Source organism: Rousettus aegyptiacus, unplaced genomic scaffold (genome assembly GCF_014176215.1).
Source record: "Rousettus aegyptiacus isolate mRouAeg1 unplaced genomic scaffold, mRouAeg1.p scaffold_m13_p_1, whole genome shotgun sequence".
In the NCBI taxonomy this organism is placed as follows: Eukaryota; Metazoa; Chordata; class Mammalia; order Chiroptera; family Pteropodidae; genus Rousettus; species Rousettus aegyptiacus.
The window spans coordinates 27,882,985-27,955,073 of record NW_023416284.1 but is presented as its reverse complement, the minus strand read 5'-3'; the positions used below and the strand labels follow the sequence as shown (position 1 = coordinate 27,955,073).

The following is a 72,089-nucleotide window of genomic DNA, read 5'->3' as shown; positions in this document are numbered from 1 at the left end:
CATTCTTGGATTTCTTCCTAGCTATATGGCTTGTTTCTCTAGATCCCAGGCAAATTTTCCTTGCTGCTGCTTCTTGTTTCCATCACAACTTTGATTTGGTTGTCAGAGGGATGAACAGCGCCTCTATTATCTACGCCATTTTTTTTGTCCTCTAACAATATCTTATGCTATTGAACACAATTATTTGCTACCCACTATGATAAATACTTTACCTGTTTATCCCATGTAATCCTTCAAACAACTCTGAAGAATACACTATTTTCTTCCCATTACCAGATGAGGAAACTGAGATTCAGAGAAATGAAGTAACTTGCCCATCATGACTGAGTTAATAAAGGGTAGAGCTGGGATTAGAACACAGAAGCCTGACTCTAGAGCCTACTACACTCACTTCACAGTACTACCAACAATCTTATGAAAAGATGTTAAATTCACTAGCAACTAAGGAATTACAAATGAAACAAAAATTGTTGCCACTTTCCATCTATGAGATAGATAAGAACATTAGAATGTTTGAGATACATAAACCATATCAAATGTGGATGAGAATGAAAGGTGTAACTACTTACTACTTGGAAGGAAATTTAGGAGTATATAGTAAATTTGAAATTTCTTTGATTCTACAATCTGCAAAGTCTACTATTCATAAAACCTAGAAAAAAAATACTTATATATGGAGAAATGTCCAAGATGTTAGTTGCAGAATTATTCAAACAGTGAAAAATTGGAAGTAATGTTCAACAGTAGATAACTGAAATATTGCATATCCAAACGCTTATCAAAGAGAATAAGCTAGGCCTATAATTATCAAATGGGTAGATGTCAGAAACATGATGTCTAGTTAAAATTTTTCCAGAGTGATGCTGACATCATGCTATCATTAAAAAAATTTAAACTCACACAAGAACAATTCTATATATTGTTCATTGATAGGACTGCATATAAGGAAAAGTTTAAAAACACACCAAATAAATTTTAGTTTAACCATAGTAGTTGATTCAGGGCAGTTGGGAATAGTCAAAAAACACTTTAATTTTATCTGTAATTATTTAATCCTTTTTTTTTTTAAAGACAGACTAAATATGGCAAAATATTGACATGTTTATTTTGGGTATGGAAAGTTGGAGTCTTTGTTATATTATTTTCTATAATCTTAGTGTATCTGTCTGTCTCTCTCTTTGTGTCCCTGTCTCTGTCTTTCTGTGCACGTATACACGCACAGACACAAAGATGCATACAGATATATAGATATAAATATACACATTTTTTTCTTTTATAAAATATATATATTTATTTATTTTCTCAAACTCAAAGTGAGATTTAACATGTAAAACCAGATAAAGTTGGTTTTACAAGCTGAATTCAAACCAGGTCAATTGTTAGCCACACTATTACACAGATATGTCTAAAATAATTTTAGATTAGATTTTATAGTACCTATTGGAAAAATCAGTGCTAAATATTATTTGTAAGTACATGTCAGACAGTAACACAAGACTGTTTTCCTGCATAATCTGTCTATTCTTTGTGTCATTTACACTCTTCAATCCGCCCCCAAAAACATGTGCATTTGTTAAACCTTTGGCTATGATCATATTGCACTGACACACACTTCCAGAGATGAGGGAAGAACCCAGGAAAAGCAATAAAACAATGGCTTTGAACCATAAGGACATAGTCTTTGTAAAAGAAATCCTTTGCTTTCAATACTTAACAGTCATTGGGTGGTGGCAGCTGAAAAATTTCCAACCAATGGGGAGACCTTCAGTTTAAGGGTAGCCATACCCTCTCCTGGCTACTCACATCCCCAGGAAGGCTCAACTTGATCAGAACTATGTGTTAGTTGATGTCACGTGAGCCCCATCAAGTCTGCCCATGACTCTGGGCAATTCTGAAATATCCTGGGTCATTGAGCTTGTTGTCTGCCACCAAGTACTTTCAGAAAAGCCCCCTTTACATCCTTGTTCCGGAGGCTATAGATGATGGGGTTGAGGAAGGCAGAGACAACATTGTAGAACAGGGCCAGCTTCTTGTCCCGCTCTGGGTCATACCAGGAGCCAGGCCTCATGTACATGATCATGGCTGGACCATAGAACATGGTGACTACAGTGACATGGGAAGCACATGTGGAGAAGGACTTGAGTCTCCCCTGGGATGAACGGATTCTCAAGATGGAGGCAAAGATACGGACATAAGAGGTCAGGATGAGGGAAAGTGGGACCAAAAGCAGAATGAAACCCAAGATGAAGTCCAACCAGTCATTGAAGGATGTGTCTGCACAGGCTAACTTCAGGACAGCAGGGACCTCACAGAAGAAATGGTTTATCTCGTAGGAACCACAATAAGGCAGACGCATGGTGAAGATAGTATAGATCAGGGCCCCAGAAATGCTAATGGACCAACAGACTGTCACCATCTTGATGCAAATGGGACGGCTCATGAGTAGAGTATAGTGAAGGGGGAAGCAAATGGCCACATACCTGTCATAGGCCATAATGGCATAGAGGACACACTCAGCAATCCCCAGAACCAAGAAGATGAACATCTGGGCTACACAAGCTCCCCAGGAGATAGTCCTCCTTGGACATAGCATATTAACCAACATCTGGGGCATGGTGGTGGTGACATAGCTCATGTCCACCACAGAGAGGATACTGAGAAAGAAGTACATGGGCGTGTGGAGGTGTGAATCCAGGTAGATCAGGATGATGATGAGTCCATTGCCCAGAAGGGTGATGAGGTAGAGAAGGAGGAAGAAACTGAAAAGGGCCATTCTGACATGCGACTCATTGGAGAAGCCAAGGAGGATGAACTCGGACACAGAGCTGTGGTTCTGCATGGTGATCTGCTTGTTCAAGACAGACAGGACTCCCTGTTCTGTCCTTGGCCTTGGGGGAGGAAGGATGGTGTTGAAGAGTCACACACACAACATCTTGCAGAGTCCCTTGCACAGAACTGGTCAAAACTTTGTTGAGCTGGATGAAAGAGGAAAAGAGAGTTAGCGAAGCTCTGGCACTGGAAAATAAATCAGAAGATTTGGATTCATACTCATAATAGAATATAGGATATCTGACTGCCCATATGCCCTTCTCTGGAAACCACCCTCACCCATAGCTGGGGACCCAGCAAACCCCTGGCCACTGCCGAATTCCACCAAGGGTATATACTTGTTCAAATCCAGGGGACAATTCTCTACTAAGAATTTAAAACGATGACACTGAAAGTCTGTGTCAGTGGGCTGTGGGTGCCTCATGTACTTGTCAGCCAGATCCGATATGACGGTGACTCAAAGCCACAGGGGAACTGAAGCTGTAGAGGGGAATAGGAGAGGCCTTTCAGACATGATAAAAGAGCAGACATGTGGGAAGCAGAAAAGAGAGGCCTCACAGTCCTGAGCAGCTGAGAGAGTGACTCTGCTACACTCAGTTTCCCCCCGGCCTGTCTGAACTTTGTTTCTTGTGCTTGGGTATCTGTGGGATTTTCTATTGAATCCTTACAATTACCTGCCACGACCACATTTTAAATCTAGTTCTTCCTGAATGTCTTGCAGTTGTCACTTACTCACGTGTGCAACCTTGGGCAAGTCCCTTCAAACCCATTGGCCTCAGTCTCCCTATCCGTTAAATAGAGATGAAACAGCTATGACACAGGGCAATGGCCCGGAGCATGTGAGATCCTGTCAAAACATTTTGCAAAATACTAAACACTAGATAAGTACGAGGGGCCAGTGTAAGTGGAATGAGTCTGGAAATCATAAGATCAGGGGCTGGTTCTGACAGCACTGATTTTTCATGTGATATTTGGTAATTCCATACCCCTCTGCGAACTTCACAGCCCCATTTTTAAGTGAGGCTGTTGGACTTGAGCACCTCCAAAAGATGCTTCTGGCTTCTGGCTCTGCTGTTCTTTGATACAAGGGACACCAGGCTGGAGTCCTGCGATTGCATCAGGGCCATGAGCAACGAGCAGAGCTAAGCAGGCAGCTGAACAAGATTGTGTTGGTCAAAGTTTCCTTCTGGGAGCTGGAGGCACGAGAACAGAGAATAGGACAGTACAGAGAGCATAGGCTCAGGTGTCAGCACACCTGAGTCTTGTAGCCTTTTTAATTACTTCTAAGTCGCTTAGCCTCTTGGAGTCCCATGTTCATCTTTTGTAATGTCCCCATCTAGAGGGGAGATTGCATAAAATATACCCAGGGTATTGAACCTGCTCAACAGATTTTTAGGCAATGAGAAGCTGAATGGAAGGAAGAGCGGAGGGTGGGGAGAGGAGTGGTTGTGGCATTTTTAAGCTTCTGAGGTTCCAGAAAACGGCTTAAAACACAATCATGGAGACTGATTGTCACAGGATGGTGGTGGAAGTCTGGGAGATGAAAACATTGTCTGAGGCTGTAGGGCAAAAGACGGTGGCGTGATATTTTTGTGCTGAGCTTTAGGTAACATCAATAACTAAATGAAGAATAAAGTCCCAGATCAGCAATGTTTGCAAAGAGAAGAACTAGGGAAATCAGAGTCTTGGACATTGAGAGGAAAGACTTTCAGGAGATAAGGACTGGCCAGCAGTGTATATGGCAAATCCTGAAGCCGGGATGATGAGGGCTGCTCACACTCTCCTTGCTACCAGTCCACATCCCAGATCTGGACTTTTTCAGTGCTCTCTTATTGCCCTCCTTTCTTGGGCCACCCACCAGCAGATAATGTTTCATCTCTCATGCCCTTTCTCATGCCTCCTTACTGGAATTTAGGTCTTTTCCCATCTGGTTCTAACCATTTTTCAAGTCTGTGTGATTCACCAGTACTTCAGTGAGATTTTGAGCCATAATGTTCACCAAACATCAAAAGGATCCTGGTCTGAGCAGCCAGGGTGCCCTCCTCTCTCTGTCCCAGATTTTCCAAGCCACCTGGCCTTCTCAGTATCTATAGTATATACAGTGCAGATTTCACCACTCTTCCTTTGAGCTATATATCTGCTGGAAATCTTTCCATAATCCTTTCTGCTTCTTCACATCCCACCAACCTTCAAAGCTCAACTTGGTGTTTCTTCCTTTTTACCCAGCCAGCCCAGCCTTGTAGATTTGGTGCTTTGTCTTCCCAGCCAGGCTGTAGACAGAGGCTCTGTCTCGTTTAGATCTCTCCACAGGATCTAATAGGGATCCACAGACTGCTTTCTGGGGCCCTGTTTCAGTGCTAATTTTCTCTGCTTTAAAACAAGATTCTGCTCTATCTTCCACCAATCTATTAAGTGCCAGGACCGGCCCTAAATCCTGGTTCTCTGGCTGCAATGCATGTCAGACTCTTAACTGCTGCGATCTGCTGTCTCTCTCAAAGGCAGCTGTGAAGAGACAATTACACCAGTCCTTCACACAAGGAACATGCCATATTCATATCCACTCTCCTTTCTCCACCTGTCAATGCCCCCCTGTCCCTTCCCAGCATCTGCAATTCTGGTAGAGAAGAAAAGAGCAGATTCCCCATCATGGGGCCCACTGGGGAGCCTCACAGCACATTCTGGGTGTGGGAGTGGGAAGGTGCCCCTGAGAGGGATGTGTACAAGTCTGGAAATGGCTATGAAAGTGCACTGGAGGTCCCACTTCTGTTCAGTGAGGGCAGGTGCCCCTTTCTCGCCTCCCCCAGTGAGTGGGCAGAGGATATCCAGTAAAGGAAACTCCCACAACCCCTCCCTCACTTCCACATACCAATGACCAGTACCCCGTTCTTCTGCTCAAGCAGCTTCCTTCACTCCTGCAGCAGCACCAGCCTGGTTTCTCCTGGTCTCATGTGATGCAGGAGAAAGCAGCTCACCCCTCTCCTTAGTCTGGTGGCTCTACCAGGCACATCCGCACTTCTATTAAGTGTGTCGGGTGCAGAGCAGCCCTTTCAGCTGGCAGACCCAGGGATCATCTTCACATCAACACAGAACTGGAGAGTGGATTTTCAATCCCTGATAACCCCTGAGGATTCCCCATCTATGCTAATAAGGGCAGCACAGAACCTCTGAGTGGATGAATGACATAGCCAGGAAGTTCAATGGCCCCAAGACATTTCAGGCTTGGCCCCTGGAGCTAGTGAGCTGGGCTTCCTTGTGAAGTTTTCATGTGGGGACTGAAATTTCTTCCCACTGAGACTTAGCGCCACGTGGAGTCCTATGGCTAGCTGCCACATTCCTGTGTGACATAGCAATAACACTCATAAGTGTTTTGTTTTTCTTCCAGAGCACTTTTTTTTTGTGTGTCCTCAAGCACTTTATCTAAGGCTACACACCTAGGAGAGGTAAAACTAAGGCTTAGCTATAGATGACATAAATGCTGCTAGTACTTATTAGTGTCCTCATAACTACCATTTATTGAAACCTATTATTATCTAAGACTCCAAACCTCGTTGTGGTATAAGCACTACCAAACCTTGTACCAGAGCAATAACTACCTACTATTGACCCTTTACTCTTCTCGGATGCTGCACTAGGCACTATACATAACATAATTAACCCTTACAACAAGGTTGGTAAGCCACTGATAAATCAGGAGACACAGAGAGTTTCTAGGAGAATTAAGTTGTTTGCACCATGTAGCAGATATGTTGTATAGCCAGATTTGAATCCAAATCTGGTAGATTTCAAATCATTCTACTGTAGCACCTCTGTGACCAACATGTAATACTGGTTTACAAGGTGTGTATAGTCATGCTGTTGAGTGTCTATAAGGCTGGGTATAAGAGCCAGGTGGTCAAAGACCATTACAGGTATATAGTCTTCCACAGACCCACTTAGAGAGCACTATCCCCACTCTCGTGGGTCCTGCTAAAATTTCAAGAGAGAAAGGCAAGAGACTGCCTGAGCCACGATGACTGCTGGGGAGGAGCCTGCCTCAAGGGTGGGAGGCACTGACCAGTTATAAGAGGTGGTCTAGTCTAGCAAGGTAGAATTCAACTCCCAAAGGTCATGCTCAGGGCAAGATGAAGGCCAGTTTGGATACTAAGAGACTTAAGGCCAATGAGGAACACTTTTACCTCGGTAGAGGTCAGTGAGGAGGAATCCAGGTCAAGTGAAACTTAGGGATCAAAGAGTATCTGTGTGCAGGAGTAGGGCCAGGGCCGCTGAATGAGACTTGAATGGTAGCACTGTATGAGTCCTGGTAACTAGGAAGGGTCTTAAAAGAGCAAGTGATCTTAAAGGACAGGTTCTCAAGGCAAAGACCAAAGAAGTCTTGTTAGTACAACTGGAGCATGAATTGAAACAAGCCAGCAGCTGAGCAGGACTGGATGCTGCCCCAGAGTGTGGGACTGTAACTGCTTAGTCCTCAGAGACAGCACATTCATCCCGGCAGATTTTTAGGGCTCACAAACATTAGCCACAGTACTTGGCCCCAACTGTGGGGAGACAGCAAAGGATTAGATTGGATGGAGTGATTTTGTGTCCTAGTTTTCATGGAATAGTTCTGGTTTATTCCTGTTGAGGATCAATTAACTCCTGTGATTATTTGATTTTATTTATTTTTTGTTCATTCTCAAACTGTTTTTATTGAGGTGAAATTCACACAACATAAAATTGACCATTTTACAATGAACAATTTAGTGCATTTAGTATTTTCACACTCAGAATGTGTCTGAGTTTGGACGTTATGTGGTATCCTAGGTTAGGGGGCCGTGAGCCTGGAAGCCCCCTGATCTGAGGCAGCCCTACCCAGGGCACAGGCGGTAGGTGTTGCACAGTATAGTTATAGATTTGGGTATAATTTCTCTCCTGACTATTTGTCTGTTCCCTACACCCTTCCCTTCCCCAGAGTCAGGTTCTGAAACACCCAAAGACACAGAGACCATGTTTGTTGTACAACACAGGAAAAAAAGGCCGCACCGATTGGAGGCTGAATGCTGCCTCCACTAGTTCCTCACCATATGACATCGCCACATGGAGAATCACTTTCCCCTTCTGAGCCTCATTTCACCATATTTAGAACAGAAAACAATGCTACTAGGGTTAAGAAGGTGTGTGTAAGGTGCTTAGCTCATGTTCCAATATCCAGAAAGGGCTCAGTCAGTGGCAGGTCCTGTCCCGACAGCAATAAGTGAGCAGAATTAAGGGTCGGCATAGTTCTTCTCCAGTAGGGGGCCAGGACACCCTGTAGCAGGGACTGGAGCCCAGAGGCCTGGATTCACAGCGGAGGGCTTTTGCCCAGGTCACACACATGCCAAGCAGGTAGAAGGGGACAGTACCCGTGTGGTGGCAGTTTGGTTAATAATGTGAACTTCACATGATCGTTCTGAGGATTGAGTGAGTAAGATGAAGTATTTAACATAGTTTGTGCTCAAGATATGGGAGAAATTATAGTTACAATCATTATCATCACCATTTCTCTGAGGTCACACAGCTGGGAAGTGGTCCAGATGGGGCGGGAGCCCGGACCTGTACCCCTCTGAAGCCTACTTCCATTCCAGCACGCTTCTCACTTCTCAGCTTAGTTTCTCTTCACCTAATGTTTGGCCATGGTTTATTAAATTTTTATATATGTGTGGAAGGTTAATATATGTAATATATATATAGTTGGATTTATTTTGCTACAATTTTATTAAGAATTTTTGCCTCTGTGTTCATGAGGAATATGGGTCTGTAGTTTCCTTTTTTTTTTTTGTAATATCTTTGGTTTCTAAATCAGAGTGATGCTGGCTTCCCAGAATGATTTGGGAACTGTTCTCACCTTCTAAAAGAGTTAGTTCAGACTTGGAAATATTTCTTCCTTAGAAGATTGGTAGAATTCACAAGAGAATCCATCTGGGTCTGGAGTTTTCTTTTGAAAAGGTTTTAACTCCACATTCAGTTTCAAAATAGATATATCGCCATTCAGGATACCTCTCTCTTTTTGAATGAGCTTTGGTCATTAATGTCCTTTACTAAGTTTGTCTATTTTATCTCAGTTATCTAATTTATTTGAATAAAGTTGTTCATAAAATTCCTTTAGTATCCCTTTAGTATCTCGCCCACCCTCTTGTGGTTCCCTCACACACGTACTCCTCTGAAGACTTGAGTGGGCCTCCTGCAGACTTCCAGGGCTCTCTCTCTCTGTGCGCTCTAGTGCTTTGCGCTGTGAACTGTAGCCGGCTTGGCCTCTGTCAGCACGGGCTGCTGTAACTGAATACTATAGACCGGGTGGTTTAAACAACAAAAACTTATTTCCGTGGTTCTGGAGACTGAAAGTCTGAGATCAGGGTAAAGTGCTTATCATCTAATATTAAGTTTTTTAAAAAAGTGGACTACTTAATCTGTTAGGATTTTCCTGCGGAAAACAGAAAATCTAGCTAATAGTGTGTTAGCTATACAGGAATTAATTTATTTTGTACGACAAGCAGTCTCGAGGTAAGCAGCTACTTGTATTAGTTCACAGCTGGATAACATTAACGAGAGAACCCCCGTCATTCTCTGAGCCTTTTTCTTGTTTATCAAGATGGCTTGCCCAATTCCAGACATGACATCTCTGTTCGTGGTGAGAGAAAGGAGACTTGGGAGAAGAGGTCGTATCACAGTCACTCTATCTATTTTGTTAGAAAAATAAATATTTTCACAAAAACTCCTTGCAACTCACAGGACAGGACTAGGTCACATGACTGCCCTTGCTGAAAGAGATTCTGGGAAAGGGAGAAATGGACATGTCATTTGGGTTTGAATCATTCATGACATACTGAGTACCCCAAACAAATGTCAGTAAGAACATGGTTTATCGATAAAGAAGGGAGAAATAGATAGTCACCCAACTAGTACCTGCCACAATAAAATTGTGTGATATCAATGAAATGAGAAAAAAAAAGCCATTTTCATTTAAGTATAGAAGAAAGATAGAAACATATTGAAATTTTCTTTGTCGTATGGAAGAAACTAGAGGGTAATTATTTTCTTCCTACCTTTCTATCTTATGAATTTTTATTGATAAACATAGGTTACTTTGTTCAGAAAACAAAGAATATTCGATCAGGGATTTTCCTGGGTATCAAGGGATCCACAGTGGAATGGCCTCCAGAATGAGAATCAGGATTTTCTATTTCCCTCTCAGCCTCTATCACCTTGAAACTCAGATAGAAGCCTCAGGAAGAACCCAGGACTCCCAGAAAGGCTGAAGCCAACTTGGAGGATCAGAGAAAGCTGAGGAAGCGGCTTGTCACCACCTCCCACCCGCTAGCAAAGTGCTTTGTGGGCACTTTGCAACCAGGCAGACATAGATTGGGATCTCAGCTGCCTTGAATAGCTGTTTAACTTTGGACAAGTCATTCTACCTCTTTGAACTTCAGTGTCTTCATCTAAGCGGAAATAATGTGCTTCTTTCAGAGTTGTTGGAGATTTAAAAGAAATGATGTCTCTGCCAGGCACACTGAAAACATTGGTCCCTTTCCCTTTTCCTTCCCTATCCTTAGAATAATATGTGTCTAGCAGAAGCCCCAGAAGAGACCAGTGCCTTCAAAAGTTGCTGCTCTTGGATCTAGATGTGTAAGACAACCGCCTCCCCTCCATATGTGGCTCTGTCCTTTCCAACCACAAGGCTTCTGGCTTGCACTGGATCATGACACTAGGGTCAACACTGGTTTAAGAGCACAGCTTGTGTGACCAGACAAAACTGCCTTCAGGATCCTAGCTTCGCACAAGCTACTTAGGGCTCTGTGCTTCCATTTTTGTATCTGTGAAGTAGGAAAGATAATGCTATAAGGAGTTAGTATGCATCAAATGTCTAGCCTATAATGACTACTCAGAAAAAAAGAAAGCCCAATGGCAAGTATTGTATTATGATGGAACACAGCTCCCTTTCACAGAGGAAGTCGAGCCTCTAGGAAGCTAAGTGACTTGGCCAGGTCACAGTGACCAAGTTTGTCTAATCAAAAATCCCTGGGTCTCCTGTGTACCCAGTCGCTATTCCAGAGATTGCTCTTCGGAGCCCTCAGCTGCTGAGGGGAAGGGCGGACTAGCCCTGTGGTGTCAGTGGGAAATGTCTGCTGGGGCTGCTATGGAGATGTTGGGTAGGGGCGGGCATCCACCTGGGGGAAAATGGGCGGGATCAGGGCATAAGGGCTTATCAAGAGGGGAGCCTGTGACTCAGGCAGCCCCACATACATCCTCATAAGGAAAGGTAAGGCATACTGCATTGTAATGCAGACTGGGGATTCTGGAGGAGAGAAAAGAGTGTGGTTAGAGGGGGTAGTGGGTAGGGGCAGATATGCGGCAGAAGGGTGCTGTAGAGAGCACATTATTGATGTCAGAAGGGACTGGTACTTACTTTTAGCTCAGTACAAAAAAGGCTTTTATGAAGGGTAGAGTCCAGGCTCCTAACCTGCCTTGAGAAGTAGTGAGTCCCCTGTCCCTGGGAGTATGTGAACAGGAGTTGGGGCATCCTTTGCCAGAGAGCCTATAGAGATGATGTGTGCTCAGCCTCTGGTAGGGACTAGATTCTGTAAAATCACCTCCAGCCTCAGGGCTTGAACCTCTGAGGTTATCCAGAGCAGAACTATGGAGTGTCATTGAGGGCAGAGGGAGGGATCTGCAGCCCAGAGCATATCAGAGCAAGACTCAGAATCTGCTTGCTCTGGACTCAGGCCCAACCCTCTCTTCAGCTCACCACTGGGTAGCTCAGGCTCAGACCCCTCCCAGACACAGGATTCGAGGAGGACCGTGATCACCCTCCTTGGCCAGGAGGAGAGAACCAGGGTTGAGGTGCCATGGGCTGGGGCAGGGTATTACTCTAAAGGCAGTGTCTGCCTGTGGTGCTTAGGGAGGCTACACGTTTCAGATATTCATGCAAAGTGTGCTCTGGCAAGAGTAGGTGAGTGAAGGTGGCAACCGTCCTAGCCCACACACCAGGGGTCCCTGAGGGCCAACATCTCCCCTGAGGGTCCTCTGTGTCTCCTTGTCTGTCCATCTGTGCACATTGATCTTTCCTGGTCCTCTGTGTCTTTATTCTGCCAAGTCTGGATCTCTGGTCTGTGCCCTAGTCCAGGGGTCCCCAATCCCCAGGCTGTGGACGTACTGTTGCCTGTTAGGAACTGGGCCACACAGCAGGAGGTGAGTGGTGGGCAAGTGAGCAAAGCTTCATCTATATTTGCAGCCTCTTCCCAGTGCTATCATCACTGCCTCAGCTCCACGTTAGATCATCAGGCATTAGATTCTCATAGGAATACTGGTCCCTTATGCCAAAAAGGTTGAGGACTGCTGCTGCCCTAGTCCATTCTTGCTGCCCATAGATGGAGAACTGCCACTTCAGACCCTCTTTACATCTGCTCTATCTTCAGTCTCCTCAGATCTCTAGATTCCTCCAGGCTCCCATGGTTCCCCACCTACTCCAGCAGAGCCCAGCCCTCAGTGCAGGATACACCCTGGTTATCCTTGTGCCCCAGAGTCAGCATGCTCTCTTTTTCCCAGATAGTACTGAGGATTCCAGAGGCTGCTGGGCATGACAGGATGGGGACTTGGAGAAGGGCTAGCCCTGGCACCACCTGCCTGGTCTTTGACCTCCCATCAGGATGCCCATTCACCTTATGTGGCTCACTGGGAAGAAGGAGACCATGGTAATGGAGGGAAGAGGGGCCATGCAGGCTCAGGGAGGGCTAGCATGTGGTTGTGTCACTGTGTGCATTGGAAGCACCAGCAGCCTGTCACTATTGCCTCCCCTCCTCTCCTTGGCCTGGTCAGCTGCCTGCCCCAACTTCACTGGCTCTACTTTTTGGCCATGATATCTGCTCCTCTTGTCCTCTTTAATTTCACCTTCTATCCTGGAGAAGGTGGGAAATGAGAAACAAGTGAGCAAGTTGGTGGTGGGGGAAGAAGGAGGACCTGTTTCCAGGCAGGTCAGTCCAATCCCATTCTTGTCATAGGTACTCAGAGAGGCAGTGTCACCTGATGGTTATGAGCACACACTCTGGAGCTGGCTACAGCTGTGTCACTGGCCAACTCATGTCACTACTTTCCTTACCTGTAAAATAGGTATGGAGATAATGCCCACCTCACAGGGTAGCTCTGTTTAGGCCTTATGTTCAGCTTGCAAGCCTTCTGGTGTAGCTTTTCCTGTTTTCTTCGACAGCTTCTGATTGGAGAGTACCCATATTTATTGTTACATCTTTTGACAATCACCCCAGTTATGGGGATAAAATAAAATAATGCATGTAAAGCACATGTCATAGTGTTTGGCACATAATAAGCTATTATAACAGTAATAATAATTTGTTATATTGGTAAAATAATTATATTAATTATTAGGTAATTTATATATTATTAATTGTTAAATTTTTATATTATTTAAAATAATATTTTATATTATCATTATTTATTGCCTGGCACAAGCATTGACAGAAAGATTCATAACCTCCGGTGCCAACTCTCCCAGTCCTTCTCCCTCAACCAATTTGTGTCCTGATTTCTCCTGGGAACTCGTGACCTCCAGATGCAGGTAATTTTCTCCAGATCTCTGAAAAACAGGAAGGAAAAGTATAGGGAAAGAGAGAATGTCTATTCTCTTCCCTTTCTCTCTTTTTCAGGCTACCCAGGGTCTCCTAGGCTATAGATCACTGAGTAAGTGTTTATTGAGTCTTACTATGTGCCAGGCTCTGTATGAAGTAATGAGGTTACAATAGGAAACAATAAACAATTATGCACGGTGAAGCCGAGGGGCTCAGTGGGGATGTGTTCGACTTGTGGAATTTCCAAGTTAGCTTGGGCTTGCCTTGAGCTTAGACAAGGAGCTAACCAGAGTTCAAGTTGCTGACCAACTTGTGGCCTAGTTCCGGGTCCTAGTCTCAACTCTGTGACGAACTTTGTGGCCTGGGAATTGTCTCTTTCCTACGTCTCCTCTCTGCACATGGCATCTTGGACCACTGTGATGCTTTCTGTTTCAGTCCTTGCAGCAGCTGAAGATCACTCTAAAGTGTCTGACTTGCTTCGGGGGCTACTGACTAAAACCGAATCTGGCTTTTCCCTGTAGACAGGGGAGCCACCGAAGGATTGAAGGAGTGGCCCAGTCAGATTCTTGGTTTAGAAAGAGTGCTCTTAAGGCCAGTGCAGAGAATGGGCTAGACAAAGATCCAGCTGGAGGACTGAGATGAAACCCAGGCGAGAGAGATGCCAGTGTCTGAACTGGACAGTGGCAGTGAAATTGGAGAGGGACAGATGTGGGTGAGAGGTACTTTGGAGGTAGTGGCAATGGAACCTGGGAACAGATAGATGTAGAGGGGTCAGAAAAGAGCCGTGGGAATTTTCCCAAGTTTCCAGCTGGCATCACTCCATTGATCTTAGAGATGCCATTAGTTACTGCATGTGTGCGTGCACGTGCATGCAAATCTATATCCATATATTCATATAATTAAATTAAACTCAAAATAAGATTCTTTGCCTTCATGATTTGTCTTTCCCTTCTGGAATCAAGGCCAGAAAACATTTCAGTAAATTGAGGACTCAGATTAGTTGAGGTCTGGTTAGCTATGGTTTTGCTGCACATGGGAATAAGTGAGATTCAGTTTCTCCCATATATTCCCTTTCTGAGTCACAGTTTCCCCATTTGTGAGATGGAGATAATGATCCCTATTCTTTACTTCTCATGGAATCACAATGAAGCTTAAAGAGAGAATGAATTTCATGGTATATTGTAAGGTACGGTCCAAAAGCTGAATTTTACATTTTTGGACCAAGTAGTGTCACAGAGGCCAGTCTCATCGTAGAAGAAAATGATGTCGCCCTTCGTTCTCTTTCACGCGGGATTTCTAGTTCCTAGCCCTGAGAGTCAGGCAATTTTTCCCCAGGTAAAAAGCATTTTACCCTCAAGAGTGACAGAGGAATGATAGTGGGGACCCAGGGGTTCAAGGAGCCTGAGTTTCTGTCCCAAGGTCCTGGTTGCAGAACAGCATCCTTTGGAGCATGTCACTGGTTTATAGACGAGTTTGTTCCAGTTGCTTTCAGCTTCCCCTCATGGTTCAACCAGGTTAAATACACTTTAACATCAGACTCTTAAAGAGCAAACCCATTCCTCGGCTGTGTGTAAAAAAATTAAAGTTAGAAATGTCAGCACATTTTTTTGGCCCTTGGCCCCAAGTTAGAATATTCTCACATCTTTGGAGTTCTCTTCTCAGGAAGAATGTAGCCTGCAAGCTAGGCATTTTTGTTCCTGTTTTAGTGGTGAGGAAACAGAGGCCTAAAAAGTGAGCTAACAGCTCAAGGTCACATATCAGGTAAAGTCAGAGCCAGGATTCTAGTAAAACTCACTGTCTCTAAACTGTGCCTTTTCCATGCTGATATGTGGCTTCTCTCCCTTCAAGACCTCTTAGCCCAAACACCATTATACTTTATGTAGAAACTGAGAATAACCTAGGGAGACAATGCAACTTACAAATACCCTTTGGTGAAAGATAGGGATTTAATAAAAATAGTTATCTGCCAGCTCCCTGACAGCTATTGGATAATGTCTGAGAAGGTCCTAGAAAGAACCTAGCATAGAGGAGGTTCAAAATGTGTTTAGTCCTTTGGCCGAAGTCAAGAAACTATTGGATGTATTAAATGTAGATAAAGGTGAAGACTCATTCATGGTGTTCTGAAGGATAACAGTCAGATGGGAGAACAATTAAGTTGGGTCAGATAAGATTGTGTCGGGAAAGGAATAATACTGACAGCATCAAGATTGCTCCCATTCTGTAAGTACTGATGATGCATGTGACGTCTCTTCAGTAAGGCTGTCCTCTCTCTATTCCCCAGAAAGAAACAGAGGCTAAAGGAGGTTAAGTTGAGAAAGAGTCAAGAGTCAGTAAGCAGCTAAAAGAGTGAATGAAATGCTAGCTTTTGTGGGGAGAAGCAACAGAAGGCAGGTATCTAGGAGGATGACCGGGCATTAAGTGTGATGGACTTCTCAGGATGTTTGCTTGTATAGCTTGGACCTGAATCTCAGTCCTGTGTATGGAGAACCATCTGGAAATGCAGTTAACATTTATTATGTGTCTATCACATGTTAGGACTTCTATGTGATGCTCTTCATGGCAAAATATCACTCGATCATTGCAGCAAACTCGTAACAAAAAGACAATTATTCTCAGTTTGTACTGGAAGAAGTAGTCTTAAAGGGGTAGGAGGTGGAGTAAAGGGCTTGCTCAAGGTCATTCAATCAGTAAATTATAGAACCAGGACTTAACTCAGTGTTCCTTCTAACACATCCTGGGATGAGATGAGGTGGATAGGTAGGTAGTCGGAGAGCTGTCCTGGCCTGGGGCAAACTGAGGGTAAAATTAAAGTGAAAAAATAAATCGATGTCTTCAACAGGGCCAAGTAGGTTCTTTCACTGTAATTTGACAAACTGTATAGAGTCTGTTCTCCAATATTTGTCTCTAAGCATCTGTCTGCCTTCCTAAGAAGAAGGGGATGTTAAGAGGAAGTAGAAATCAGCTAGCCCAGTGCCTTCATTTCACAGTTGTGGAAACTGAGGGTGAGATGGGTACTTACTACTGGGTCAGAAGCAAAGTCTGGACCAGATATGGAAATTTTTTCTTCTTCATAAATTTCCTGAAAGTGGTGGCAGTGGACAAGAGCAGGTAAAATGATCTATTATGTTGAGGGAGATCATGGTGTTTCATTGTAACTGGACGCTGACTGCTACTCTAACACCATCAGCAACTCTCACCCTGGTGCATAGCTTAGCTAGTCCTGGGTCTAAATTGGTACCTTTCTTTTTCTTTTTTAAATTAATTAATTATTTTTTTTTATGGTGACATCGATGAATAAAATCCAATAAGTTTCAGCTGTACATTTTAACAGTAAGGCATACGTGTATTTACACTGGATTTCACCTCCCATAGTTAGATTTCTTTCTGTCACCACTTATTTGACCCCTCCTGCCTGCCTTCCTTCTCTCCCCTCCCTCCTATCCTCTAGTAACCACGAATCTATTGTTCATGTCCACGAGTCTCTGTTTGTCCTGCTCGTTTGTTGCCTTTAGGTTTGTATCCCATATATAAGTGATATCACGTGGTTTTCAACTGTTTCTGTCTGGCTTATTTCGCTTAGCCTGTTTATCTTGAGGTCCATCCACATTGTTGCAAATGGCAGTATTTCATCTCTTTTATGGCTGAGTAATAGTCCATTGTATACATGTGCCACAGTTTCTTTTTAACCAATCATCTATTGTAGGGCAATTCAGTTGCTTTCATGTCCTGGCCACTGTGAATGATGCTGCTATGAACATCGGTGTGTGAATATCTTTTGGGATATGAATTTTAAGTCTTTGGGGGTGAGTACCCAGTAGAGGGATTGCTGGATCATGTGGTAGATCAATTCTTAGTTTCTTGAGGAACCTCCATACTGTTTTCCATAGTGGCTGTACCAATTTGCAGTCCCACCAGCAGTGTATGAGGGTCCCTTTTACTCTGCATCCTTACCAACATTTATTACTTGTCCTGTTGATTATAACTATTCTAACAGGTGTGAGATAGTATCTCATTGTGGTTTAGATTTGCATTTCCCTAATAGTGATACTGAGTATCTTTTCACATATTTGTTGGTCATTTTTATGTCCTCAGGTCCTCTTTCCATTTTTTGATTGGATCATTTGTTTTTTGTTGTTATTAAGTTGTATTAGTTCTTTATATATTTTGGATATATTAGGCCCTTATCGGAGGTGATGCTTGCAAATATATTTTCGCATTTGGATGATTGTCTCTTTATCTTGTTGATGGTTTATTTTCCTGTCCAGACGCGTTTTAGTTTGATGTAGTCCCATTCATTTATTTTAGCTTTTACTTCCTTTGCCTTTGAGGTCAAATTCATAAAATCCTCTTTAAGCCGAAGGTCCTTGAGTTTCATTCCTGTGTTTTCCTCTGTGCATTTTATTGTTTTAGGTCTTATATTCAGGTCCTCAATCCATTTTGAGTTAATTTTGGTGTGTGGCGATAGACAACAGTCTAGTTTCATTCTTTTGCAGGTTCCCCAGCACCATTTCCAGTTTTCCCAGCCCTATTTATTAAAGAAGCTTTTATTTCTCCACTGTATGTTTGAGGCTTTTTTTTTTTGTCAAAAATCATTTGCCCATATAAATATGGGTTTACTACTGGACTCTCGATTCTGTTCCACTGGTCCTTGTGTCTGTTTTGCTGCCATTACCATACTGTTTTGATTACTGTCGTTTTGTAGTATAATTTGAAGTCGGCCAGAGTAATGCCTCAGCCTTGTTCTTTTCTCTCAGGATGGCTTTGGCAGTTTGGGTTTTTTTGTGCTTCCATACAAATATGATGATTTTTTGTTCTGTTTCTTTAAAAAATGCCAGTGGGATTTTGATGAAGAGATTGCATTGAATCTGTATAATGCTTTAGGTAATAAGGTCATTTTAAGTATGTTGATTCTTTCAATCCAAGAACACAGAATATCTTTCCATTTCTTTGTATCTTCTTCGATTTCTTTTAATACAGTCTTATAATTTTCATTATATAGGTCCTTTATGTTTTATTAGATTTATTCCTAGGTGTTTTATTCTTTTCGTTGTCATTGCAAAAGGAATTATTTTTCCACTTTTTTTTTTCCTGACACTTCATTATTAGAGTATAGGAAAGCTATGGATTTTTTAACATTGACTTTATATCCAGAAATTTTACTGTATTTGCTTATTGTTTCTAGTAGTGTGTTCCTGTGGAGTCTTTAGGGTTTTCTATATAGAAAATCATGTCATCCACAAATAGTGACAGTTTTACTTTTTCATTTCCTATTTGGATGACTTTTATATCTTTCTCTTGTCCAATTGCACTTGCTAGGACCTCCAATGTTGTATTGAATAACGGTGGCAATAGGGACACCCTTGCCTTGTTCCTGATCTTAGAGGGAAGGTTTTTAGTTTTTTCACCATTAAGCATAATGTTGGCTGAGGGTTTGTTATATATGGCCTTTATTAAGTTAAAGTACTTTTTTTCCCTACTGTTTTTATTAAGTGTTTTGATCATAAATGAATGCTGTTTCTTGTTGAAGGCTTTTTCTGCATCTATTGATATGATCATATGATTCTTATTTTTTAATTTGTTTATGTGGTGTATCATATTAATCGATTTGCATATGTTGAATCATCCCTGTGCCTTTGGGATGAAGCCCACTTGATCGTGGTGTATAATCTTTTTAATATGTTGCCGTATTCGGTTTGCTAGTATCTTATTCAGGATTTTTGCATCTGTGTTCATGAGAGATATTGGTCTGTAGTTTTCTTTTTTCTGTGTTATCTTTACCAGGTTTTGGTATCAGAATAATATTGGCCTCATAAAATGAGTTGGGAAATATTGCCTCCTCTTTGATTTTTGGAAGAATTTGAAAATAATAGGTATTACGTTTTCTTTGAATGTTTGATAGAATTCACAGGTGAAGCCATCTAGTTCTGGACTTTGACTTTTTGGTAGGTTTTTGATGATTGTTTCAATTTCCATACAGCTGATCAGTCTGTTTAGATATTTCAGTTCTTGATTCAGTGTAGGAAGGTTGTATTTTTCTAAGTACTGGTCTATTTCTTCTAGGTTATTTAATTTGGAGTTATATACTTTTTCATAGTATCCTTGTATGATCCTTTGTATTTCTGTGATATCAGTCATAATTTTGCCTCTTTCATCCCTGATTTTGTTTACTTGTGACCTTTATCTTTGTTCTTTAGTGAATCTAGCCGGGGGTTTGTCAATTTTATTAACCTTCTCAAAGAACCAGCTCTTCATTGCATTTCTTTTTTTCTATAATTTGTTTTGTTTTGTTTTAAGTTTCATTTATTTCTACTCTAATTTTGATGATTTCTTTCCTTCTGCTGACATTAGGCTTCAATTTGTTCTTCCTTTTCTAGTTTTTTAAGATGAAACGTTAGGTTGTTTATTTGGGCTCGTTGTTGTTTTTGGAGATAAGCCTGTAATGGTATGAATTTTCCTCTTATGACTGCTTTTGCCGTGTCCCAAAAGTTTTGATATGTTGTGCTATCATTATCATTCGTTTCTATGAATCTCTTGATCTCTCTTTTTATTTCTTCTGTTACCCAGTTATTCTTCAGTAGCATGTTGTTTAATCTTCATGTATTTGTGGTTCTTCTTGATTTGTTTTTGCACTTGATCTCTAGTTTCAAAGCATTATGATCAGGGAATATGGTTGGTATGATTTCAACTCTCTTATATTTGTTGAGGCTATCTCTGTGTCCCAGAGATGTGGTCGATTCTTGAGAATGTTCCATGTGCACTAGAGAAGAATGGATAAGCAGCTCTTTGGGGATGGAAGGATCCGTAAATGTCAGTTATGTTCAGTTGGACTAATGTGTCATTCAAAGATGTTATTTTCTTATTGATTTTCTATTCGGATGATCTGTCCATATCTGACAGTGGGGTATTTAGGTCTCGTACTGTGATAGAGTTTTATATGTTTCTCCCTTTAGTTGTGTTAGTAATTACTTTATATGTTTCAGGGCTCCCTGATTGGGAGCATAGATATTAATAAGTGTTATATCTTCTTGGTGCATGATTCCCATTATCATTATGAAGTGTCCCTCATTATCTATCTTTACCTGTTTTATTTTGAAGTCTATTTCATCTGATATTAGTACCGCTACTCCTGCTTTTCTCTGAATACCATTTGCTTGAAATATCATTTTCCATCCTTTCTCTTTGAGTCTATATTTGTCTTTTGAAATGAGATGTGTGCCCTGGAGGCAGCATATGGCTGGGTTTTGATTTTAATCCATTCTGCAACTCTGTGCCTTTTTATTGATGAGTTCAGTCCATTTACATTTAGGGTGATTATTGAAATATGAGGTCTTCTTATAGCCATTTTATCTTTTCCTTTCTGGTAGCTTGGTGTTTCCATTGTTTCTTTTTCCTGTGTTTGTTTGTTTGTTTTATTTTGGTTGGCTTTTGTGGGTTTTCCCTCTGGTCCTTCTTGTTTTATGTTATATACTTCAGTTCTGAATCTTTGGTGTGTGGTTACCACTACAAATATAAAAAAGATAGTTATATATATATACAGTCATCTACTTTCTTCTGTGTGCCTTATCTCCATTCCCCTATGTGAATTTGGATCTTTGAATCCTCCTCTTTCCAGTCATTGTTATCTCAATTTGCCCCTATGTATGCTGAACATTGATTTGCTATATCTTGCTATAGCAAATCTCTTCTTGTTCTTTAAGCTTATAATACCCTGTTCTTAGTAAGGATTGCACTCTTCTGCTTCTATCAGCCTGCTAGTCACCTTACTCCTAATTATGTATTTTTTGTCTTTTGGTTATTTTGTTTTAGGTGAGCTGACCCCTTTCAGTATTTCCTATAATGCAGGCTTCATAGTGGAGAATTCCCTCAATTTTTGTATGTCTAGAAAGGTCTTTATTTCTCCTTCATATCTAAAGGAGAGCTTAGCTGGATATATTATTCTAGGCTGGTAGTTCCCTTCATTTAATAGTTTAAATATTCAATTACGCTCCTTTCTGGCTTGTAAGTTTTGTGCTGAGAAGTCCAATGACAATCTAATGGGTTTTCCTTTATAGGTTACCATCTTCTTTTCCATGGCTGCCCTGAGAATTCTGTGTTTGTCGTTGATTTTTGATAATTTTAATTCGATGTGTCTTTGTGAAGGTCTCTTTGAGTTGAGATAATTGGGTGTTTTGTTGACTTTTTAATGCCAAGCTCCAACTTATTCTGTAGATCAGGAAATTCTCATCAACTATTTGTCTGAAAATGCTTTCTAATCCCTGCTCTGTTTCCTCCTCTTCTAGGATACCCATTATTCTTATGTTTCCTCTCCTGATGGTATCAGCTAGTTCTTGTATTTCTCTTTCATTATTTTTCATTCTTTTGTTTCTCTTTTTTTCCTTCTGATTTATTTCTAGATTTCTGTCTTTGATATCACTGATTTTTTCCTCCATTTGGTCAACTCTATTTCCCAAGTTTGCTATTTCATTTTTCAACTCTTGCAGTGTGTTCTTTATCTCCAGAAGTTCTATTCAATTTTTTTTGAAGGTTCAGTCTCCTTGCTAAAGAACTCATTTGGCTCATCTAGTTTTTTTTTTTTTTTTCAATTCCTGAAATTGTTGATATGGTTGTTTTGTATCTCATTAATTATTTTTTTAGAAGTGCCATCCCGAGTTCTCTGTCATTTAAGTTGCAGTTTCTATGCCTGTAAGCTTATTTTCTGGAGATTTTTCTCTTTCTTTCTGAGATACCTTGTCACCTTGGTTGTTCATGATGTTTAATGGATTATTTCTTTGCCTGGACATTAATGGAAGTGTATTCTGCTTTTTTTCCAGAAAGAAGTTTTATTATATAAAAGTCTCAAGCCTGTGGTAGTTTTTATGCACAGAGCTCACACTCAGACGTGCTGGTGTGCAGTTTGTGTGTTTTTTGTTGAGTTTTAGATGTTCAGCTTATTGTTGTTTCAAGGGGAGAGATCTGGGGATGTCTCTCACTCAGCCATATTTCTGATGTCACCACCTTTCTTTTTCATTTAGAGGTAGAACACAATGCAAGAGCCTAACCTGTCTTCTGTGAATGAGTTCATCCTTCTGGGCTTCTCCTTTAGCCCCAGGATCACACCTTTGATCTTCTCAGCCTTCTTGATGACATACCTATTGATTATTCTGGGCAACAGCCTGATCACCACCCTCATCTGCCTGGATTCGCACCTCCACACACCCATGTACTTCTTTATTGGTGTCCTTTCCATGTTGGATCTGGGATACACCACTACAACCGTGCCTCAGATGTTGGCACATCTGGCCAGCCAAAAGAAGACTATCTCTTTTACCAGCTGTGTGGCCCAAATGTACATTTTCTTGGTGCTAGGTATCACCGAGTCTTGGCTCTTTGCCATCATGTCTATAGACAGATACGTGGCTATCTGCCACCCACTCAGATACAAGGTCATCATGAGGCCATGGCTATGTGGTGTTATGGTAATTTTCTGTGGACTCTGGGGTGCCATCTCTGCTCTTGTCTACACTGTCTTTGCCATGAATCTGCCCTACTGTGGCCCCAACAAGATCAATCACTTCTTCTGTGAAGTCCCAGCAGTCCTAAAGCTGGCCTGTGCAGACACCTCAGTCAATGACCGCGTAGACTTCATTCTCGGCTTTAGTGTCATCGTCATTCCATTTTCCCTCATCTTTGTCATTTACATCAACATCTTCACGGTCATCTTGAGGATCCGTTCGGTCCAGGGGCGGCTGAAGTCTTTCTCCACCTGTGCCTCTCACATCACTGTAGTCACCATGTTCTGCGTGCCAGCCATGGTTATGTACATGAAGCCTGGCTCGGAGGCCTCACCGGACGAGGACAAGAAGCTGACCCTGTTCTACAATGTCATCTCTGCTTTTCTCAACCCTATCATATATAGCCTTCGGAACAAGGACGTGAAGAGAGCTTTCCTCAAGGTGACAGGCTGGAGTAGGGCCCCAGAATGAGGCCTTGGAAGGAAAGCTGAGAGACAGGGAAACAAGACTCATGATGTGCGATCAATGCCCTAAACACTCATTCACATGACCCAGCAGCACCAGTACACACTTTCCCTCAGCCCCAATCTTAACTCTACACAGGTCCTTGGGAGACAGCCAATGATTTGGCTGACAGACTGACACCATGAAATGCCTTCCAGGCACATCAGTCTTTTAGTTTTCTTTTGTTCCACAGTCTCAATGGTTAACAAAAGAAGGAGTATCTGAGCCATTAAAACCTTTTATTGAGACAAAGGAAGTGGGCTTTGGGGTGTGCCGTGTGTCTGAACCTTGAGAAAGGTTCATCACTCTCTGGAAAATTCATACATTGTATTAGGTTAGCTGGAGAGAAGAGGGTACTGACACAGAAGGATTCCTGGAGGGGGTGGGGAGAAGAAGAAATAAATGCCACTGCAGTAATTTACAAGAATTGTGTACTTGCTTCAGAGGTGCAGATTGGAGACAACTTGGGATGGCTTGAGACCAGGCGGGATCTGGCCTCACTGACCTTCCCAGACTTGTTTCAGGTAACTCCGTTCTTCCTCCTCTCACTCTGAGTAAACCAGACTCTGTCTTTGCCTTGAATGTGCCATACTCTTTCCAATATTAACGTTTCCACATATGCTATTCTTTCTCTTCTCACCCTTAACCCCTCCCTGTTATGCTGTCAACTTCTCTTTGTCATGTCTTGGCTTAAACTGCAGCTCCTTAAGACTTACCTTGAGGTGGAAAAAAAAAATCAAGATATAAAATTGTATACATACACTCAATCCAAGTTTAAAAAATATGCATTCATTCATTTTAAGAAGCCAGAAAGTATATACTGTTGGCTTTTGAATAATGAGAGGCTGGAGGCACTGATCTCTGTGCAGTCAAAAATCCACGTATAATTTTTCACTCCCCAAAAACTTAATTACTAATAGCCTACTTTTGACCAGAAGCCTAACTGATAATATAAAATCAATTAACACACATTTTGTATGTTATATACTGTATTCTTACAATAAAGTAAGCCAGAGAAAAGAAATGTTATTAAGAAAATTATGAAGAAAATGCATTTACAGAATTTATTGAAAAAAAGTCCAGGCATAAATGGACCTGAACGGTTCAACCTGTGTTGTTCAAGGATCAACTGTATATTAACATGTTAATACTGGATATCTCTAGGTAGTAATATAATAAGTGCTTTTATTTTTGCTCATATTTTACTGTCTAAAATTTCTACAATCAACATATATTGTCTTTATAGTAGAAAGAAATAAAGATTGCTTGAAAAATATTTTGTCGTCCTGTCAGAGAAAATAAAGTTAGCCATAATGTTGGCATTATTAATTCATCGAACATTTATGATGCTTACTGTATGTCAGGCCTAATGCTAGGTATGAATAATCTAAGTCCCAGCCTAGTAGGAGAGAGACAAGTACTAAGACAAGGTTGCTATAAGGTACTAAACATCATGGTGGAAACAATCTCTGAAGTAGTGACAAGAAGGTGGGTCTGGGTTCATAGATGAGGCCATGCTTCTGCTGGGTATTGGAAGCATGAGTAAAAATTTGATAATTGGAGAAAATGGAAGGGAGCAAGGGTGTGGGGATTCCAGATAGAAGAGGCAGAATGTTGAAAGCCTAGAGCCATGAGGGTTTTGGAGAATGGGCAGGGAGGCTGGGACATAGCCCCAGGCAGAGGAGAATAGATGTGACAGGTAGGGTCTGGCATGTTGTATTAAAGAGCTTAGGTTTCCCACACACACACACCCAGACAAATATTTTGTAAGGACCCTTACGTGAAACTCTGGTCCAACAATAAATTCCGTGATGAAACATTCCTTGCTCAAATAAGCTCAGAAACACATTTCCCCTCTTCAAACTTACTTCATAGTGTACAACAGGATGGTAAAGACTCTAAGTCCAATAGTAATAAGCAAATAGATAAATAAACAATTAAAAACAAGGCAAATACCTGTGCTAATTCTATTTAACATAATATTTCCCCAAATTGTTGGTTCACAGAAACTTTTCTTCCTGGAACACTTAGTAGCAAAAGAAACTAGTGTTTTCTTAAAAAGTACTGTGAGAATTGTTATGGTATGCAAGGATAAATTTGAGGGGAGAAATACAGAAAAAGAAATTACTAAAGTATACCTCAGATGTCACCCCTCAGCGTTAACAATTCTTAATATCTTTGTGCATTGCTTTATGTTTCTATGCATCATTTGACATAATGAGATGATATATAAATACTGTTCTACGGCCTTTTACCATGACCTATATGTTTCTTACACTGATATTTTCCATAATTTTATGTCACTGTGTTTCAGTATATTCAATATATTTTCTTTCGATCTGATATCTAGTTTGAATTTTCTATTCAATTGTGTTTAATCTGCTGTGAAATCCAAGAATAAATTCTTAATTTTGATTATTATATTTTTAGTTCTAAAATTTCAATGTTGTTCATTTCCAAAGTCTCTGCTGAAATTTTCTACCTTATTATTTAATCACAGTTATTTTGAAGTCCATATCTGATAGTTCCAGTATCTAGATTTCCTGTAGGTCTATTTCTATTGCCTCTTTTTTCTCTTAATTTTGAATAAATTTTTATTTATTTTTTTGTTTGCCAGGTAATTTTTGAATGAGGTCCAGACACTGTGTATATAAAACTTGTAGAACTAATTCAAGGCTCTGGATGAAGCTATATTTCTTCAGAGTAGATTCACTTTTGCTTATAGCAGTCTGTATGAACAGTAGGAAATCACTTTACACTATCAGGGATTGAGCTAACTTAAAGCTTAGCTCTAGTTTTTGTATTTATTGGTATTTTTCTGATTGATCTGAGTCCCAAATTGAAAGTCTGTGATGTTTGCCAGAGCTCTCCTTAGACTGGCGTAAATCCAATTTTTTTCTATTTCATGAGCTCAGCTTCTCAGTCTCTCAGTGTGGCCTACTTTTTTTCACAGAATGTCACGAGGGTTTCACCATGACATGAAAATCTCTAAAAATTATTTGCTTTAGAACATGTGACCAACTATCCTCCTATTCCCTGCCCCCCACCTTGGTATTGGTATAATGATCATCACTGTGCATAAATCATTAGCTGAATTTTTAATTTTTTGCAGATAGTGTTTTAGCCAATTTGGGATATCATAACAGAATTAGATGCACTAGATGGCCTTAGCAACAGAATTTTCTTTCTCATAGTTCCGGAGTCTGGGAAGTCCAAGATCAAGGCACCAGGAGACTTAGTGACAGTACAATGCCTAGTTTGCAGATGTGGCTGTCTTCTTGTATCTTTACATGGTTGGGATCGGGGGAGGAAGAGAGAGAGAGAGAGAGAGAGAGAGAGAGAGAGAGAGAGAGAGAGAGAGAGAGAGAATGAGAATGAGAATTATCTCTCTTGTGTTTCTTCTTATAAGGTCACTAATCCCATTCATGAGGGTTCTACTCTCATGACCTAATGACCTCCTAGGTCCCACCTTCAAATATCACCAGGAACTTATGCTTCAACCTATGAATTGGGGATGGGGGTGGACACAAGCATGCAGTCCATAATAGATACATTCTTAGAAGGAGAACATTTTCATTATTTCTGTGCTTAGGGCCAAATTTTTTTCCATAAAAGAGATTGTGACATAAAAAAGTGATCTCTTCTGTACTTTAAAAGGTCATTCTGAGGCACATGGAGAATAGATAGAAGAGACCACTTAACAGGCAAATTTTATACTCCAAACAAGAGATGAGGGTTGGAGAAGAATATTCAGAGTTAAGAGTTAAGCCAGAGGTAGAGTGGGCTAGAGATGGTTGCATTTGACACAACAAGAGACATGTTTTCTGCTCATAGCTCCTGGAAATCTTCATATTAGGTTTTTCTAGTTCAGTGGAGAATAGAACAAACTTTCACTATCTCCCTAGAAAGATTTCATTAAGGGCACCTGAAAGCAACCTGTGCTGTGTTCTGGACATCTCAGGTATGCACCACTGGTACTCCAGGTACAAGGACCTTCCACTGTGACATGCTGGTCCACGTGGGTATTGTCCCAAAACTTAGTGGCCATCCTTCTAGGACTTTCCAAATTTCTTACAGTAATCATTTTGATGTATATAATAATGATAATTAATATTATGGAGCTTCTATCATATATCATGCCCTGTGCTCAGAGCTTTGTATAAATTAACTTAAAATTCAATTTTCACAACAGCCTTATGAAGGAAATTGGATTAGTAGTCTCTTGAGGAAACTGAAGTTAAGAGCAATAAAGAACTTAAGATAACATGGGAAGTACATGGAAATTATTTGTAGGAATTCTTTATTATTCTGGATACAAGTTTTTTGTTATATTTTTGGGTTTTTTTGAACATTTTATCACAGATTTGCCTCTTCGTTTTTAATAGTGTTTTTGATGAGCGAAAGTTTTTAATTTTGATAAATCCAGTTAATTAGTTTTTATTCTGTGGAAAAGTTTGTTATAAATTTAACTGTTCAGAGTCTTTATTTCTTCTCAAGTCCATTTTTGAACATCGTATTTTCAAGAAATTTGTCCGTTTTATCTGTGAATTTATTGACATAAAGTTGGTCATAATATACCCTTGTTTTCTATTAATATCTGTGAGACTTGCATAATGTCTCCTGTTTACTCTTGATATTGATAATTTGTATTTTATTTCCTTTTTTTCCATCAACTAGCTAGAGATTTGTAAATTTTATGGTACCTTTCAAAGATTAGTTTTTGGTTTTATTGATTGTCTTTACTGTTCGTCCATTTCTATCTCATTAATTTTTAAAATTTGTTTATTTTAAAAATGCTTATACCTTTCTTCTTTTTAAATTTAAGTACTTAAAGTGTAAAGTGCATTGCTTTAGCTGCAATCAAAGATTTTAATATGTCATTTTTTCATTATCAGTCAGTTCAAAATATTTTTTGATTTCCTGTGTGAGTTATTCTTTGATATATGAGTTATTTAGAAATGCATTGCTCAACTTCCAATATTCGGGGTTTTTCTAGATATCTTTTTTGTTGATTTCTAATTTAATTGTACTGCATTCAGATAACAAACATGTAATTTAATTATAGTCTACATGGGTGAACATTTCATATGCTATTGAAACAATGTCACTATAATGGTTAATATATCTATAATGATTAATAAATATAAATTAAATCAAGAGGATTGACATTGTTGTTCATATTGTCTACATTTTTATAATTTTTGTCAAATTATTCTATCAAACACTATGAGACAAGTATTACAATTGCCCCTATGATTATGAAATTGTCCAATTTTCACTTTAGTTTCATCCGTTTTTGCACATTAGCAATGTTATTAGAGCCCAGAGGAAGGAGAAGTCTCATGGGAATCAGAGAAGATTTTCATGATTAGTATTTTACCAAGAGGAGAAAAGAGAGCAGGGCATTTCAACTGGGGAGTAATTTAATAATGGTAGTAATAATAACAACGATGCTTATTGATATAATGTTATCTATACTCAAAACATTTAATCTTCACAAAAACCTTCAAGTTACAAGTTATGATCTTAATTTTACAGATGATGAAATTGAGATACAATGAGATTAATGGTTTTCTCTGTATTGTGCTATTGGTAAGTGGCAGAGTTGGACTCATACCTAATTTTCTTTGATTGCAGAGGCTCTACTGCCTCCTTGATACATACAGCTTCATGGAGAACTGCTTTATAAAAGGACCTGGAATATTCATAGGAAAGTAAATGAGTTGGTTTATCTTGAGCTAGAATGAGCAAACCTTTCCTGTAAAGGGCTAGATGGTAAATATTTTAGGCTTTGTGGGACACGCACTGTCTCTATCACAACATCTCAACTCTTATTGTAGGGCAAAAGCAGCCACAGACATAAGCGAATTATTTTAGGAATAATGCAAAAACCATTCCTAACTAGCAAGCCATATGAAAGCATGAGAGTTGAGTGAGTGTATTGGAAATGAAGCAAAAATGCCAGATAGGTAAGGATCAGATTTTAAGGGGCATTGAGCATCATGCTGAGGAGTTTAGACATTAGTGCATAGACAAGGGGAGATTTAAAAGCTTTTTAACCAGAGAAACAGCATCATCAACTCTGCATTTTGAACAGTCATTCTGGCAATGTTTAGAATAGGTTGGATGGAATAAAAACTAGAACAAAAAAGACCAGGAAAGATGCTTTTGTACTTCTTCAGTGAAAATACTCATCTGGGTTGTTTCTTTTCCCCTTTCTGTCTTGAATTTTGTATAGTTCTCTTGTTGTTTAAATAGAGTTGGTACTTAACAACTTTTTAAATAGTCTATATTTCCCTAATTCTATTCTTAGAACATTATCTCAAAGGAGACAAGAATACAGAATTTTAAACAGGAAATCGTAAAAAAAAAAATTTAGAGCATGCTTTATAACAGTTCTCCCTTTAGCTTCTAGACTAACCCTTTACTCAGGTTCTCCCTTCTCCTTCCTGGGTGGAGCCTAAGTGGGTCCTGCCCAGGAGGCAAGAGAGTAACCCCTCTTGGGCACCAAACATAGCCACCAAGGGAGCTCCATATTTGCAAAAATAAGACAGTAGGAACTTTAAATTATCTTAAAATTTTACATTGCAATTGACTATTATTGCATTTCCACCTTTTTCAGCATTCTTTGGTTCTCATTATCACCACATTACTTTGTTGTGACTCTCGATTCTGTTATGAGATGGGGTACTTATTGAGAATTCACCTTTAAAATAATAGATTTTCTGAGTATTGGTGTCATTGAGCATCAAAACCTTAGATATTTGTGGTAAAGTGGCTTTTTAGTTGTCCATTCTAACCTAACAACCAAAGCAGTGATAGTATCCCAGAATGATATGGCCTTAGAGCTCAGGCTTGAACACTAATAAAAATGAAGAACTTGCTATTTCACTCTCCTTCTAAGAGCAGGATGTTTCATTATTGGGCAGTTTAAAAAATTTTTTTAATTTTGTTATTTATAAATTAAGCTTCATTTTGCCCTCCTTTGACCCATAACTTTCACACATATTTATAACTTTTTCCTTTGTGAATGAACATACAATATACATTTCCACCTTTTTGGGCATAACAACCTTTGAAATATTTTATGAGATCACTAAAGTTCATAAGTCTTTAAACTAAACTTTCTCAGTCTCTTCCACTTTTCCTAAAATAACATGATTTTGCAGGTCTTTTACTGATAATCTCGTCTTCTGTACTACAAACTCTAGTTGCCATTTTCTCTTTTAAATTGCAAGTACAAGAATTACAACCAGTGCTCTGGGCAGCCCTTGGCGTCTTTGCTTAATTCTGATAAATATGTTTTCTCAGTTGTAAGATCCAGTTAACATAGGTATTGACCTTGTGGTATTGTGGGAAGATTGTGATTAATGTAAGTAAATGGTCTGGATTGGCCTCTGTTTATGAATCTGTTGAGAGCTATGTAAATCCAAGGGAAAATTCCAGAACGAGGTCAACATAATAGCTAACTCCATGGGAAGGAAACTTCAGCACCCAGGACAGTTCTAGCATAAGTAATATCAGTAGCTCGCTCCTTGGGAGCTCAGCTCAGACTCGGTCCATTCATTTATCCAAAATTTATAATGCTTACTATATCCCAGGCCTTGTGATATATAATGAACCCAGAAGGTTAAAAATTCCTGCATTCTCATGAGGGAACCTGATAATTGGAAAAATTAAATAGTACATTAGAAGAGAGAACCACCACGAAGACAGATAAGACAGGAACAGGGAATATGGAGTGTGGGATATTTCAGTTTTAAACAGGATGTTCAGGAAAGGCTCAAGTCTTCCCCAAGAAAATAGCATTTGAGCAGATACTTGAAGAGGGTGAGGGTGTGAACTATAAAGATATCTGAGGAAAATAGTAAGTTAAAAGCTCTGAGGTAGAAGGACGCCTTGAATGAGGAGCAACGAAGGGCTTTATGGCTGAAGCAGATAGAGTGAGAGATGAGAGGTAGGAGATAAGGCCAGAGAGATGACAGGGGACCTTAGAGCCCTTATCAGGACTTTGGCCTTCTTCTGAGCACTAAAAGAAGTCACTTAGTGTTTTGATAATAGGATTTGTGTGATTTTTAAATTATCTAACCTACATTGGAATGGGATCACTCTAGTTACTGTGCTGAGAATAGACTGTGGGGAAAGAGAATCGAAGCCATGGAACTAGTTAGGGAATATGGCAATATTCCTGGTAAAAGAAGATAACGACTTGTACCAGAGTAGTAATGGTATAGATAATGAGAAGTGATGTTTTTTTGAGACATATCTTTTAAAGGGAACCAGCAATATTTGCATGTGGGGTGTGGGAGAAAGAGAAAAGTTAGGAAGACTTTGAAGATTTGATTTATTTGTTTGTTTGTTTGTTTGTTTGTTTACAGCAAGGCATACATGATGGTTCATTTTTTTAGCCTTAGCCACATCAAAGGATGTCCTACCATTCTGCCATTAACTGAGCTGAGGAAGACTGTGAGAGGAGCAGGTTTATAGGGAAATAGAAGTTAGCTTTTAAAAAATGTTAATTTTATTTATTTATTTATTATTTTTATTTTTTTAATGTTAATTTTAATATTTCTATTAGATACATGAATGAAGATAGGTGACAAGTAGGCAATTAGGTGGATGAATTAATAGAAGAGATCAAAGATGGAAATACATTCCAGATTTATCAGCATATACTAGTATTTAAAGCCTAGGCTGTATCCACAATTAGAGTGAGGATTCAAATCAGATCCTGCTAACTCCCATAATATTGTATGCTGCCTCTAACACTAGTAATAATATAATAATATCATTTTTCTCATCCATCTGGGCTTGAGTCCTATCCGTGGCTTTATGTGGTGTTATTTTAACCTAAATTGATAGATATCTACCTTTCACTACCAGTGCAATGTCTCAGATATTGAAATTCTGACCCTAGGTTTTGGATCCTCTTTGGAAAATATCTGACAGTTTGCTATGCTGTGTAATATGTACTTTCTGCCCTCTAAAAATTAATGCACAGGTATGTTTTCTCTCGTTACATTACCTAAAGTAGGCTTATTTTGTGTTTGGAAACCTGTTAAACCTTTCATGAAGTTTGATGGTAGAAGAAACACATTTCAACTTAATGTGGTGGTAAGAGTGTGAAATTGGAGTTTGGGTCCTGGCTCCATCACCTACTCTCTCTCTGGACTTGGATGGCTTATTTTATAAAATTAAAATAGTGACACTGACCTCAGTGGGTTGTCATAATAATCTAATGAGATCACATTTATCGATACATCTTTATAGAGTGACATTTTATAAATGACTGTTTTCTTCTTTGGAGTTTGGAAATGGTGCTTTTTATTAGCATTTGGTTGCAGTAATTTAGGGACCATAGAAAGGATTAAGAGAAGAGGACTTGTTAGTATCATGTTCTGTTGTCCAGGCCTACCAAGATAGGATCGAGGATTGAGTTCAGATTAAACTGATGATCCATTCCCACCCATCACTCAGCTCTCTCCTATGAACAACATGTCTGTGGAGCAGTCCTTATTAGTTTTTTTTTTTTTTTTGTAAATGGCTTCCAGACACATAAGCACTGAAGTCCCAGGTAAATACACATCATTTTACACAAAAATTTTCTCTAGGTTTTGATTCTTGATGCTCAGGCTATCTTTACAAGTCAGTTTGTTCTTTGTAGCTGTAACCACTGCAGGTAGGGCTGGAATGGAGGGAGTGAGAAGATAAAGGTTCTAAGAGAAAGATTTCTCTTCTCTCAAAGAAAGTTTATTCGAAACTCTCCCTTTTCTTGAAAACTTACGGTGTGTGGGTTTTCAAAGGTACAGCATCGGAGAGAAAGAAGACAAAAAGAAGCTGCTTTCATGTTTTCAGTGTCCCCTGTAGCATCTATTAGTCTTGGTATTGGAAAGAATAATTTTAGAAACTACAAAGAGCTCTAGAAGTTTTTGATTTGCTATAAAATATTTTCTATTTCCCTAGCTTCCTTGTTTTGGTTTATAGTGTGTGTGTATGTGTGTGTGTGTGTGTGTGTGTGTGTGTGTGTGTGTGTGTTCTAAATAAGCCTTCTTCTGTGTACAATTTCTTCCACAGAGCCCATGGAATGTTATCAAGGCTAGTTAGTTAGACAAACTGACAAATATTTATAGAATCCCTAATAAGTGCTTGGAGCAATGTTAGACCAATTTGGATAGAATGTTCCCTGGGCAAGGAGGTGGATATCTTGGTTTGATTATTTAGCTCTGAGATACCTTTGATTCCTGCATTTTGGATCTCACATGGTGTTCTCACATTGAGACTTCAAGGGATTCAAGAATATATCCTCTTGAAGGCCATGCATATCCAAGGCTTGAGAAATCACAGTTCTGTAACTAAGTTCATTCTCCTGGGTTTCTCCAGAAATCTCAGGACCAACTGGATCCTTTTCTTCCTCTTCCTCTTCATTTACTTATTTACAGTCATGGGCAATGGGCTTATTGTTACTCTGATCAGAGTAAGTACACACCTCCACACGCCCATATACTTCTTCCTCAGCATCCTCTCTCTACTGAATATCAGCTATGCCACCACCACAGTGCCCCAGATGTTGGTCCATCTAGTAAGCAAGAGTGAGACAATCTCCTATGTTGGGTTTATGGCCCAGATGTATGTTTTCCTGATCTTGAGCATCACTGAGACCTGGATTTTTGTAGCCATGGCCTATGACAGATATGTCACCATATGCTATCCACTACTCCATGGGGTCAAGATGAACCACACTTGGTGTATTCTTCTGGCAGTCACCTCTGCCCTATGTGGTCTCATCTGTGCCCTCGTCTACACAGTCTTTGCAATGAATCTGCCCCACTATGGTCCTAATGAGATCGTCCACTTCTTTAGTGAAATTCCTGCTGTCTTGAAGTTGGCCTGTGCAGATACATTCCTTAATGACCACGTGGACTTTATCTTGGGTTTCATCTTGCTCCTGGTCCCATTATCCTTCATGCTGGCCTCATATGTTTGAATCTTCATGGCTATTTTAAAGATTCACTCTACTTAGGGGTGAATCAAGGCTTTTTCCACTTGTGCCTCACACATCACTGTAGTCACACTGTTTTGTATTCCATGCATGGTTATGTATATGAGACCTGGCTCTGAACCCTCCCCAGAGGATGACAAGAAGGTAGCCCTGTTCTATAATGTCATTTCTGTCTTTCTCAACCCTATTGCCTATAGCCTCCAGAATAAGGATGTGAAGAAAAGCTTTCCTCGTTAATCAGAATGAGTGAGGACACTCAATAAACTATAGAGTAGGACAATCTGCAGTACCTCTGGTCTCTGTCAACACCATCCATACTTTCACCGAAGTCATTAGACTGGATGAGGAACCCAGGATGAGAGAGATATCTAGAAAAAACACTTGCATTAATTTGACTACTGGAAACATTAGGAAAAGAAAACAGAAAACTGTTTTCAAGGCTTAAATATACCATTGATCTTCCATGTCTTTGGAAAAGTCACCTCACTTCCCTGGGATTTAATTTCCATATCTGTAAAATGTGTTTCATAATACTCATTGTACCTAAATAATGATAACTTTATTGATCTCTTTCTGTATGGTATTCACTGTCTAAGTTCTTTATATGTATTTATTATTTTAATTCTTATAACAACTCCAGAGGTAGATATTATCTTTTTCATGTAGATAAAGAAACTCAGCCATTAGTAACTACCAAGTAAAAATGATAATAGGTACACTAAAGGTAATGAGAAAAGAATTTCAGCATACTACTATAGAAAGTTATCAAACCACAAAGGAAAGAGCAAGAGAAGAAGAAATGAACAGAAAAATGACAAAACACCAGAAAACAATGAACAAAGTGGCAATAAGTACATACTTATCTATAATTACTTTAAATGTAAATGAACTAAATTCTTCAATCAAAAGACATAGAGTGGCTGAATGGATTTAAAAGAAATAAAAACAAGATTCGCTTATATACTACCTACAAGAGACTCATTTCAGATGTAAGGACATACATAGACAGAAAGTAAAGGGATGGAAAAAGGTATTCCACGAAAATGGAAATCAAAAGAAAGCTGTAGTAGCTATACTTATATCAAACAAAATAAACTTTAAAACAAAGATGTAATAAGAGACAAAGAAAGGCATTACATAATGATGAAGGGGTTGTACCAACAAGAGGATATAACATTTGTAAATATTTATGCATCCAACATAGGAGAACTTAAACATATAAAGTAAATATTAACACACTCACAGAGAAAATAGACAGCAATACAATAATAGCAAGGAACTTTAATATCTTGTTTACATCAATGGATAGATCATCCAGATAGAAAAATCAATAAAAAAACATTGGCCTCAAATGACACATTAAACCAATTGGAACTCGCAGACATATACAAAACATTCCATCTAATGCAACTGAATACACACTTCTCAAGTGCACATGAAACATTCTCCAGAATATATCATATGTTAGGCCACAAAACAAGTCTTAACAAACTTAAGAAGATTAAAATTACATCAAGCATCTTTTTTAAACACAATGTTATGGAACTAGAAATCAGTTACAAAAAAACCCGGAAAATTCACAAATATGTGGAAATTAAACAACATGCTACTAAGCAACCAATGGGTCAATGAAGAAATCAATAGTGAAATAAAAAATACACTGAAACAAATGAAAATAAAAATACAGCATACTAAAATTTATGGGATGCAGCAAAAGTAATTCTAAGAGGAAAGTTTATAGCAATAAATGCCTACCTGAAGAAACAAACAAACAAAAATCTCAAATAAACAACCTTACTTTACACCTCAAGGAACCATAGAAAGAACAAATGAAGCCCAAAAAGAAGAGAAGGAAGGAAATAACAAATATCACAGTAGAAATAGATGAAATAGAGACTAAAAAGATAATAGAAGAGATCAGTGGAACCAAGAACTAGATAAACAAAATTGACAAAGATTTAGCTAGACTCACCAAGAAATTAATGGTCTTAAAGAGTGTCTTATCTATTGCCATAGTATCCCATGCAGTATCATCTCCAACTGTGAGATCTACTTTATCTCAAAAAATGCATGACAGTCGCTTCACTCATAGAAATCAATGACACCTCATTGTGTCTGAACACCCCAAAACATCTGGGCTTGATAAGATAGAGGAGTTACTTACTGAAGTGTCAGTTATTGTGCTATCTGGAGAAAACGTCTTGTGAGTTTGTGGTGTCATTCGATAGAATGCAGTTTGTGTCTTAATGCTTGCACGTTCTATGTCTTTCTCTAAGAGAATGCACTGGACAATGAACTAAGAGGTGTGAGGGGAGTGGTCCCTCTCACAAATATGAAATATGAAATAGCCCTCCAGAGAAATTTTTGCTTTGTATCCCTGCGACTTTGGGTTTGGTGGGTTTGGAGGCTCTAGTGCTCAAAGGAGGAATTATTTCACTAGGGAAGTGATCTTGGGTTCTAGTAAAGTAGAAGCTGAGATTATCTCCTGGCCACTGCCACTAAACCAACAGGCAGAGCTAGTGACAAGATGGGAGATGAAATCTGACTGAAGTGTGATTGAGAGAGAAATACAAGATAGCAGTTTGAGATAGAAGTGTGGACCACTCTTTCTAGAAGATTTTCTTCAGAAGGGAGCAAAGAAATGAATGGTAACTGACAGGGAAATGGAGGACAAGAAAGTTATTTTTCTTTAAGTTAATAAAAGAAATTAGCACTTTATTTCCCTTTTTGCACTCTCTCTTTAACAAAATCGTAATGCTTTCTTTTTTCTTTTACTTCTACAAAAATGAAATGAGACCTTACACATAAGGAAGATGATGTCCAGCTCAGGTTTTCTCCAGGATGAGCACAGGCAGTGTCAGACAGGAGACTCACTGCAGGTGTTGAACATCAACCAGACAGTGATGTTAAAAGACAAGAGGGTGGGATATGAGTCTTACCTGGAACCGTGCAGCCACACCTGTGTCAAGAAAGTTGCGATTTTTCCTCTTAATTTTTCTATAAGCTTTATTTACTACTGAGATTCGAAAAAAAATAAAGATTGTACTGCAGGACTACTACCACAAGTGTATGATATTGTCCTACCAATGTTAGCTAAATTATTATTTCTCAAATTTGAAAGTGCATAGGAATCAAGTGGGGGAGCTTTGTTAAAATACAAATTCCGATTCTGTAGTTGTTGAGGGAGTGGGGTGGAGGTGGACACTAAAATTGTGCAAAGTGTGGGAGAGAAAATGGACTTAAACCATTGTAAGATTTCTGCATTGTTTGGGAAGTGTTAAGGTACTTTATGTTTAAGTGAGAGTGTAATAAGTCAATGATGCAGATTTTATTTTCTAGAGCAAGAACTGACACATTTTTTTTATTCTATAAAGAGCCATATAGCAAATATTTAGGCTTTGCAGGCCATATATGGTCTCAGTCTCATATTTGTCTTCTTTCTTTTTTACAACTCTTGAAAAATGTAAGTTTGCTAACTCCTGCTGTGGAGTAGGGTAACTTTTGTTCCAGAGCAACAACTGAATTAATAATACGAGTAGTACCTGAAAGAGTAAAACTCAAAATATAGTAGAGAAAGTGCCTTGTAAAATGACTGGCATGGTAAATATTAGCCTAATGAATCTGTTGTGCATGGACTAGGTACCTACACTGTGCCAGGCACTTAGACACTGTGGTTTTAGAGGCATGTGAACACATTGTCACAAACCTCATGGTTATACTCTCTTACTGTTACAGAGGAACCATATATAAGGACGATGTACATCCCTCATTGTGTCCCTATGATTATAATGCAACACTGGTGGGAAACTGGCTCTATTGCGGCACAGAACAGGGGACCTGATAGTAATTTTTACTCTTGGAGTCAGATCTTCACAGGTCTTACTAATTTTTAAGCTTCTCAAGACTCTATTTTGTAAACTTCCAAGTTGTTATCTGCAACCTCACCTCTCCAAACAGAGAAAGCTGAGCCTTTGCTAAGCGGGATATTTGTGTGACTGAGGGGCATAAACACAAACCTCTGAACTTCCATGAGGGATCTGCTCCCAAAAGCTCTATAAGTCCTCAAACTCACAAACAGTTCTGTGAAGTAGAATCCCAAACCACCCCTCATTCTCTATTACACCACAAAGATATAATACTATCACCACCAAAAAATAGAGTGTATATGCCAACAACTGGAAAACAACAATATGAACACAGTGTAAAGTGGATACTAGGCAGTGTTCTAGATTTATTCATTAGCTAAATCGGGGGTCCCCAACCCCTGGACCACAGACCAGTACTAGTCCATGGCCTGTGAGAAACTGGGCTACACAGCGAGAGGTGAGCGTCAGGAGACTGAGCAAAGCTTCATCTGTATTTGCAGCCATTCCCCAGCGCTGGCTACACTGCCTCAACTGCACCTCAGATCATCAGGCATTAGATTCTTTATTAAAATTTTATATTATTAGTTTCAAGTATACAGTACATTGGTTAGACATTTTTATAGTTCATAAAACAATTCCCTTATTTGCTCTTCCTCTCCTCTGGCCCTCCACCTAGCCATTATATTATTGTTAGCTGCACTACCTACGCTGTGTTCTCTATCCCCATGACCATCTATTAACTACTAATGTCCTTCTTTAACCATTCACCCTTTTCTTCCGGCCTCCCACCCCCTTCCCTTCTATCTGTCACCAGATTGTCCTCTATATTTGTGAGTCTGTTTTTGATTAGTTTGTTCTTTTTCTTCCTCAGATTCACATATAAGTGAAATTATATGGTAATTTGCTATCCCTGTCTGACTTATTTCACTCAGCATAATAACCTCTAGGTTCATTCATGTTATTGTAAATGGTAGGATTTCATTTTTTTAATGTATGAGTAATATTCCATTGTATATATGAACCATAGCTTCTTTATCCAGTCATCTGTTGATGGGCAGTTAGGTTGCTTGCTTATCTTGGCTATTGTAAATTGTGCTGCCGTGAAAAATTTAGGAGTGCTCAGATCTTTACAAATTATTGTTTTGGTTTTCTTTGGATAAATACCCAGAAGTACAATTGCTGGGTCAAAAGGCATATTCATTTTTATTTTTTTCAGAAACCTCCAGACTGTTTTCCATAGTGGCTGTACTAATTTGCAATCCCACCAACAGTTTTCTCCTAATCCTCGCCAACACTTGTTGTTCTTTGATCTATTGATGATAGCCATTCTGACAGGTGTCAGGTGATATCTCATTGTGATTTTAATTTGCAATTTTCTAATGATTAGTGACCTTGAGCGTCTTTTCATATGTCTATTGGCCATCTGTATTTCCTCTTTGGAGAAATATCTGTTCAGGTTTTCTGCCCATTTTTTAATTGGATTATTCAGGTTGTTGAGTTTATGAGTTTTTTATATATTTTGGATATTAATCTCTCTCTCTCTCTCTTTTTTTTTTTTAGGTGAAGCAACCTTTGGTTGACCTCACAGATTGCAAAGACCTTGTGAGCTTACAATCCTTTATTGATTGATTGATTGCTTGATTGATTGTAATTTTTAATGCCTACAGCACCTAGTCTTCCTAGGTGGTCTCCCTTCCAAGTAGTATTCAGGCCCAACCCTGCTTAGCTTTGGAGGTCAGACAGGATCAGGCTTGTTCAGAGTAGCATGGCTGTAGACTTGGATAGTAACCTCTTATCAGTTGTATCATTAGTGAATATCTTCTCTCAATCAGTTTGTCGTCTTTTAGTTTTGTTGATGGTTTCCTTTGCTATACAAATCTTTTTAGTTTGATGTAGTCCTATTTCTTCTCTTGTTTTCCTTGTTTGAGGAGATATATCCGAAAAGAAATTACTGTTAGCAATATCAGAGAGTTAATTGCCTATGTCTCTTCTAAAAGTTTTATGGTTTCAGGTCTTACATTTAAGTCTTTAATACACACACACACACACACACACACACACACACACACTCCAGATTAAAAGCATTGAAAGAGATAAAAGGAACAGTTTGACTTTACAGAATCACTGCTTCCCCTAGGAGACAGAGCTCAGTGCCAAGATAGCCCTTCTCAGCTGGCAAATTCTCTCATTGGAGAAAGTGAGAGCACATAACAGACTTTGACAGTATTACGTTAAGTGAAGTAAGACAAATGGAGTGTAATCTCATTTATATGTGGAATTGAAAAGAGACAGACTCATAGAACAGAGAGCACAATGGTGGTTGCCTGGTGTTGGGGTGTGGGAGAAATGGAGAGATGTTGGTCAAAGAGTACAAACTTCCAGTTACAAGATGAATAAGTCTGGGGATGTAACACACAGCATGGTGACTATAGTTAACAATACTGTGTTGTACACTAAAAAATTACTAAGAATGGATCTTAAATATTCTACACACACACACACACAACACACACACACACACAAAGGTAATTATGTGAAATGATACAGGTGTTAACTAACACTTTTGTGTCAATCATTTTATAATATATACATGTTCCAAATCAGCATAATGAACATATCTTACTGTGAGATGCAATTCAACCCATAACACTGATTTATTCTGAACTTGAACTATCCCTAGGTTCCAGTCTAGTCATTTGGCCTGCAGGGTGCCAGTCTCAATATCCCTTCCTCCTGAAGTTCTACCTTAATACCCCCATGGAGTCTCTTTCTTTCTTATGTTCCCATAGCGCACTCTGTGAGTTTGTACATTACAATTTCCTGTTAGAAATGCACTACCTTTTATCCATTTGGTAAATTTGTAGTCATTATCCAGACTCAGTGTAAGAGGTCTCCTGAGAAATCATCATGTCCCTTCCCACAAGCAGAGCTAATCAGCCCTCCTGTCTCTGCACCTTGGACATCTCCCAATACAGTTTGTGTCACAGTGTACTGATATGTTTGGACTGTTTCTCCTCAGTAGACCATGAGCCCTCTGGAGGGCACAATGTGTCATTTTACCTGGATGTAACGTTTTAGAGTAATGTCAGTAAATGTTTGTTGAGTTGAATTGGGCATATAGTAAGAGAGGGAATGATGAAAACGTGATGGAAACATTTGGAACGCCATCCTAATATCTACAGCATGTTCCACTAATCTCCCCATCCAGTGCTCATGGCAAATGTCTCTCACTGAACCTTGGTATGTCTCAGAATCTGCCACAACCTAATGTTCTACACAGTGTTTGCAAACAAGCTGACTCTATCTGATGTCTCTGAGTGTTACTAATGACTCAAGTGATGGTAATTTCAAATCAAAGACATTTACTTCAGATACCTCTCATAATATTATCCAAGGAGCTATCTCCTCCATCTATACTTGGGACTGATTCTGATCATAATTATGAAGGACGTGCTGTACGTCCTGCCTGACCTAAGAAACAGACGAAGGTGGCTGAGTGGTGGTGGTTCCTGATCACTCTGCGTCTAATTACAAAAAAATACATATGTTTGTAAGACAAACAGAACAGATGAGCCATCTGACGTATACTGGGGAGTAAGTTTGAGCATACATTACATGCATATTTTACCAAAAGAACTGTATATTTAATCCCTATAATTTAATAAATTAAATAATTTACCATATTTAATCCCCAAAACTACCCTACACCATTATTGCTCCATTTCTCTGATGATGAAACTGAAGCACAGGGAGGCCAGTATCTTTTCCAACAATACACCAGAAGTGGCAGATTCAGGATTTGATCTCAGGTTTTCCTACTATCCAGGGCTTTGCTCCCATGTGAAATATTCATCAGCTGGTTTAGCTTGAGTCAAGTTTTGCTAAGGATCTTACAGATGTTCGAGGCATATTCCCTTCCCTTCATAAGGTCACAGACTTTGGAATCACAAGACAGGCGCACATCAGGCCAGGACCCAACATGATGGAGACAGTGAAGTAGGGTAGTCTGGCTGAGATCAGAATAGAGTCCTTCCCTGACAATCCACCTGGAAACCCCTAGTCATTCCTTATGGTCATAAAATTCTTCCCTGGCATGCATGCCTAGCCCTCGCACCTGTATTTCTCTGACTATGCACTTACTCTAATTGATGTTCACACATAAGTCCCCTTGGACTGTGAGGTGGAGTAGGCAGAGGCCTGTGGGGAGTGGAGGAGGGGTCTGGTTGGGTGTACAGGCCTTGAGTGCAAGCTGGGATGCTAAAATGTATGCTTAGGGCTGAGGAAGGCTTCTGGGGGCCTGGAGAATCCCACAGCACACAGGCTGATTAAGAAGTTGCCTGATTTGTCCTCCCTAAGGATCAAATATTAAAGGAGAATCTAGCAGGCTCCTGACTCATCCCTCACAGAGCCCAGGACCAGGTAAGGAGAGGAAGGGCACTGGCAGGGGCCTGACCCATGCAGACCCACCCCTAGACATCCTCTGCCTGATGCTCCCTACCTGTCTGACCTCCTTCTATCCACCTCAGACCCTCCATGCCTAAGCATCTATATGCTCTGCTCCCTGACTTCCGTCCTCCTCTATTCATTGATTTCTCCGTCTTTTGTCTTTCTTCCTCTTTATTTGTCTTTTGGCCGTGCTCCTTGGGTTAGGTGGGGAAACAAGTCGAAGGAAGTGAAAAATGTTTCTATGGAACTGAGGCAGCCCACTGAAGATATGGAAGAAGACACTAGTAGGAGAGATAAAGGTAGGGATGATAAGTTATACGCGAGGGAAAGGGGTTAATTGAAGGTTCAGGGCAGTCGTTGAGCTGGAGGAAGACACTGAAACTGGGAAGAGCTGTGATGCTCTTGTGGGGGAAGGGGAGGGAAATAACTCCTTCAAACAGAATACTGATGTCCTGGCATTCCTTTCTGGCTCAGCCCTAGGCCATGCCCTGGGATGGCTGCAAAGGAAGGTCATAGTGAGCTTGGAGCCCCACATTCATCTCTCACTGGCTCTTCTTCCCATTTCCTCTGAGCTCTCCTGTTTTCCTCAATTCTTAGCCATATTCTAGTCACCAAGTATGTAGCAGGGACTGAGAGTACAATGCCTATTGAGAGACTAGTGCAATAGTCCAGGCATCAGGTCCAGATGAAACTGGAAGAAGAAGAGCAGAGAGAGACGGCCAAGTCCTTAACTCTTCCAGATATTGTGAACCGGATGTCCTCCTGCCCTCCAGCAAAACTGGTCACAATGAATCCCAGACATTTTGTCTGATCTTCTCACGGGTCAGCCAGTTTACTATCATGTCTTGTTTGTCCATTTCTCTCCAGCTCCTAGTACATGGCCTGATAGGTAAAATGTCCATCAAATTCTCTTCCTCATGGTGTCATTTATCAAATGGTCAACAAAGACCATTTGTTGACCATTTGATAAATACTGACCATCTGATAAGCGATATCATGAGAAAGAGGATTTGATGGAAACTAGAGTTACTGAGTTCCCGCCCTGTGCTAGACTCAATGCTAGGTACCTCACACATATCATGTATTGCTTCTCATGGGATCTCTTCCTGGGAAATTGAGCATCAAAGAGACTTCATTGCTTGAACAGGGCCAGAGTAGAAACACTAAGACTTGAATTCAAGTCCTCTGATTCCAAATTCCATGCTCGTGTACCAGAATACTCCACATTCTATGGCATCACAGAATCAGTGCTAATCGTGAAGAAATATATTAAATCCAAGCACAGTCTTAAACTGGGGCTCTCTGCCTATTATAAGTCTCAACTCCAGGAAAGAAAGGGACTCTAAAGAATAGTTTACCATTGGAAGGAATATTCCCTCCAGGCTGAAAAGACTTAAAGATGCCAAATCTGTCTTTAAGCAAAAAAAAAAAGACAGCTATTATTCTCCCTCAATTATAGCTTTAGGGTCAAGCACAAAGACCCTTTCCTTTAGTTATGGGTAAGGCCAGAAAAAGGCAGAGCAGTGAGTGACACATCTAAAAGGAAATCAGAAGCTTCCGGAAGGCCAAAAGATCCAAGAAACACAGACCTGGATAAAATTTTCTAAATGTTTTTAAGGTTTCTGGAGTTATATACCTTCTCCACATATCTGACTCACCCTGTCTATATAACAAGAGTAATCAGATGTTTAAAGCCCCAAAGCAAACTGTCCTTAGTGCTTGTCTTCTGAGAAGAGGGAGGGGAGGGCTTCAAATCTTCATCATCTCATTCTTCAGCCAGGACTAAGAGAAAAGAGCCCCCAAGCAATGCACTATGTGTTGGTAACTCCTGAAGGGAAGGAAAGCAGATAGCTTTGCGAGAGCTAATAGATAGGATGAAATAAAACAATGGAGATTTTGAAAAAAGATTTGGGGCTGAGAAACAGAAAGTTCCATGAAGGTTTCCCTCCCCTCCTCAAATGTAGCTCCATCGCAGGTAGACTTTATCTTTGAATTAATGTTATTTCTAAGTAAGATCCGAATAACCACTGGCCTCACCAGCAACTGAATGAACATGTTACCTGAATATGAGGCTAAGCTGGGCCACTAGCAGGTGTATTTCTCTTTCTGCAGCTGAAGGAGAATGAAGTTTTCTTCCTGGGAGAACCACAGCTCCGTTTCTGAGTTCGTCCTTCTGGGTTTCTCCAGGGATTCAAATATTAATATAATCCTCTTCAACATCTTTCTCTTCCTCTACCTCTCTACACTTGTGGGCAATGGACTCATTGTCACCTTGATCCACATGGACTCCCGCCTCCACACACCCATGTACTTCTTCCTCAGAGTCCTCTCCATGCTGGACATGAGTTATGTCACCACAACTGTGCCCCAGATGTTAGTGCATCTGGTCAGCCGGAAGAAAACTATCTCCTATTTTGGATGTGTGACGCAGATGTTCACCTTCCTGGTGTTGGGCATCACCGAGGGCTGGCTGTTCTCTGTCATGGCCTATGATAGGTATGTAGCCATCTGCCACCCACTTAGGTACAAGGTTATCATGAGCCCGTGGCTGTGTGGGGCAATGGTGGTCTTTTGTGGATTGTGGGGTGTCAGCTGTTCCCTTGTATATGTTGTCTTCACAATGCGCCTGCCTTACTGTGGCCCCAATGAGATCAATCACTTCTTCTGTGAGGTTCCTGCTGTTCTAAAACTGGCCTGTGCAGACACATCCCTCAATGACCGAGTTGATTTCATTCTGGGTTTCATCCTTCTCCTGGTACCCCTTTCCTTTATTCTGGCCTCTTATATTCGCATCTTTGCCACCATCTTGACAATCCCTTCAACCCAGGGTCGACTCAAGGCCTTCTCCACCTGTGCTTCCCACATCACTGTGGTAACCATGTTCTGTGGACCTGCCATGTTTATGTACATGAACCCTGGGGCTGATGCCTCTCCAGAGCGGGACAAGAAACTAGCCCTGTTCTACAATGTCATCTCTGCCTTTCTCAACCCCATTATCTATAGTCTTAGAAACAAAGATGTGAAGAGGGCTTTTCTGAAATTAACAGGCTGGGGCAGGGTCTCCGAATGAGGCCATTGGAGCACAAAAGGCCACAGCCAGACGTAAAACCGCATATTCTGTGGGTTTTCTACCCCATTCCCTCCCATAACACAATGGACAGTTAAGAATCATTGACTTCAGTTTGGGGAGATGTGAAGGTAGGTAGCCGTCTGGGACTTGTTGATGACTTCTGCAGCTGGGCTATCCTCAATCATAAAGAAACTCAAGTGTAGACAGAGTGCCAAGACAGAAGTTGCATTTGACTCAAACTATTAGTCCTCTTTCTGATTAATGTTAGACCCCTTTAGCATCAGAATTGTTGAGCTTTCATTAACTAATAGCTCTCAATAAAAGTGATGGTTCAGATGGAGGTGATGCAGATTCAATCCAGGCAGATGTCAGTGAAGTGCTGTGAACTCAGTAAGGAATTAATGATGACTGTGGTATTGGTGGGTTTGTGGTGAGTATAACTTGTATGAGGAAGGATAATATTTGACTTCCCATTTCACAGCTGGTTATAGGAAATTTGCTGAACAAGCTTTGGAATGTAAAAAGGAAGGGGGTTTAGGAGAGATGCTGAGGTGTTGGGAGAGAGAGCTGGCATGAGCCATACAGAAAGATCAGCAGGATGCGCCAAGTCCCCAAGTCACAAGGGCAAAGGTAAAGGTAGTAGAAACATTGTAAGAGTTGATCATTATTCCAGACTACATCAAGTACTACAATGGGAAGAGATGGAGGACAAAAGGAAGATTTGGGATATTCCTTAATTTTAGTAAACAGAACTTCAGAGAGAAACCTCTATGAAGAGGAGACAACACTCATTATAGAAAGGAGCATATGACATACATGAAGCCCAAGAATTGAAAATTTGGGGTGGTAGCAACCAGAGATGGAATAGACAGCACAGAGTTGAAATCCCAGCCCCTTCATTTCCTAACTGTGGGGCTTAGGATATGACTCCCTAAGCACCTGAACATGAGTTTTCCGAGGTTCAGGTTTCCTCTTTGGTAAAATGGAGATAAAATTACTTACTTTGAAGGCTTGGAGAGACTGTAACTGTTTATTGTCCAATGAGGAGATAGAAACTACTTGGTAAGACAAAAAGGGGAGATTTAATATAAAGAAATATTAACTATGATGACAGTAAATATAAGACATAAAAAAACATAATGTGGTACTCGAGGGCCAAGGATAGTAGTCAAGGAAGGACAGTCCTGAGAGGGATTCAAACCTCATTAGAGAAATTGTATTTCAAATGAAAGGCAGAAGATTTCACTGGTTTGCCAAAGCCAGGGTTCATCTGGAGTTGAGAACTAAGGCCACCTTCCAGACTGTAGGTAAGGAAGCTGATAATTAGTAAAAAGTGGTGTGAACATACAGTTAGATGCTGGGTGCTAATGGGACTGAAAGCTTCCAGAGTGCACGTGTTTTCAGATGGAATAACTTCTCATTCTGTGACCCTGAAGGCTACAGGTGCTGTGTGCATGCTGGTAGAGGCTTGCTGCAAGTGCACAAGGTGGCTGCGTGCAGATCACTCCAGGGCTTCTGGAGGGAATCAGGCAGGTGGTTGGCAGTGTGGAGCTCAGATTTCCACAATGAGAGGGCACCAGACTGAGATTCCAAGGTCATTGTGCCTTCTGGGCCGCAAGTGGCCCAGGCTGGAAAATGCAGGGAACCTCATTCTTCCTGCAGTGTCCCTCCAGGGCCTTCTAAGAATGTTTAGCGTCATGCTCACTTAAAGGAGAAATATGTAAGGGAATTATGTTGTTTATAAGATAGCATAGATTGAAAGCTGCATTTGGAACCGAGAGGTAATAAATGGTAACTGATACAGTCCAGACTTTCAGGTAATCAGCTTCCATTAGCATCCCTCCATGAACATTCAAACACCTTTATAACAAACAAAACAACTCTATATTATTACCTAACAAGATACATCTCCTCTTACAAGTGAAGGAGATCATAGACTATATTAAGTACTCCTCAAATTCAACGACAATCTCACTGAATAGTCTGTTACCTGAAAACAATATTATAATGTTAGCATCCAGTAAGACGTGTATTAAATAATTTTTAAATGGTGATAAGAAATCAGAGAATGATTGTGTACAATAAAACCTATGTATATTACAAGCACAGAGTTTTCCAGTTCTATCTTTAGCTCTCCTTCTTTGTCTGCTTCAGCACCATAATCAGTGACTTCTGCTCCCAATATCCTTAACCTGGCATTCTCCGTGAGAACACCATGCCATGCAACTCTCTAAAAGAGTGATTCTTTATTCTCACCCTGGGACTGTGAATCCCTGACGATCTCATCCCTGATGACCTTTGCTCCCATCTCCTTTCCAGTCATCTCAAGTCACACCCACAGTGGAGTCTGTCATTCCTAAAACTGCAGCACTCCCCTAAGAAGAACCCAAGTATTCTCACTGAATTTAGGGCTCTTATTTTGGGGCTCTTATTATGACCACATAACCCTTCTTCAGGGACCATGGACAATGGAATCCTCTTTTCACTTGGGGCCTTTGTACATGCTGTCCCCTTTCCTGAAATGCCCTTCTCCTGGCAACTTGAACAGGTGACTCCTTGTCATCCTCAGGTATGAGGTAAATCTTCCCTCACAAGGGTCTACCTATCAGCTCTCACTAAGTAGATTTCCCTCCATTTTTTTCTGTCATATAACTCTGTTTATTTCCTCAGAATTCTGCAGATTATTTTTTCGAATAATTAAACTTAATTTCTCTTTTAGGGTATTATTCCACTAGTGGGAGAAATAATTTAATCTTCTTGGATTTTCCCTCCCCTTCTCCCTGACTCCAACCTCCAGAGAGCTTACAAAGTGCTAACGTGTGCAGTGGTGGGTAGAAGTGGGTTGAGATATAACCTGGTCTTCTGCATCTGACATCCATTGAGAGACTTCACTGCTGTGAGGTCATCAGTCACCACAGATCACTGGATTGTGGATACAGTTTCATGACTGTAAATTTATCTACATATCTCTCTTGGGTCCATGGGGCCTGGTACTGGCTGGGCTATAATGTATGCACAAGAAATGCTGACACTAAATTAACTCATGCCCAAGACCTCTGTGCCACTGGGGCCTGGAAGAGAGCTGCATGTCTTTACTAACTCTGAGGCTCTGTGCCAGGATTTTAGAGAACACACTATGTCATTTAGATCTCTTGAAATAATGATTCGCTGCTATGTGTGCTGCCCATATGGTTGACCAATGGGCAACAAACGAGCAACAACTCTTATTTTTCTGTGGTTTATTTATTCACCTACTGGTTTACAGAGGTATTACAAGTGTGTTGCAATTTCAGGCACTCCACCTACCAGGGTATAGAATTTTGGAGACACAGAGATCGTTAAGTTTAGAGTGCTCATTTTATAGAAGAATAAAGACCCAGATAAAGGAAGTTAATTGTCCAAAGTCACAAAACAAGTTAGCAAGCTTTGGGCTAGAACCCAGGTCTCTTAATGTTAGGTTCCGTGTCCTTCCACAACACAATGCAGAGTACGCTGTCTTAGCTCTGTGAACTGTATTGGTTCCATGCACCAAATGAAGTCTGTGAGCTGCATTGTTTCCTTATACCATTGGCTTAATTTTCAATGTTGTCTACAGATATTTATTGTTTACATGTACTGCTTTGAGTGCCTACTTCAACTTGGTACTCTACTCTGTCCCTGTACTACATCACTTAGAGTTACTGTGTTTCATGTGGGTTACATATATTCTGTTGGTTCCAGTGTCATTATTTTAGATTATATTATCAACTTCATTATTTGCTGCTCTTGCTGTATAGGGATTATATATTCATAACCATTGCCACAAGACATGCATTACTTTTTTCTGGGGAAAAAGATACTTCCTACCCTTTTGCCATTAGGCTTCACCATATGGCTTCTTTTGGTCAATAGGATGTGAGCAAAGAGATGTGTGCTACTTCTGACCAGAAACTTTAAGAGTTATTATGTACGTCAGCCGTTATTCTTTTCCCTGTGTCTTAAGCATGTTTCAGATACGGCCTCTTCCTTCAGGTTCAACACAAGAATCCAATGGCAGAAGGCCACAGGACACCTACCACTGACATAGAATATGACCAGTAAAAGAACTTTTGCTGCTGTAAGCCACTGCACCACAAGTGTTGCAAGCTGACCAAGACAGCCATGTTGGTTTTATGTGCCACACTTGTTCCACTGACCAAGCACTATTTTGGTGCAAATGCACAATGTTGGTTGCATACATGATAGATGTTGTTCCTTTCTTCAGCATTGATCATTCTACCTCTGGCTTCTCCCGACTCCCAGTTCACAAGTTCATGCTACACTGCCCATCACTTTGAGAAAAGCCACTTTGATGTCCTTGTTCCTCAGACTATAGACTAAAGGGTTGAGCAGTACACTGAAGACATTGTAAAGGAGTGTGACATGCTTGTCTTGCTCAGGGGAATAGGTGGAGTTAGGCCTCATGTACATGTAGGTGACTGGAGTATAGAAGAGTGTGACCACAGTCAGGTGGGAAGCACAGGTGGAGAAAGTCTTGCAGCGACCTTGTGTGGACTTGATCTTGAGAATGGCCTGGCCAATGCGGATGTAAGAGGCAAAAATGAGGGAAAGTGGAACAACAACCACAAGCACACTGATAACCTGGTCCATCATCTCAATGAGGTGGGTATCCATGCAAGCCAATCTTCGTACCGAGGGGCCTTCACAAAAGTAGTGATTGACCATGTTGAGTCCACAATATGGCAGCCTCATGATGATAAAAGTATGGATCAGACCAAAGAAGAAACCACAGGCCCCGGCCCCAGCTGCCAGGCGTGCACACAGGCCCCAGCTGAGGATGACAGTATAATGCAGTGGGTGACAGATGGCTATGTATCGGTCATAAGCCATGACTACAAATAAAATGCATTCAGTCAAGCCCAGGGCACTAAACATCAACATCTGTAGCCAACAGCCAGCAAAGGAGATAGTCTGAGAATGAGCAAGAAGATGTACCAAAAACTGGGGCATGGTAGTAGTGATGTAGCTCATGTCCAACAGGGAGAGGATACAGAGGAAGAAGTACATGGGAGTATGAAGATGCGTGTTCAAGTAGATCATTGTGACAATGAACCCATTGCCCAGGACCGAGCTCAGGTAGAGGAGTAGGAAGACAATGAAGAGGATCCTCTTGGACAAGGGGTCACTGGAGAAGCCAAGCAGGATAAATTCAGAAACCCAGCTTTGATTCTGCCTTGGCGGCATCCACATGGTGGGGCCTGTTGAGAATCATACTCATTTAAGTACCACGTAAAGTACAGTAGTCTAGCAAGAATGTCAGTCATGGAGGCAGATAGGCTAGGATTTTAATTCTGGCTCCACTGCTCATCTGCTGTCATGAAATTCTTTAAGCCTCAGTCTCCTCATCTGTAAAATGTGGCTAATAATACTCATCTCTCACGATTTTCATAAGGAGTAGAGGCAATGTATATGAAGCATCTATTACAATGCGTTAAAACAATAACATTAAACTGATCATATGTAATCTATCCAATCTTACTCCACACTCCTCAGTGGACAAACTGGTTACTCAAGTATCTAGCAACCATCAATTTACACCATATCTGTTCTACTCCCTAAATCTTTAGAGATGAAGTTCCCGTCTGCCTTAGAGACCATGTGTCTGGATGTGCTGCAAGCCTCTCCTCATCCTACGAACATTTCTCCTTTGTCAATTGACAATATGAGGCTTTGCCAATAGAGGGTGCTAGCCGGGCACTGTGATATGATAGCAGCAGGAAGTTATTTCAAACAGAAAACAGGTAGGTCCAACAGAAAATAAGTGGAAAGATGGTAAATATGAACTTTAGTATGTAGTTAATTACTTTTAATGCAAATGGACTAAATATTTTAATAATTGGCATATTTTCAAACTGCTTTAAAAAAACCTACATATTGTATACAAGAAACATACTCTAACCACTTTGCAACTTATGCAATGTTATACCACTTCTGTCTCCAGTAAAGCTTGGAGGAAAAAAGGAACATACCTTAATATATGGACATAGACGCACTAGGAAGAAAGAATGGAAGAAAATATACCACGCAAATACTAAACAAAGGAAACATGGTATAGCTTCATAAAACATTTTTCAAAATAGGGTACATGCTGCATCATACATGTAAGCTCAAAAATATCTAAAGAATATATTCTCTGATTACTATGAAACTGGCTTGAAATCAGTTTTGAAATAAATATACTGGGGAAGTACCCAACTCATTTGAAATTAACATATACTGCTAAATAATGCACTGGAAAAAAAAAAATCAAATGGCAATTAGTATATAGTGAACTAAATGATGATGAAAATAAAACATTTTCGATGCTTATTGGGGAATTTATTTCCTTTCTTCATGATTTAAATGTGTATATTAGATATAAGATAGGCTTAAAATTAATTAGATAACCTTCCATTTAAGAAACTACAAATCAGAATGAAATAGTAAAGAATAAAAAACGATTAAATGATAAGCACACTTACAATGGAGAAAAATCAACAAAGCCAAAAATTCATTCTTTTAAATAATTAATATATAAGTCCTTAGAAAGATTGCTAAAGATAAAGAAATAAAGCACAAATTACCAGAATCAGGAATGAAACAACATTACTACTACAATCCTATTGTCATTTAAAAAATAATTTAAAAAATTACCAACTCTTTCATACCAACTCACTTGACAATTAAATGGAATAGACAAATGTCTCAAAAAACACAAATTACCAAAGCTGACACAAGAAGAAACAAAAGTCAAAAGAGTTCACTGTCTTTCAAAAAAATTGAATCTATTATTTAAAACTTTTCTAGAAAGAAAATTCCAGACCTAGATAGCTTTCCTGGTGAATTCTTTCAACATTTAAGAGAGGAATAATACCAATCATAACAAACTCTTCCAAGGCATAGGAAAAGAGTTAAAGTTTCCCCAAATCATTTTATGAGACCAGCATAAATTAAATATCAAAAAAAAAAAAAAAAAACAAAGACATTACAAGAAGGAAAACTTAGAAACGAACCCCTCTCATGAGCATTGTGGCAAAACTCCTGAACAGTATATTAACCAACTGAATTCAGCAACATTAAAGGGAAAATATATCAACAATCAAACTGTGTTTATTACAAGAATTCAAGTTTGATTTGGCATTTGATAAGCTAACAATGTCGTTCATCTCGTTAATAGAAGTAGGGAGAACAAAGTATATAATCAATAGATACAGAAAGAGCATTTGGTAATTGTCAACAATTAAGATTAGAAATAAACTGCTTCACAAACTAGAAGTAGAAGAGTTTCTTTGTAATGTGATAAATATTATCTCCAATAAAAGAAGTAACCTACAGCAAATGTCATACTGAATGGTGAAGTATTGATAACTTACTCTTAACATTGGAAGTGAAACAAAAATGTTCACCATAATCATTCCCAATAACATTGTACTGGTGGTCCTAGATAGTGAAATAAGGAAAAGAAATGAAAGACCAAAATATTGGAAAGGAAGAAAAAACTGTCATTTTCTGCAGACCACATAATTGCATAGGTTGAAAATCTAAAAGTACTCAAAGGCAAACTGAAATTAACATGCAAACATACAAAAATCCAATGGATTTATCCACACTAGTAACAAGAAAATAATTTGTAAGAATATTTTTAAAAGCCAAATATGTAGTAATAGAGCTAATGAAATATGTGCAGGAAAACATTATTTAGAGAAATTAGAAAGACCTAAGTAAGTGGAGGAGTATACCATGTGCATAGATTGGACAATTCAGCATGATAAAGATGGAAATTTGACTTGTAGGTTCAAAGCAATGCCAGTCAAAACCCCAGCAGATTTTTATTTCCTACAGAAATTGACAACCTGGTTATAAAATATATATGGAAAACTGGAAGAATCTTGAAGAAAAAACACAAAGATTACCAGAAACTAAGACTTACTAGAAATCTATAATATTTAACGAGCATAGAACTGGCAGAAAAACAAACAGATCAATCGAGCAGAATAAAGTCCAGAACTGACCCATGATTGTACTGTCACCTGATTTATAACAAAGTTGATCCTGTAATGCAAAAAGGAAAAGATGGCCTTTTTAATAAATTTTGCTTGATTATGTGAACGTTCATACAGAAAAAAACTTTGAATCCTGCCTTACATGGCACACAAAACGCAATTTCAGATGTATTGTAGACTTAAATGGTAAAGGTAAAACAATACAATTTTAGACCCAAATACAGAAAAATATCTACATCACCTTGTAGTGTGCTGAGATTTCTGAAACCGGACAAAAAAAAAAAGCATAAAACATAGAGAAAAAAGATACAACATATTACATTAAAATGAAGAATTTAAAAGTTTTGTATTCATAATAAAGAACTCCTACATATTAACAACAAAAGGGTACCCAATAAATAGCCATTAATCAAGTGAAACAGTACTCGACATTATTAGTCATCCAGGAATTGCAAACTAAAACCTCAATGTAACATCATTACACACCCACCAGAAGAGTTAAATGGATAGAGTAACCAGAACGTCCTGATACTGCTGATGGAAGAGTAAACTTGTACATTCCCTCTAAAACATGTTTGGTGGTATCTCCTAAAAGTGAACATATGCATACCATATTACCCAGCAATTCTCTTTCTAAACAAATCCCCACATATTTATATATACATACATATGTTCAAGAAAAAACATGCACAAAAATGTCCAAAACACTAGTCGAAATAGCCTCGAATAAGGAAATACGCAAGTTTCAATCAACAGCATAATGGATAAAAACATTGTGGTAGGTTCATATAGAGGTTACCTTTGGTGAGAGTAGAGACTCAAAGGAGATTTCAAGCCATTCTCAGTCTTCACTAAGCCTGTCCAGCCCCGCTCACCTGACCAATCAAATGACCACCCACATATCCCTCAGAGCCATCCCTTCATTTGCTTTGGATCAGAAACCCATCATTTCTCATCTGTAGTCATGCATCAATACCTCCCTGGTCTCCTGACCTCTGGTCTCTTCTCTTTCAATGCATTATCCATACAAAATACCTCAAGTGGTCATTCAAAATACAGCACTGGTTCTGTCTGTCCCATGCTTAAAACCCTCTAAGAGTTCCCAATGCCTCATCACTCTAGACAGATACACAGAGCTCTTTCTAAATGATCTGCCTCCTGCAGACTTCTTCAGTCTCAGCACCCACTCTCTCTCTCATCCCATCTTTACCCATACAAGCATAATCACCAAACATATAGGCTCAACCTCTCCACTGACACACCTTCAGGCCCTTGCCTAGCTCTTCAGCACAAAAGAGTACCACCTCCTGTATCCCTGCTACCCACACATACTCTGTTACATGTCCAATCCTTATTCCTGTGTTATGACTCAATTCCAGGTATCATCCCACCAGGAAGCCTTCTTATCCCACCATCTCCTACTCCCAAACCTTGATTAGACGCTTCGCTATTTTTCACAGCTGCCTGTGCTTACTGGTAAATTATAATCCTAGTCATCCTGGAGGGTTCTGATATAAAGTTTGAGATCTACTATCTCGGGAAAAACTTCTTCTGTTAGTTCCAGCTGATTGAGTTGGGATATTTGTAATAAAGTATGGATATATAAGTGAGTTTATAACCTCCCTTTCAATATAATAATAATAATAATAATAATAATAGCTAATATTTAATGAGAATTTCTGTGGGCCAGGCAACATCACACTAACTTTATCTCATCCTCAGTTAAGTATTAGCACCTCCATTTCACAGAAGAAAAACTAAGGCACAGAGTGAGTAAGTGATTAGTTCCAAATGATATGGTTAGTGTGGTAGATCTGGGATTTGAACTGAGGCAGTCTGGCTTCACATCCAACTTTTCTTTTTTTTTAATTTATTGATGTTAATATAATTATATAGGGTTCAAGTGTATAATTCAATTTTATATAATATGTATATTGCATTGGATGTTCAATTATTATCTTTGCCTACTTTCAGCAAACAGGCTCTAAGTGGGAAGGGTAAAGAATGCAAACTTCCCTATCTGATCATCACTTTGAGCTTCTTGAGATTTGGCATGAAATACCCTAATGTCATAGTCTAGGAGGCATGGCTACTGGACAAGACATGATCAGAATCTTCCTAAGAGAAAGGGCTAATGTGGCTGCCACAATCTATTTCTCATGATAAGTTTTCCTCCATCTGCTTCCATCACTTGATTGTAAAAAGTTTTGTGCTGCGGGATTGCACTGGAAGCAGAGGAAATTAATGGAAGGACTTGGAAATTATTATCATTCTGGAGCTTGTTTAATCTTTATAAGAGCCTCCCTTTGAGTTAAACTTGATTTCCATGAGATGGGGTACATCATTTAGTTAAAAAAAAAAGTCTTCTAAGACTCTATCAAGCATTCTCTGTCTTAATTTACAATATCTCAGGCCTCTAGAGAACATATGCAGTGGGTCCTGATCATAGTAAGCCCTGTCATTATCGAAGTCTTCTCCCAGAATAACTATCACTGTCCTTTCAGGGAGATCCTTAAACTCAGGAAATTCTATTATTCTCTTCTCTGTTTCTAGAGCCTAGAACATGGCTTGACACAGAGGAACCATCAACAAATATTAATTAAATAAATAAATGAAAAAAAGAAGAAGGTCTACGAAGAAAAAACATGGAAGGGGTTAGAACTACAAAGTAGCAAGGAAAGAAACCTGGTAATGAGGAAGGAGGATGGAGGAATATGGGGTGTATACACAGATAAGACCCGGACGACCTGGCCACTTCTGACCTCTAGCCTCCACAGATGCCTGGATCCTGTGCACGGCCCCAAGCCCAGCAATCATCTCACACCTTGGGTATCCGCAGAAACAAGTCACGGAGAGGCTGTCACTTGCTCTTACATGAAAGAGACTGAACAGAAAACCCCATGGACAACTGAGTCCAGGAAGCCAGTGTTCCAGGCAACCTAGTCCCAAGAAAAACCCTACGTTTCTGAGAGGTTGGAGGCAGAAGCGTCTGCCTTCTTTCCATTGTGCAGCTGTTTGCACTCAGCCGGGCCAGCTCTGGCTCCTTAAGGCCTTGCTTCTCAGGTCCTGGAGCCCAGATAGTGGGAGCCGCAGCCATGCCAAGCTCCTCCCAGTGGGCCAAGCTGCTGATGCCTTATGGTCCTGCCTCCTCATCAGACTATCCTAGGAGAGCTGGGGAAGGGCCATCCCTCTGCCTCCCGACATCATCCCTGGTGGGGATGCCAAGAGGGAATTCCCTGAATGTTGTCAACAAAAAACTTACAAGTAAGTGGTCTTCAGGGACAGAGCAGAAACAAGCCACACACTTGTCTATTTCCTATTCCAGTTCACCTGGTTACCTTGTAAAGTATTGAGAACTGAAGGCCTCATTGTGATTCCCTTTTTACCTGCAAACACCCTGTGCCCTGACTTGTCAATTTGAGTCACACCTCTATTCCTTACTAAATAAACTACCTTGGGCAAGTCAAAACCCTCCTCCATTCCTCACCAGTACAATACCTTCGAAAAGTGGCTCAGCCTCTCTGATGATAGTTAAGAATTGACCACGGAGCATCTACCCTATACCAAGTCTTAGACCAGGTCCTGGCAAATGGCATCTGGAAAGGACATAGAATCAGCACTGCGTTTCTCGCAAGGAAGTTGAGGCCCTGTGTAGTGAGGAACTTGGCCAAGGGCTAACCTCTTCCAAGTGCAGAGCCAGAATTTGAAGCAGGATTTAGGAAGGTTTAGTTCTTGTTCTTCTAAACCTGCTGTTATTCTGCCTAGTTTTCTCCTCTATAAAATGATAGTAATAATCTCTTAATAACCCCCACCTTCTGGGGGTGCTGGGAGAGTAAAATGAGATAATATGTTCAAATCCCTGGCACAGTCCTGTCATGCCTTCTATGACTGTGAGTACCAGTCTCTGCCTTCTGTTTGGGCCTGGGTTCCTCATCTATTCAGAAAGAGAAGGTTGGGCTCTAAGGTCCCTACTAGTCAGCCACAGGTCATCAGGCTCAATTGCTGGCATTTCAGAATTTTGTGAGGTAGTTGTTAAACAAGACCATTATTAAAGTTAAATTATATACACTGAAATTAAATAAATTATATGTATAAAAAAAAGATCAACACTGAAGAACACTGAAGGCATCATAGTAAGTGAAATAAGCCAGTTAGAAAAAGACAAACACTGCATGATCTCACTTACATGTGGAATCTAAAAACATTGAACACATTATGCCTCATATCACCTGCCTGCTTGTCAGGTCCAAGCAGCATAATATCGTTAACGTAATGGATCAGTATGATGCCTTGTGGAGGTGAAAGGAAATCAAGAGCCCTGAGGGCCAAATCCTGAGGTAGGCTTGGAGTGGAGATATACTCCCTGAAGAAAAATAAGGAATAATGTATTACTGGCCTTGACAGGTGAATATAAACTCTTTCTTGGGGTCTTGACTAAGAGGTATTAAGAAAAAAATATTTGCCAGGTCAATGGCTACGTACCAGTTGCCAGAGAATGCGTCCATTTGCTCAAGCATTAAAACCACATCTGGAAATGCAGTTGCAATTGGAGCCATCACCTTGTCAAACTTACAATAATCTGCTGTCATTCTCCAAAATCGATCTGTCTTCTGCATAGGCATAATAGGTGAGTTAAATGGAGATGTGGTAAAACCATCACCCCTGCATCCTTCCTGTGGCACTAATCTGCAATCCCTCCAGGAATGTGGTACTGCTTTTGGTTTACTACTTTTATAATTAGGGGTGGTTCTAACGACATCTTCTTGACCTTTCCTACCATGATAGCCCTCACTTCACAGGTCAGGGGTCCAATGTGGGGATTCTTTCAGTTCCTGAATGTATGTATTCCAATTTTGCATTCCAGAACTAGGGAAATAACCACAGGAGGGGCACAAAGAAGTACTTGCACCATCTGTGAGCCATATCTGAGCTACAAACTCATTGATAACCTAACCTCCACAAGCCCACATTCTAACTGTTAGACCAAGTGACATTTTGGGTGTTTGGAAATTGTTGTCAGTTCAAAGCCAGTGTCCAGTGATGCCTGAAAAGTCTGGTTGTGCCCTTTTCCTTAGGGCACAGTCATTCTGGTAGAATCCCCCACACTCACTTCCTCCTTGCTGACACAATCCTAATTCTGCTCAAGTTCACTCTCGGCACAGGCATGTGCTCAGGAAAGTGACCAAGTGTGAACGCTCACTCCCAGTGTCTAAAGCTAGTGGTGGTGTTCTTCTTGCCACCAGTGGTTTGACAGTATGTCACAATCATACTTGAACAATCAGACTTGTGGGAAGGCTGCTGGGGGCCTCTGTGAAGGTTCCCCTTACTTATAAGAAGAGACATGTGAGAGAAAAAAAAAATGGTGTAGATGATAGAGGCTCTGTTCATCCTGCTGGCGACCAAATCAAAGTTTTGATGGAGAGACTTGGTGGAAACATGGCAGAATGAGAGACGTCCCCAGATCTTTCCTAGAAATAACAATAAGCTGAACATCTAAAACGCAACAAATCAACTAAACTGCGCACCAGCACGTCTGAGCGTGAGATCTGTGGTAAGAGCCATCACAGGTCAGAATCCTGGGTGTTGGGTGGTGGAATGGGAGAAATAAAGCAGCTGCCTCTCGCAGCCAGAGCTCCCTACAGGAGGAGGAGGGATGAAGGCACAGGAACTTCCCTGGACAGTCCTGCCTGAGACTGCTGTGAGCAACCTCCGCTGGGCAGAAGGGCCTGGTCATCAGGGCAGAAGACAGAGAAACAAGGTGGGAACACAGAGAAACAACAGTTGATTTTTACCAGCCCTTGTTGCAAAACTGAGGCTGAGCCGCAGCCCCCAACTCCCAACCCAGAAAGCGCCCCCCTCCCCGAACCCCCTGAGACTGATCAGTGCAGAGCCCCAGGGGAATCTGAGCAAAAACTGCTGATGTTGTTGTTGACACTGACAGGGACTGAAACTGAGGGTAGCGAGTGTGATTAAATATCTGCATGTACATTTTTTTAAAAGGCATGTTAAGGCTTCATATAAAGCAGGGATCTAAGAGGCTTAGACGCCACCTACTAGAAACCAAAAGAAAAGCGCCTTCTTTGCAACAGGCTAAAGAGAGATCTTTATGTAATAAACCTTCCTTCTGGAAAAACAGCCGAATACACTTCCATTAATGCCCAGGAGGAGAAATAGTCCGTTAAACACCATGAACAATCAAGATGACAAGGTGTCTCAGAGAGAAAGAGAAAATCTCCAGAAAATAAGCTTACCGACATAGACATATGCAATTTAAATGGCAGAGATTCCAGGATGGTATTTCTGAAAAAAACTCAATGAGTTCTGAAACAAGTCATATCAACAATTCAGCAATTAAAAAAACAACTAGATGATCAGAAAAGATTAAACCCCTCAAAAAGAACAGAATAGATCTTATGGAGATTTAAAAAAACAAACACACACACTTCAAGAGTTGAAAAATGAAATAGCACGCTTGGGAAATAGAGTTGATGAAATGGAGGAAAGGATCAGTGATATCAAAAGACAGAAATCTAGAAATAAATTGGAAGGAAGAAGAAAGACACTGAAGAATGAAAAATAATGAAAGAGAAATTCAAGAACTAGCTGATACCATCAGGAGAGGAAACATAAGACTAATGTGCATTATTGAAGGCAAAGAAAAGAAGCAGGGACTAGAAATCATCTTCAGACAAATAGCGGAAGAGAATTTCCCAAATCTAAGGAATGAGCTGGAGCTTGGAATTCCAGAAGTCAACAGAACATTCGAATTATCTCAACCCGAAAAGGCCTTCACAAAGACACATTGTATTAAAGTTATCAGAAATCAGCGACAAAGATAGAATTCTCAAAGCAGCCATGGAGAAAAAAAATAGTAACTTATAAAGGCAAACTCATTAGATTATCCTTGGACTTCTCAGCGCAAACCTTATAAGCTGGAAAGGAGTAGAATCAAATATTTAAATTACTAAGTGAAAGGAACTACCAGCCTAGAACAATGGATCCAGCTAAGCTCTCCTTTAGATATGAAGGAAAATTAAGACTTTACCAGACATACAAAAACTGAAGGAACTCTCCACTACAAGGCCTGCACTACAGGAAATACTGAAAGGGGTCAGTTCACCTAAAACAAAACGATAAAAAAAAACATAATTAGGAGTAAAGTGACTATCAGGCAAATAGAAGCAGATGATTGCAACCCTTACTAAGAACAGGGCATTATAAGCTTAAATAATAAGAAGAGGATTGTTATAAAAAGATAGTGAATGTTCAGCATACACAGAGACAAAATGAGATAACAATGACGAAAAGGAGGGAGGGGATTGAAAGATCCAAATTCTCAAAGGGGAATGGAGATGAAGCATGGGCAGAAGAAAATGGACAAGTTTAAATATAGAACTATCGTTTTCATATTCATAATAGTAACCACATACAAAAGATTCAGAACTGAAGTATACAACATAAAACAAGAAGCAGAGGGAAAACCCACAAAAGCCAACCAAAATAAAACAAACAAACAAACACAGGACTAAGAAGCAATGGAAACACCAAGCTACCAGAAAAGAAAAGATAAAATGACTATAAGAGACCTCATATTCCAATAATCACCATAATGTAAATGGACTGAACTCACCAATAAAAAGGTACACACAGAGTTGCAGAATGGATTAAAAATCAAAACCCAACCATATGCTGCCTCCAGGAGACACATCTCAGCTCCAAAGACAATTTCCTGTTAGAAATGCACTGTCTTTTATCCATTTGGTAAATTTGTAGTAATTATCCAGACTCAGTATAAGAGGTCTCCTGAGAAATCATTATGTCCCTTCCCACAAGCAGAGCTAATCGGCCCTCCTATCTCTGCACCTTGGACATCACGGTGTACTGATATGTTTGGACTGTTTCTCCGCAGCAGACCATGAGCCCTCTGGAGGGCACAGACAATGTGTCATTTTTTCTGCCTATAATGTGATAGAGTAATGTCAGTAAATGTTTGTTGAGTTGAATTGAACATATAGTAAGACAGGGAATGATGAAAACGTGATGGAAACGTTTGGACCACCATGCTAGTATCTACAGCATGTTCCACTAATCTCCCCATCCAGTGCTCATGGCAGATGTGTCTCACTGAGCCTTGGTATGTCTCAGAATCTGCCACAACCTAATGTTCTACACAGTGTTTGAAAACAAGCCGACTCTATTTGACGTCTCTGAATTCTACTAATGACTCCAGTGATGGTGATTTCAAATCAAAGACATCTACTTCAGACAGCTTTCATAATATTAACCAAGGAGCTATCTCTTCCGTCTATACTTGGGACTGATTATGACCATAATTACGAAGGACATGATATATGCCCTGCCCAATCCAAGAAACAGAGGAAAGTGGCTGAGAGGTGGTAGTCCCTGATCACTCTGCATATAATTATGAAATATATATATATGTATATATATACACACACACATATATATATATCTGTTCTGTTTTTCTTAGAAATATATATATATTTCTAAGATATATATATATATATATATATATATATATATATCTACACTTGCGGGCAATGGACTCATATACATATATATGTTTCTAAGAAAAACAGAACAGATCAGCCATCTGAGTTACACTGGGGAGTAAATTTGAGCATGTATGTATAGTGATTAGTCTCTTTTTCTTTCTTTCTCTTTATTTGTCTTTTAATGTGCTCCTCAGTTACAGGGGGAGAAAATTGGAAGGAAGTGAAAAATGTTGCTATGGAACTGAGGCAGTGGCCTCCTCTGCAGCCCACTGAGGATATGGGAAAAAACATTGGTAAGAGAGATAAAGGTAGAGATGATAAGTAATAAGTCAAGAAAAGGGGTCGATTGAAGGTTCAGGGCAATCATTGAGCTGGAGGAAGACACTGAATTTTGTAGAGTCGTGATGCTCTCGCTGAGTAAGGGAAAGGAAGTACTGCCTTCTAACAGGATACTGATATCCTGGCATTTGTTTCTGGCACAGCCCTAGGCCATGCCCTGGGATGGCTGCAAAGGAGGGTCATAGTGAGCTTGGAGCCCCACATTCATCTTTCCCTGGCCCTTCTATCCCTCTTTCCTCTGAACTCTCCTCTTTTACACAATTCTGAGCCATGTTCTAGTCACCACTTATGTAGCAGGAACTGGGAGTGGGATGCCTATTGAGAGACTACTGCAATAGTCCAGGCATCAGGTCCAGATGAAACTGGAAGAAGAAGAGCAGAGAGAGATGGCCAAGTCCTTAACTCTTGCAGGTATTGTAAACTGGATGTCCTCCTGCCCACTCGCAACACTGGTCACAATGCATCCTAGGCGTTTTCTCTGATCCTCCCACAGGTCAGCAAGTTTACTATCATGTTTTGTTTCTCCATTTCTCTCCAGCACCTAGTACAGGACCTGATTGGTAAGACGGCCAACAAATTCTCTTCCTCATCATGTCATTTATCAAATGATCAACAAAGACCATTTGTCAACCATTTGATAAATGTTGACCATCTGATAAGTGACACCATGAGAAAGAGATTTTGATGGAAACTAGACATACTGTACTCCAGCCCTGTGCTAGCCTCAATGCTGAGTACTTCACAATGAATGAAATAAAACCATGAAGATCGAAAAAAGATTGGGGCTGAGAAACAGAAAGTTGTATGAAGGTTTCCCTCCCCTCCTCAGTTTTAGCTCCCCCCTCCCCCAGGTAGGCATCCACCTCTGAATTGATATTATTTCTAAGTAGGATCCATATAACCACTGGCCTCACCAGCAACTGAATGACCATGTACCTAAATATGAGCTAAGCTGGGCCACTAGGAGGTCTATTTCTCTTTCTGCGGCTGAAGGAGAATGAAGTATTTTTCCTGGGAGAACCACAGCTCTGTGTCTGAGTTCATCCTTCTGGGTTTCTCTGGGGATTCAAAAATTAACACAATCCTCTTCAACATCTTTCTCTTCCTCTAACTCTCTACACTTACAGGCAATGGACTCATTGTCACCTTGATCTACCTGGATTCCTGCCTCCACACACCCACGTACATCTTCATCAGAGTCTCTCCATGCTAGACAGGAGTAATGTCACCACAACTGTTCCCCAGATGTTAGTGCATCTGGTCAGCCAGAAGACAACTATCTCCTATTTTGGATGTGTGATGCAGATGCTCAACTTTCTGGTGTTGGGCATCACTGAGGGCTGGCTGTTCTCTGTCATGGCCTATGACAGATATGTAGCCATCTGCCACCCACCTAGGTATAAGGTTATCATGAGCTCATGGCTATGTGGGGAAATGGTGGTCTTTTGTGGATTGTGGGGTGTCAGCTGTTCCCCAGTCTATGTCGTCTTCACAATGTGCCTGCCTTACAGTGGCCCCAATGAGATCAATCACTTCTATGAGGTTCCTGCTGTTCTAAAACTGGCCTATGCAGACACATCCCTCAATGACCGAGTTGATTTCATTCTGGGCTTCATCCTTCTCCTGGTACCCTTTCCTTCATTCTGGCCTCTTATATTCACATCTTTGCCACCATCTTGACAACCCCTTCAACCTGGGTTGACACAAGGCCTTCTCCACCTGGGCCTCCCACATCATCCTGGTAACCATGTGCTGTGGACCTGCCATGTTTATATACATGAACCCTGGGGCCAATGCTTCCCAGAGCGGGGCTAAAAACTGGCCCTATTCTACAATGTCATCTCTGCCTTTCTCAATCCCATCATCTATGGCCTCAGAAACAAAGACGTGAAGAGGGCTTTTCTGAAGTTAACATGATGCAGCAGGGTCTCTGAGTGAGGCTATTGGACCACAGAAGGCCACAACCAGTCCTAAAACCCCATATTCTGTGGTCTTTCCACCCCATTCGCTCCCATAACCGAATGGCCAGGTAAGAATCAGTAACTTCTATTTGAGGAGATGTGAAGGTAGGTAGCCATCTGGGACTTGTTGATGACTTCTGCAGCTGGGCTATCCTCAATCATAAAGAAACTCAAGTGTAGACAGAGTGCCAAGACAGAAGTTGCATTTGACTCAAACTATTAGTCCTCTTTCTGATTAATGTTAGACCCCTTTAGCATCAGAATTGTTGAGCTTTCATTAACTAATAGCTCTCAATAAAAGTGATGGTTCAGATGGAGGTGATACAGATTCAATCCAGGCAGATGTCAGTGAAGTGCTGTGAACTCAATAAGGAATTAATGATGACTGTGGTATTGGTGGGTTTGTGGTGAGTATAACTTGTATGAGGAAGGATAATATTTGACTTCCCATTTCACAGCTGGTTATAGGAAATTTGCTGAACAAGCTTTGGAATGTAATAAGGAAGGGGGTTTAGGAGAGATGTTGGGTGTTGGGAGAGAGAGCTGGCATTAGCCATACAGAAAGATCAGCAAGATGTGCCAAGTCCCCAAGTCACAAGGGCAAAGGTAAAGGTAGTAGAAACATTGTAAGAGTTGATCATTATTCCAGACTACATCAAGTACTACAATGGAAAGAGATGGAGGACAAAGGGAAGATTTGGGATATTCCTTAATTTTAGAAAATAGAATTTCAGAGCGAAACCTCTTATGAAGACGAGATGACCCTCATTATGAAAAGGAACATATGTCATAGATGGAAGCCCAAGGGTTGAAAATCTGGGGTGGTAGCAACCAGAGATGGAATAGACAGCACAGAGTCGAAATCCCAGCCCCTTCATTTCCTAACTGTGGGGCTTAGGATATGACTCCCTAAGCACCTGAACATGAGTTTTCTGAGCCTCAGTTATTCTCTTTGGTAAAATGGAGATAATAATACCTACTTGAAGGGTTGGAGAGACGGTAACTGTTTTTGCCCAATAAGGAGTTAGAAACTACTCAGTAAGTTAAACAGGGGACATATAATATAAAGAAATATTAACTATGATGAGAGTAACTATAAAACATAATACAATGTGATGTGGTGTCCAAGGGCCAAAGGATAGTAGTCAAGTTAGGACAGACCTGGGAAGGATTCAGATCTCATTGGAGAAAGTATGTTTCATGTGAAAGGCAGAAGATTTCACTGGTTTGGCAAAGCCAGAGTTCGTCTGGAGTTGTGAACTATAGGCCCTGTTCCAGAGAGTAGGTAAGGGAGCCGACAATTAGCAACAGTGATGTGAACATACAGTTAGATGCTGGGTGCTAATGGGACAGAAAGCTTCCAGAGTGCATGTGTCTGCATATGGAATAACTCCTCATTCTGTGACCCTGAAGGCTACAGGTGCTGTGTGCATGCTGGTAGAGGCTTGCTGCAGGTGCACAAGGTGGCTGCGTGCAGATCACTCCAGGGCTTCTGGAGGGAATCAGGCAGGTGGCTGGCAGTGTGGAGCTCAGATTTCCACAATGAGAGGGCCCCAGACTGAGATTCCAAGGTCATTGTGCCTTCTGGGCCGCGAGAGACCCAGGCTGGAAAATGCAGGGAACCTCATTCTTCCTGCAGTGTCCCTCCAAGACCCTCTAAGAAAATTTAGCATCACGCTCACTTTAAAGGAGAAATATTTAAGGGAATTATGTTTTTTATTAGACAGCATAGACTGAAAGCAGCATTTGTAACCGAGAGGTAATAAATGATAAATGATACAGTCCAGACTTTTGGGTAATCAGCTTCCATTATCACCCCTCTATGAACAATCAAACTCCTTTACAGCAAAAAAAACAACTCTATATTATTACCTAACAAGAAACATCTCCTCTTACAAGTGAAGGAGATCATAGACTATATTAATTACTCCTCAAATTCAATGACAATCTCACCTAATAGTCTGTTACCTGAAAACAATATTATGTTAGCATCCAATAACATGTGTTTTAAATAATTTTTAAAGGTGATAAGAAATCAGAGAATGATTATGTACAATAAACCTATGTATATTACAAGCACAGAGTTCTCCAGTTCTATTCCTAGCTCTCCTTCTTTGTCTGCTTCAGCACCATAATCAGTGACTTCTGCTCCCAATATCCTTAACCTGGCATTCTCCCTGAGAACACCACACCCTGCAACTCTCTAAAAGAGTGATTCTTTATTCTCACCCTGGTACTGTGTGTCCCTGACATTCTCATCTCCAATGACCTTTGCTCCCATCTCCTTTCCAGTCACCTCAAGTCACACCCACTGTGGAGTCAGTCATCTCTGAAACTGCATCATTCCTGTGAGAAGAATCCAAGCATTCTCGCCTAACTCTGAATGAATTTTCTTATAGGGGCCCTTATTATGACCACATGACCCTCTTCCAGGACCATGGACAATGGAATCCTCTTTCCACTTGGGGCCTTTGTGCCTGCTGTCCCCTTTCCTGAATTGCCCTTCTCCTGGCTATTTGAACGGGTGACTGTTTCTCACCCTCAGGCATCAGATAAATCTTCTTCCCTCACAAGGTCAGCTCTCAACAAGTGGATTTCCCTCCTCCAAATTTTCTATATCAGAACTCTATTTCCTCAGAATTCTGTAGCCTTGTTGTTCAACAATTAAACTTAATTTCTGTTTTAGGCTATTATTCCACTGGTGGAAGAAATAATTTAATCTTCTTGGGTTTTCCTCCCACTCTCCCAGACTCCAGCCTCCAAGTGCTAAGGTGCGCCGTGGTTGGTAGGAGTAGGGTGAGATATTATCTGGTCTTCTGCATCTGACGCCCACTGAGGGAACTTCACGGCTGTGAGGTCTTCAGTCACTATAGGTCACTGGATTGTGGATTGCTGTTTCATGACTGTAAATTTCTCCACATCTCTCTCTTTATTTGCCCGGGTCCTGATACTGGCTGAGCCATAATGAATGCACAAGAAATGCTGAAACTAAATTGACTTATCCCCAAGACCTCTGCGCCACTGGGGCCTGGAAGAGAGCTGCATGTCTGTGCTAACTCTGAGGCTCTGTGCCAGGATTCTTAGAGAACTCCCTATGGCATTTAGACCTCTTGGAATAATGTGTGCTACTCATATGGTTTACAGATGGACAACACACATGCAGCAACTCTTATTTTTCTGTGGTTTATTTATTCACCTACTGGTTTACAGAGGATTTACGAGCTTATTGCAGTTTCATGCACTCCACCTACCAGGCCATAGAATTTTGGAAACACAGAGACCATTAAGTTTAAAGCTCATTTTATAGGTGAATAAAGCAAGACCCAGTTAAAGGAAGTTAATTGTCCAAAGTCACAAAACAGGTTAGCAAGCTTTGGGCTAGATGCCAGGTCACTTAATGTTAGGTTCTGCGTCCTTCCACAACACAATGCAGAGTACACTGTGTCTAGCTTCTTGAACTGTATTGGTTCCATGCACCAAATCAGGTCTGTGAGCTGCATTGTTTGCATATACCATTGGCTTAATTTTCAATGTTGTCTACAGATATTTATTGTTTACATATACCGCTTTGAGTGCCTACTTCAATTGGCACTCTACTGTATTTCTATACTACATCACTCAGAGTTACCATGTTTCATGTGGGTTACATGTACTCTATTGGTTCCAGTGCCGTTATGTTAGGTTTTATTATCAACTTTATTATTTACTGCTCTTGCTGTAAATATAGATGCCATAACCATTGCCACATGACTTGCATTACTCTTCTCCAAAAAAGATACTTCCTACCCTTTTGCCATTAGGCTTGACCATGTGGCTTGCTTTGGTCAATAGGATGTGAGCAAAGAGATGTGTGTTACTTCTGACCAGAAACTTTAAGAGTTATCACGTATGTCAGCCGTTATTCTTTTCCCTTTGTCTTAAGAATGTTTCAGATATGGCGTCTTCCTCCAGGTTCAACACAAGAATCTAATGGCCGAAGGCCACAAGACACCTACCACTGACATGGAACATGAGCAATAAAAGAACTCTCGCTACCATAAGCCACTGCACCACAGTGTAGCAAGCTGACCAGACAGCCACATTGGTTTTGTTCACCACATTTGTTGTATTGACCAAGCACTATTTTGAGCAAATGTACAATGTTGGTTACATACACTATGGATGTTGTCTTTTTCTTCAGCATTGCACACTCTACTCCAGGCTTCTCCCGGCTCTCAGTTCACAAGTTCATGCTACCGTGCCCGATCACTTTGAGAAAAGCCACTTTGATGTCCTTGTTCCTCAGACTATAGACTAAAGGGTTGAGCAGCACATTGAAGACATTGTAAAGTAGTGTGATATGCTTGTCTTCCTCACGAGAATGGCTGGAGTTGGGTCTCATGTAGATGTAGGTGATTGGAGTATAGAAGAGTGTGACCACAGTTAGGTGGGAAGCACAGGTGGAAAAAGCCTTGAAGCGACCTTGTGTGGACTTGATCCTGAGAATGGCCTGGCCAATGCGGATGTAAGAGGCAAAAATGAGGGAAAGTGGGACAACAACCATGAGCACACCGATAACCTGGTCCATCATCTCAATGAGATGGGTATCCATGCAAGCCAAGCTTCGTACCGAGGGGCCTTCACAAAAGTAGTGGTTGACCATGTTGGGCCCACAATATGGCAGCCTCATGGTGATAAAAGTATGGATCAGAGCGAAGAAGAAACCACAGGCCCCAGCCCCAGCTGCCAGGCGTACACACAGGCCCCAGCTGAGGATGACAGTATAATGCAGTGGGTGACAGATGGCTATGTATCGGTCATAAGCCATGACTACAAATAAAATGCATTCGGTCAAGCCCAAGGCACTAAACATCAACATCTGTAGCCAACAGCCAGCAAAGGAGATAGTCGGAGAATGAGCAAGAAGATGTACCAACATTTGAGGAATGGTGGTAGTGATGTAGGTCACGTCCAACAGGGAGAGGTTACAGAGGAAGAAGTACATGGGAGTATGAAGATGCATGTTCAGACAGATCAGGGTGACAATGAGCCCATTGCCCAGGACTGAGCTCAGGTAGAGGAGAAGGAAGGCAATGAAGAGGATCCTGTTGGACAAAGGGTCACTGGAGAAGCCAAGCAGAATAAATTCGGAAACCCAGCTTTGATTCTGCCTTGGCGGCATCCACATGGTGGGGCCTGTAAGAGAATCATACTCAATTAAGTACCATGCAGAGTATAGTAGTCTAGCAAGAATGTCAGCCATGGAGGCCGATAGGCTAGGATTTTAATTCTGGCCCCACTACTCACCTGTTGTCTTGAACCTCTCTAAGCCTCAGTCTCCTCATCTGTAAAATTTAGCTAATAATACTCATCTCTTTGGTTCTCATAAGGAGGGGAGGCAATGTATATGAAGCATCTAGCACAATGCCTTAAAACAATAACATTAAAGTGATCGTACGTAATCTACCCAGTCTTACTCCACACCCCTCAGTGGAAAAACTGGTCACTCAAGTATCTAGCAACCATCAATTTACACCATATCTGTTCTAGTCCCCAAACCTATAGAGTTGAAATTCCCATCTGCCTTAGAGACCATGTGTCTGGATGTGCTGCAAGCCTCTCCACATCCTATGAACATTTCTCCTTTGTCAATTGACAATGTGAGGCTTTGCCAATAGAGGGTGCTAGCGGAGCACTGTGAATGATAGCAGAAAGTTACTTCAATCGGAAATGAGGTAGGTGAAACAGAAAATATGTGGAAAGATGGTAAATATGAACTTTAGTATGTAGTTAATTACTTTAAATGATAATAGCTAAATATTTTAATAAATGGCATATTTTCAAACTACTTTTAAAAAACCTACATTTTGTATACAAGAAACATATCTTAATCATTTTGCAACATATAAATATATCACCTTCAACTTATACAATATTATACCAGCTATGTGTCCCCAGTAAAGCTTGGAGAAAAAAAAGAAACATACCTTTATATACAGACATAAATTCACTAGGAAGAAAGAATGGAAGAAAATATACCACACAAATACTGAACAAAGGAAACATGTTGTAGCTTCATAAAACATTTTTCAAAATTGACTATATGCTGCATCATACATGGAAGCTCAAAAAAAATCTAGAGAATGAAAATAATTTAGAATATATTCTCTGCTTACTATGAAACTGGCCAGAAATCAATTTCAAAATATATATCCTGGAGAAATATCCAACTCATTTGAAATTAACATATACTGCTAAATAATGCACTGGGAAATGAAATATCAAATGGAAATTAGTATTTGGTGAACAGAGTGATGATGAAATTAAACATTCTCAATGTTTATTGGGGAATTTATTTCCTTTCTTCATGATTTAAATGTGTATATTAGAATAGAAAATAAGCTAAAAATTAATTAGTTAATCTTTCATCTCAAGAAACTGCAAATCAGATCCAAAAAGAATTTGTAGGAATGAAATAATAAAGAGCAGAAAACAATTACATGATCAGCAAACTTACAATGGAGTAAATCAACAAACCAAAAATTCATTCTTTGAGATAATTAATATATAAGTCCTTAGAATGATTAAAAAAAAGAAATAAAAGCACAAATTACCAATATCAGGAATGAAAGAAGAACATTACTACAATCCTATAGTCATTTAAAGATCATTTTAAAAATTACCAACACTTTCATACCAACTCACTTGACAGTTAAATGAAATGCACAAATGTCTCAAAAAACACAAATTACCAAAACTGACACAAGAAAAAACAAAAGTCAAAAGAGTTCACTGTTTTTCAAAAACAAACTTAATCTATTACTTAAAACTTTCCCAGAAAGAAACCTCCAGGCCTAGATAGCTTTACTGGTGGAATCTTTCAGTATTTAGTAGAGGAATAATACCAATCATAACAAACTCATCCAAGGCATAGGAAAAGATTTAAAGTTTCCCCAAATCATTTTATGAGACCAGCATAAATTAAATATCAAAAAATAACAAAGACATTACAAGAAGGAAAACTTAGAAACAAACCCCTCTCATGAGCATTGTGGCAAAACTCCTGAACAGTACATTAGCTAATTGAATTAAGCAACATCGAAAGGAAAATATATCAACAATCAAACTGTGTTTATTACAAGAATTCAAGATTGATTTGGCATTTCATAAGCCAACAATGTAATTCATCTTGTTAATGGAAGTAGGGAGAAACGAGTATATAATTAATAGATACAGAAAGAGCATTTGGCAAAGTCAACAATTAAGATTAAAAATAAACTTCTTCACAAACTAGGAATAGAAGGATTCCTTCTTAATGTGATGAATATTATCTCCAAAAAAAGAAGCAACCGACAGCAAATGTCATACCAAATGATGAAATACTTATAACTTACTCCTAACATTGGAAGTGAAACAAAAATGTTCACCATAACCATTTCCGATAACTATTGTACTGGTGGTCCTAGCTAGTGAAAT

The 72,089-nt window shown here is 40.1% G+C and overlaps 5 protein-coding genes and 3 pseudogenes across 5 annotated transcripts; 4 read left to right on the top strand and 4 right to left on the bottom strand.

The window, feature by feature from the left end:
* Nucleotides 1-1,906: 1,906 nt before the first annotated feature.
* Nucleotides 1,907-3,207, bottom strand: LOC107499492 (olfactory receptor 2A12-like). Its single transcript, XM_016123699.2, has one exon. It carries the CDS (start codon nt 2,837-2,839, stop codon nt 1,907-1,909), a length of 933 nt encoding a protein of 310 aa, XP_015979185.2. The 5' UTR covers nt 2,840-3,207.
* Nucleotides 3,208-22,440: 19,233 nt separating this feature from the next.
* Nucleotides 22,441-23,426, top strand: LOC107499490 (olfactory receptor 2G3-like). The gene has a single exon (XM_016123698.2). It carries the CDS (start codon nt 22,445-22,447, stop codon nt 23,381-23,383), a length of 939 nt encoding a protein of 312 aa, XP_015979184.2. The 5' UTR covers nt 22,441-22,444; the 3' UTR covers nt 23,384-23,426.
* Nucleotides 23,427-33,731: 10,305 nt separating this feature from the next.
* LOC107499489 lies at nt 33,732-34,678 on the top strand (annotated as a pseudogene).
* Nucleotides 34,679-39,939: 5,261 nt separating this feature from the next.
* Nucleotides 39,940-40,058, bottom strand: LOC118605099 (annotated as a pseudogene).
* Nucleotides 40,059-44,849: 4,791 nt separating this feature from the next.
* LOC107499494 (olfactory receptor 2D3-like) lies at nt 44,850-45,923 on the top strand. Its single transcript, XM_016123701.2, has one exon. It carries the CDS (start codon nt 44,850-44,852, stop codon nt 45,795-45,797), a length of 948 nt encoding a protein of 315 aa, XP_015979187.2. The 3' UTR covers nt 45,798-45,923.
* A 4,164-nt stretch (nt 45,924-50,087) lies between these two features.
* Nucleotides 50,088-51,026, bottom strand: LOC107499495 (olfactory receptor 2A12-like). The gene has a single exon (XM_016123703.2). The coding sequence runs from the start codon at nt 51,024-51,026 to the stop codon at nt 50,088-50,090; it is 939 nt and encodes a 312-aa protein (XP_015979189.2).
* Nucleotides 51,027-63,029: 12,003 nt separating this feature from the next.
* LOC107508525 lies at nt 63,030-64,590 on the top strand (annotated as a pseudogene).
* Nucleotides 64,591-68,853: 4,263 nt separating this feature from the next.
* Nucleotides 68,854-69,801, bottom strand: LOC107499487 (olfactory receptor 2A12-like). Its single transcript, XM_016123696.2, has one exon. It carries the CDS (start codon nt 69,799-69,801, stop codon nt 68,854-68,856), a length of 948 nt encoding a protein of 315 aa, XP_015979182.2.
* Nucleotides 69,802-72,089: the final 2,288 nt, after the last annotated feature.

What these genes read in the sequence shown, in the direction of transcription:
- LOC107499495 (XM_016123703.2), bottom strand. Translation starts at nt 51,026, where the DNA reads ATGTGGATGCCGCCAAGGCAGAATCAAAGCTGGGTTTCTGAATTTATC.
- LOC107499490 (XM_016123698.2), top strand. Translation starts at nt 22,445, where the DNA reads ATGCAAGAGCCTAACCTGTCTTCTGTGAATGAGTTCATCCTTCTGGGC.
- LOC107499487 (XM_016123696.2), bottom strand. Translation starts at nt 69,801, where the DNA reads ATGTGGATGCCGCCAAGGCAGAATCAAAGCTGGGTTTCCGAATTTATT.
- LOC107499492 (XM_016123699.2), bottom strand. Translation starts at nt 2,839, where the DNA reads ATGCAGAACCACAGCTCTGTGTCCGAGTTCATCCTCCTTGGCTTCTCC.
- LOC107499494 (XM_016123701.2), top strand. Translation starts at nt 44,850, where the DNA reads ATGAAGTTTTCTTCCTGGGAGAACCACAGCTCCGTTTCTGAGTTCGTC.